General features: G+C 41.7%; 1 protein-coding gene across 4 annotated transcripts; it reads right to left on the reverse strand.

Moving 5' to 3' along the window:
* Nucleotides 1-4444: 4444 nt before the first annotated feature.
* Nucleotides 4445-37033, reverse strand: mark4a (MAP/microtubule affinity-regulating kinase 4a). Of its 4 annotated transcripts, XM_085363336.1 has the most exons (18): nt 36936-37033; nt 34395-34592; nt 32965-33018; nt 29137-29185; nt 28822-28887; nt 19211-19281; nt 19061-19117; nt 18394-18630; nt 13020-13139; nt 12838-12937; nt 12625-12734; nt 12167-12169; nt 11748-11934; nt 11276-11487; nt 10482-10585; nt 7574-7858; nt 4881-4925; nt 4445-4781 (listed from the first exon to the last, which is right to left on the reverse strand). In XM_085363336.1, the coding sequence occupies exons 1-18, from the start codon at nt 36987-36989 to the stop codon at nt 4445-4447; spliced, it is 2289 nt and encodes a 762-aa protein (XP_085219462.1). In that variant the 5' UTR covers nt 36990-37033. The 4 variants fall into 4 exon arrangements, with proteins under 4 accessions (XP_085219462.1, XP_085219460.1, XP_085219461.1 ...); XM_085363334.1 differs by lacking the exon at nt 12167-12169; XM_085363335.1 differs by lacking the exon at nt 12167-12169 and having other exon boundaries at nt 11276-11502.
* Between the last annotated feature and the right edge of the window lie 32562 nt (nt 37034-69595).

Genomic DNA, 69595 nt, shown 5'->3' on the forward strand with positions numbered 1-69595 from the left:
TTTAAGAGACGTGATTCCACATTTTGTCACTCTATCAACATGAAAACCTGTGATAGACAAAGTTCTGTAGATAGGATTTTGCACTTTGTACCATGGAGCTGAGGCAGCATGTGGGCATCTTTGACCCAACATTCAGACCCAGGATCTGGCATGAATTTGTCCCTCGGTGTCATATTATTGTTGGGTTTTTACCTCACAACATAAAGAGGCGAATTTGTTGTGATCTGGTGCTATATAAATAAAATCAAACTGAACTGAGTATTTCCAATGTAGAGTTCTATAGTAGCAGCCTACTACAGAACAATCAGCTCAAATGCACGTGCAAGTGTTTGGACCATACCAGCTCACCGCCTGCTCTGCTACACAGAGCCTCGTCTCTGCGACCTTGTCTTCTTCGCCGCAACAAGTCTTGTAATTCTTTGACTGCACCTCATACTCTACGCTGTGGTATGTTTTACGGCATATCCAAAGGCTTCTATAAACTCAAGATGCCCTCTTGAATGAGTGCTGAAGCTATCCTGTTGCAACAAGGTGGAGTGAAGTTACTGTGTCTCACATGAGCCCTTCTGTTACTTTTTGTGAAGGGGGGTGGGGGATATTCTGGCATTTCATTTAGCAACTCATATCTGAAAAGTGACTGTGTGTGTCTGCATTTCACAAAGCTTCCAGTCCAAGGTGTGCATCACATTTCATTTTTTCCAGTATAACCCAAACTCTGAACTCATGCAAGATTGCAGCTTGGTTTTGTTCCCCATTATCACTGACAGAAACTGCTTTAATCTAGAATTACTTCCCTTGCTCTAGCTATAAATAAACCTTGAGCTCTAAGATATATACTATATTCATATATTTTATATACAGCCATCAACTGACTGATATAAATCCTGTTTTTTTTTAATGATATTATTCTAAAAAATAAATAAAGTACCTGTGCAAATATCCACAAATCGAAGTGTTTCACATTTAAGACATTGGCGCCTTCCAGTGGCTAGTTCTGGGTATTACCTATACAGGTACACTGGAAGGAGCTGATTCAAGTCAAAGCAAAGTGCATTGAGGTCTATATTACCTAATGCTAATATACACCACAATGAAAAACGTCCAGGGAGAGGACAAGGACAGACTCCTGATGTCCACTCTGGTGTCTGCTTCTCACCCTGAGGGGGAGGGCAGGTCAACATCGACTTCCCCTGCTGGGCTACGTGAAACAGCAAACACCATACTGGACTGAAAATGTAGAACAATGTGAGAGAGTGGATGATGGCTGACCATTTCCCTGCAATAAAGAAAGACGAATGCTCGACCGGATAAAGTTGGCGGTACGTATGGAGGCGGCGAACAGAAGGTCAGCGATCCCTGTAAAATGTAGGGGTGGGAATGGAATGGGGTGGGGCTGGGTGGTGGGGGTAGGTCACCATGAGCAAAGCCACAACTGAGAGACAGTATTAACAGTAAATCAGCAGCCAAACAATATGATCTCTGTAGCCTACGCAAATATCACAGTACATTATTCACTAAAAACAGGGAGGGAGAATAGAAAGCTCTCGCACTTTTCTCTCTCTCTTTTTTTTGTTTTTTACTTTTTTACATTAAATGTGTATTTTATGAAGGCGCTGGGAGTAGTTCACTTTAAAGGCAACTGGACTAACAAGAAGAAAACACTGTCCACACTGCCTTCGTCGTGCCTTTCCGAATACAGAGCGCTCCCCCCTCCCCTGATCCCCACGGTCATCAGTAATGGACAGAGCAGTTAATACACGTACCACAAGAAAAAGAAAAGAAGAAAGAAAAAGGGCGGGCGTTAGAGGAGTGCACGCCGCCTCTGTGTGTGTGACGGCGAGTGTGTAATCCAAGCGCTTGCGCTGCTGCTTGGCCGATCCACTTTTTGGCGTTTCCCACCGACAGAACTGAGGCGACGACTAAAGTGAGATCACGACTGAGGTGAGATCGCACGGCACAGAATAGAAGCGGCAGAAGAGCTGCCCTGCACTGAAAATACACCAGAAATACTGAATCTCTCGAAGTCTGTGGTGGGGTGAGTGACGGCCCACCTCTGCTAATGACAACTGACTTATTACAAGGCTGCTAAAGAAAAGTGAAGGTTGGTGAAATCTAAATGACTCGGTTGGGGGTCGGTCACAAATACTGAAGGACGTTGATTTTAGCCAATTTTAGCTCCTGTATTTATTATAGAGGGTCATTAAGGACAACTTACTGCACCGAATTATCATATGTAATAATTTAAGAGCGTTATCCCAGCAAACATAGTGAAATATAAATGATGGACATAGCCAGAGTGAAATCAGCAAATGGTTTTTAGCTTTGCATTCTGAAGCCTCAATGGTAGCTTTGTGGCAGCTGCCTTAATAGAATCTTTTTGCCCACACATTATTGCAGTGGACTGCATACAGGTCATACAGACTAACACATGGATACAGCCTCTGTGGCTGACCTATTGGTTTTTGGATTATTCGGGCAATTCTATATTATTTGCCAGATTATTTCTTTATAAATTATCCAAAAGGTACCAATACCACAAACATAGTTCAAAGATCCAGTTCAGTAGCTCATATTAACAAAGATTGGCAGACACCAATGAGCTACAGTTGCACATCTGTTAACACATCTGTAAAGGGACTGTAAAGGCCAACACTGTTTCTGTACCACAGTGCAAGCATGCTATTAAGTGCTGTGAAGAAGATGAGAGTCTATGGAGATTGATTCACATTTGGAGCCTGCCTCAAGTGGCCACTAGAAGAACTGCAGTGTTTGGCACTTGAACTTTTTTTCATTACTGGAGGTTATAACTCGGTTACTACCGGTAATGGGAAAAGAGCACCATCTGTCTTCCCTTTTTTCAACCCACGTGATTGACAGCTTAATTTTGACAGTAACTGTTGGCCTTTTGACTTAAGCATAACGTAGTTTGAGTCATAATTTAGGTGTCATAAATTGGTTTAGATTTAGTTTTGACTGGTAACAGTTGCTCCACACCATTTCCAAAGGATTTTTTTCTTTGACATCAAATGCAAAATGTGTCCACATGTCTGATCTTCTCTTCCTCCCAAGTGCTGGATATTTTGATTCTCACATAAGAAACAGGGAGCATGACAGCTAGCTGTGACGTAGTTGTACCATTTCACAGTGGCAGATCATATATGCGCATCTAACCTTTCTACACTTCTACACAACTTCATTAGTTCTGATTGGATCTCATCTCTCCAGGATGTTTTCATATCAGTTTTATCTGTGGATGAAAGTGCATTTCATCACACTTTTTGTCCTCCTGCATTAGCTTTTATTTAGTTATCGCCTTGTTTATGTCTGAAAAAGCATTTTGTTGATGACTCTCTGTGATAAATGATCAGCTGATCAGGATAAGAAATGTTTCCCTCGTGGTGAGAATGTTTTGTCCGCTCTTTGTAATCAGCACATTTTTCCCTTTGGAACTATTTTTCAACCCATGTTGGATGTTTAGAATGAGCACTGATCTAACTCACCACTGAAATGTTTGCTGGGATAATAAAAGGAGGAAATCAGCTGGACTGATTTAGCGTTAAAGAAGGCTGAAAAATGGAGCTTGACCTTACAGTTACTACTGACCGACATTAGCTAAATTTGAAGCGTCTGCTCTCGTCACTCAGAGAAACTAATGTGACTGAGAGGCCATAACTCCGTGCTGCACTCAAGCTTCTGACTGGCTGTTTCAACGGCCCGTCAACCCCATCCCCTGACCTTAATCCGGCGTGTTTGTCACTGCTGTATTTACCCGACTCAAAGCAACGTAACACTGCGGCTGCTCGTCTGATTGCTGAGTTGGACCATTTCCTTGTTTGTGCATGTTACTATTTCAGCAGGATAACTATCGGTGAGGGGGGAATATTAAAAATTTTAAAAACAAAACAGTAACACAATGTAAAGGTGACATATAAAAAAAAAGTGTTAAAAAAAGGATGGATGAGGATGTCAGACAGACAGGAGGTGATTTTCTGCAGTGGTGAAAGTGACAGTGAGTAAAAACAATGACCAGAACAATAAATAACAAAATAAAGAGTCATTATGGCTAGGAGTAGCAATAAAAAATATTCAACTTATTCCATCTGATCCAGGTCCAGTGGGAGCAGTAGCTCAGGGAAGGGAAAGCTGAGCTGTGTTGGGTAGGGTGGAGAGAGAAGGGGGCAGGGGGTAGGAGGGTGGATGTTTTAGTCTGTATGACTTTACGGATCAGGTGTGTGTCTATCAGTGTGTGTGTGTGTGTGTGTGCGTGTGTGCGTGCAGGGGGGAGGTTAGTCTTGAAAGAGACAGAAGGAGACATCTTTTCTTTCGGGTCCAGCCCCTCACCTCTTCTCTGTTTTTTTGTTTTCCTTTTTTGATTTCCTTTGCGCACATACATCAACAACACTCACACGGAACCACGCACTCGTATGCAAACGCACCCTCTCGATCAAAGTTCAAGGTCCTTAGAGATTTGGGTGGCAATGTCCCGAAAAGCTAGCGGCGCCCCCCAGAGTCGCGTGTAGCGCACCCCGTTAGAAGTCTCAGAGGTGCCTGTGGAAAGATGGCACACCTCGGCCTCGAAAGCCACGCGGCCCCCTGCCACGCCGTGGGTGCAGGAGAGCAGAAAGGGGCCGGCGTGGTGGACCTGGCAGCCACATCCGAGAGCTGCCTCCCGCAGAGCCAATACCACCTCCGCAGGGTCCCGCCGCCCGCCGCCTCTCAGATCCCAGCCACGTCCGACGGCCCGGGGCTCGGACGCTTTTTGATACCCAGGTAGATGGCAACTGAGGAGAGGGAGGGAAGAACAGGAAGAAAAAGGTCAGACATCTGACATCCTCTCTGTTTCTAAACGCTATCGACACAGGCAGAACTTATGTACTTACCTTGTGACCGCAAATCTCCTGATTCCCTCAGATTCATTTGTGACCCTGTTGGACAAACAGGCATCGTAAGAGGTAATCCACCAGAGCACAACGAGCCTCATGATGAGACGGCATTAACAAGTGGATATTAAATGTGGAACTGAGCAAGCATCAGCAACAACAAGCATGTGATGTTGCAAAACAACTTGTCCTGACAAAGGCACTCCTCACTCACTCACGACTTCTAAAGCATGCAGATATAAACAGTTTCCTTCAGCTTCTGTGTTACGACGTTTTCATTTTACTTACTTTCATTTACTCAACTTCACATGGAGAAAACATTAAATGATTTTTACCCCACCAACCACAAACTGGAAACACTATTCCTACAGGTATACACGGGATGCTAGTGGATAGTCTTTATAGACGATGACACTGATTCTTCCTTGATTGCAACCATGCTTGAAAACAAGTGTGTGGGACCTGGACAGAATGAAGACCATTCACGAGGCATGCAGACAAGCAGTATGAAAAAACATCAGGCATTTCTGAACTTGAGCAAATTCCAGTGTGAGCAGGCAGACAGGAAATGGGCGGCACAGGCAGACAAGAAAGAAGAGCGAGACATGGAAACTTACTAACTGTTTTTGATCCTTGTGGAAGAGTACAACCCGAGACTGATTTGTTTGAGCCCTGGCGCTTGGACGGGTCAAGATTGACCCTGATGCCATGACACGGAGAAAAGAGAACGAGATAAAGATGGAGAAAAAAGAGGGAGTAAAGGGTAAGAGCAGGGGATTTGGGGGAGGAGTAAGAGAGAGTATAAGTGAATCACAGGAAAGCAAGTGGTGGAAAAAGAGTGCAGCGCTGCAGCTGATTGGCAAGGATGAAGCTGAGGTTTGATAAGATTAGACGTGTGATTATGATGACTGGGAGGGAGAGGGGATAATCCGGGGCCGCAGCAGGGCTTGCTGAAAGGCCTGGGTGGATAAAATGTTTTGATAAGCATGGATCCATCCCAGGCTGTGCTCAAGATGAAACACAGAACTTTACATCAACTCTACATGACTTTGTTTCATGCATTTGACGTCCTTGGTTTGAGTTCATAAGAATCTTACACCAACTGGAACAGCAAAGAAAGCCATAAACAAAAATCAAAAAACAAAAACATGTGAGAGACACTTGTGTCCTTTTTTCAATAACCATATAAGAATATGGAAATTGAATAAAAGCTATGTACATGTAGCAAGGGCTACACTATGAGGTAGTGTAACAGATTCATTATTAAGACTGTTTCCTACTGTGCTCAAAATTAATAAGATCAAGTAAAATGGATGTCTCATGTCAAGCTCTGTAGTGAGCCAGCACAGAGGTTTTATCCTTTTTTGTTCTTCTGCATGTTTATGGATTAACACAACTTCAGTCACGAGTGAGAAGCAGCAGTCCAAGACAAACGGCAGCAGCTGTCTTGAGAAGTGAAATTTCCCAAGAAGTACTCTCACCCAACGTCACATTAACACAACATAATACCAACATAGCGTTAGCTTAGCATACAAACACGTGTATATTGGGGGTGTCCAAATTCATAGGCTGCATCCTCCCGAGGGCCCGGCCTTCACAGTCTAAGTGGGCCGGGTCCTCCGAAGGCCAGGTAGGCGGAAGTGAGCAGCTGTGAAACTGGACGGTCTAGCCTTCAGTTTTGCGTCATCGCTGCCTCGGTGGAGTTTAATAAACTTGGCCGTCTGCTCCTTGCTATCTAAAATATAACAGGACCCTGGTGTAAATTCTCGATCATCTCACACTTCTGTTTAATCAGTTTTCCCTTTGACATTTATTCAGCTGTAATCTCAGCCAAACCGATTTACTCATGAACAAATAAAACACTGAAAGCCAAACAATAACATCCTTCAACTCTGGGGAAAAGGAGCACGCATTTGGAGGAGTCTATGAATTTGGACAGCCTTCGTCGCGTTGCTGTGACGTAATCGGCCTACAAATGTGGCCTCAGGAGGATGCAGCCTATGAATATGGACACCCCTATTATCTTCTTAATAAGTAGTAACTGCTAATGTTATAGCAAGTGGTTTCCACAAATGTATGATGCAGGGAGAAGCTGTGAGTCTGCTTCTGTTAAAAGTAAAAAAAACAAAAACAAAACAGCTCCAGCTTTCTTAAAAAGACTACAGCTTTTGTAGAGTATAGCTTATGTCAGTGCTTAAGGATACAGGTAACAGAACTACACTCACATACTACAAGCTACTGTGTTCAAAGCCTAACCAATGAAAATTTCAAGTCATTCAGGAAACGACCAGCTGGTTGATTTTACTTGAATTTGTAATATTTAAAAAACTTGAAGGCGTTTGGAGGTGAACTGGAGCACAGCTTTTATAACGTGCTTCTAGTCTTTATGCTAAGGTAAGCTAATGTCTCATAGCTCATTTATATTGAAGGAATACATAAGCCATACTATTAAATGTTCTCATCTCGAGCCATTACTTTAAACAATATCATTCTATTGATTATTTATTATCCTATCACTTGCAGAAGAGGCGGCTTGTACAAAGAGCAGTTTTCCCAGGCTGTAAATACTTTCCTGGTTAAATCAAAGAAGTTTTGATTTCATCGCCTAATGAAGACCTACAAAGCTACAGAAACTGTCATGTTTCTTGTATTCAGCAGTACTACTATACAGATCACACGTAGTGCAAGTCTACCTGCGAGTGAGTTTCGAGGTCAGCTTGGTGAAGAGGTTGGAGGTGGCCCTGGTGCGGGCATGGGTCAATGGGCTGGTGTCGTGGTGCGACAGAGTGGGTGAAGTGGGCGGGGCCGAGTAGACCGGGGGACCACGATCCCTCAGCTGTCCCCCGTGAAAGGTGCTGCGGATTGTGGAGCCTCGAGTCAGGCGGCATCGGTCTGAGGAGGAAGATGAGCCTGTAGCTCCAGCTGCAGAAATGCTGAGTGTGGAGGGAGACGCTGCCGGCATGCGGTGGCCCAGGGAACTGGAGCGAGGAAGAAAAATAAACAGGATTTAGTCTTTAGTCTTATTGACTTATAATTTTTGATAATCTGGCCTTTGAGTCTGACGTCATTAGCCGTTTCCGGGTCCAAACTCCGCCTCTAGTCCCAAAATCAAACAAACACTGACAAACTGTCTAAATTCATCTTTAATAAAATGATCAGTGTAGCTTCTTCACAAGGTGTAACAATTAAGTTTAACATCCAGGCATCCATGAAAGCAGGATTTATGGAGTTTAACGGCGTTGGGAGTTAGCTCGCTAGTTTCCATCTAAAGACGACATAACATGTTCTGACTCAGGGATTTCTGAAAAAATTACACAATTAGAAAGTACAGCAGTGATGTTTGTAGGGTTACTGAGGGGGGACTAGCTGGTATATAATGATGTGCTACGTAGTGGCTAGCTACACGGCTATGGTTAGCATAACATAAACACATTAGCACAGTGAAGCTGGAGGATGAATGCTAACTTTTTTCCACTTGATAAAAGTTAACGTGAGGGTTCCTGATGGTTAAGGACAAACGCAATCGCATTTCAGGATGCTGTAAACGGACCAAACTCCAGTCAGGAGAACAACTGAGATAATCCATCCACAACACAAGGTTAGTCATTAATACAGTGGTTTGCAAAAGTATTCGGCCCCCTTGAACTTTTCCACATTTTGTCAAATTACAGTCACAAACATGAATCAATTTTATTGCAATTCCATGTGAAAGACCAACACAAAGGGGTGTACACCTGAGAAGTGAAACGAAAATCATACATGATTCCAAACATTTTTTTTACAAATAAATAACTGCAAAGTGGGGTGTGCGTAATTATTCAGCCCCCTTTGGTCTGAGTGCAGTCAGTTGCCCATAGACATTGCCTGATGAGTGCTAATGACTAAATAGAGTGCACCTATCGCTTACGGATATTTGCCATGTTAATGCAGTTATGGCGTTAAGGTCATTTTAAAGAGATTAACGCTGACAGCACTAATTGTAAGGTTTTAAAAACTGAGCTTTAAAACATGCTGTTGATGAATAGTGGTAAAAAAAAAATCACAGTTAATTTTGCAAATTGGCCACATTATCAACAAGACAACCACGTCATGGTTAAAAGGATGTCGTATTCTTTTCAGAACGTACCAATATGTTGGCATCTTCAACTCCGTCTCCACCATCTCCAAACCATACATCACAGCAGGTCATTACCATCTTCTAAACCTTTTTACTCTTGCTGCTGTCCCACCACACACCTCACTGTCCTCATACATGTCCTGCACCACCCACATACTTTTCTGCCACTCCTGAGTTCCTCATGCTGTACCACAGTTCCTCTCTTGGCACCCTATCACATGCTTTCTCTAGATCCACAAAGAGACAGTGAAGCTCATTCTGACCTTCTCTATACTATATCCCAAACCAAACATCCCATCTGTAGTGCTCACTGTTCGTCACCTGTCTTCTTAACCTAGCTTCAACAACCATAGTTTCATGGTCGACCTTTTCCCTCTACAGTTATTACAGCTCTGTACATGACCCTTGTTCTAAAAAAAGCATACCAGCACACACTTCATTCCTCGAGGATCCTTTCACTCAGACTGTGTTAAACAATCTGGTCTCTGCTAGACGTTTTCATATCTCCGCAGGTATGTTGCTTAGACTGATCCCCTTTTCATTTTTCATCCCCTTCAAGCTGCCCTCCTTGCTAACCCCCTTCATTTCTTATTTCACTAATTTTCCTCCATCCTCTCTCTCCCATTTTCTACATACATCAGCTCCTCAATATACTCTTTCCATCTTCTCAACACACTCTTGTCACTTGTTAGCCCATTTCCATCTCTATCCTTAATTCCAGCTCTGTCTCACTGCATAGCCGATTGATACAAGTCTTTTTCTCCGTCCTTAGTGTCCAGCCTCGCATGCAGCTAACTATAAGCCTCATCCTTTGCCACCTCTCTCTTTGCCTCTCAGTGCACCTGTCTACTTTCTTCTTCTTCTTCCTGACTACCTACTTTTTCTTTGCTAACCTCTTCTTTTAAATATTGTCCTGTACTTCATCCTGAACCATCTCAATCCTTCTTGAACTCTGCGAAACGCTCTTCCTTCATCAACTTCCACCACTTAATCCTTGCCTCTGCCTTTACGCACTTCCTCTTCTTGGCCAAAGCGATCCTATAGACCTCCATCCTGACACAGATACAGTATCAGCCAGCTCTCTCCCTTTACATTTACAGCCCTCTCACCTCCACATTCCTGCCTTCTTTTTTCCTATTGCTGCCTACCAACATGCCTTCCACCTCTCCTCTTCCTTTGTCTTTGGTCAACAGCACCACATTGACTGATAGCCTACTGATTTGGTATGGTAATCTCTTGCTTTAGGATCTGCATATTTGATTCAGCCGAGATTTTATGCTGGATGCCCTCCCTGGCATAACCCTCACCCTCACCAGGACACTGACTTGTGGTGCCCTGTGACTCAGTTCGTAAATATTATCAGAACAAAGGACTAAAAACCCCAATCCAATCCACCTTCCTTTGAAGGTTAATGATACCAAATATCTGCTACCCGCTTAAAGTCTCTGTGAATCTGTACGACTACTGACGACACAAAGTGGTACCTGTTGTCTTTGCCGTTCTGCAGAAGAGAGTGTCTATCAGTTCCTGAACGGTCGGTGCACACATATGTATTCCGGCGTGTCATGGCGCTTCCGGGGATGTTATTCTATCCGAGGAGAAGAGTAATTTCAGAACACATATTAGCTTAGAGAGTTGTTGAGGAAATTAAACTGTGATTCATACAGTGAAGCTGTACTGTAATGCAAATCCATGACCTGTACTGAACTTTGACATTTTACAAAGATATCTGTTGGAGCTACATTGGAAGCAGACAGGACCACGGCTGAGTGAATATAAAACACCTAGAATGCATTTTTTAAATGTTACAATATTTATTACAATGTTACAATATTTATTACAATTTACAGACCTCCAACAAACCATTTTAACCTTTTAACAACATGAAAACAAGATTTGTATCTAAAAATCTACCTTAAAAAAAGGTAGACAAAAAATATATATATAGTTTTAAGGATAAAAAAGCCATAGCTTCGCGATTATGTAAATAATTATTTTAGGCCTTTCCTTATTTTCCATTATATATACACATCTATACATATATATACATATAGACATATATATGTCCTTCTGACTATACACAGCACAAGGTTTGTGTTTTTTTAACTTGTCTAAGAAGCTATACAACCTTAATGACTACTTATGTGAGTGCTAACAGTAGTAAAACTATACTTGCTGAGGAGTAGTGAAGACCAACTTTCCGATTCTTGCAGTAAAACCTATGCTCTTGGTTCGATGCCCAGCTTTCTGCTTCTTGAAGAGTAAATGTGTCACTTACCGTGGTGGCAGTCATGTCTTTGCGACGGTCTGGGATTTCAGACTTGTTGGGGTTGTTGGCACTGCTAACCATTGGACTAGAGGGAGGCAGGCTGCGGCTCCCCATCACACTGCAGCTAGCCTTGCGCGGAGGCATCCTTCCCTCCCGCAGTTCTCGGTCGCCCGTGCTGGTTGGGCTCCGCTTGGGGTGCATGACGGGCATGGAGGGCCCGCCTTTGTTGTGGAGGACAGCAGAGCACAGACACATAGGAATTCATATAAGGAATATTCTGTGGATGACTGGGTGAAAGCAGAGCTGTCACAACAGTGCTCACAGACCTAAATAAGACCCTCATTTGAATAACTGCCAATTAGAAAACCTTCCTTGTCATATCAGCCGAGACCCAATGACAGTTTGTGGTCACTGGACAAGGAGGAAGTTCGTGGTTCCAGATTTCATCACAGCTCAGAAAGAGTTTAGAAAAGAGACTCACAGAAGTCACTGTGTCGTCGCTGCCTGTGGTAGGTGGAGGCACTACGCTGAGTCTTGCTATGTGACGAAGAGGTGGAGGAGGAGGAGGAGCCAGTGGCTGAGGAGTGCTTGTTGGTCCCGTTGGTGATAGGGCTGGGTCGTACCCTCGCCAGGGACAGGCTACTAGCAGTGCGGGCGTCACTGCCGTCCTATAATGTCCCAGTGATATTGGACAGAATGATATTAGAAAGTGTGACAGTGCAGAGGGTTTGAAGAGATAAGGAGATGGTATGTAGTGATTTCAGACACAAAGATTGGAGTCAGAATTTGGAATAAGGGCTCTGAGAAGAGATATGAAAAAAGAGATTTTTGAAAACACACAACAAACAATTAAATAATATTAATTTTGTCCCATTGGACCCATTGATCCTTGCCAGATACGGTCTGCATCGATATGCACTGCAACATTGACTGAGCTAAGGAGAATGTGTGGCTATCTGGCTTTATGTTGTTTATCTACAAGCCTGGTAAAGGCATCATACTATTCTAAACTAGGCAAACTTAAACACTGATGCAAACGATTCCAATTTCTGGTGATCCAGCACTAACATCTGCACCACCGTACTGGCTGGAAAGGCGGTGCAGTGGTTAGCACTGTTTCCTCACAGTCCAAAGGTTCTTGGTCCAGTGTCTTGCATCCAGTGTGCATGTTCTCTGTGTGCGTTTAAACCAGAAACTTCATCCTCAAGTTCAAAGGTAAACTGTTGATTCTAAACTGGTTATGTGTGAAGATGGAAGGTAGATAAAGCACTGAAGCACTGTGTGGAAAAGGTTAATGTACCTTATAGTCAAATATGCATAAATAAATAATACAGGTAAGATACATCTACAGAACTCACATCGCCTTTGCGGCCAAGCAGTAGGTAGGTAGCGGTGACCTCGTTATATTTTTGATTAAGCAGAGAGTCCTTGATTTCCTCTGGAGTGAAGCCCATCCCGACCATAACCTCTGAACCAAAAAAATAAACAAAGATGAAGGTAAGAAAACACAGATGACCTTGTATCCTAATTACATAGAGCTCAGTGGACAGGCTGACAGCCCACTGACTCACCGATGCGAGCTGGATCACTGTAGTCCTCAACAGGTTCTATATGAGGCTTCAGTTCATCCCCCTCGTATCCTGCATTTATCCACTTGTCCTTCATGACTTGCTGTAGAAGCGGAAAGACAGAAGAGCTTCACATTAGCGGGAATTTCACAACACGTCTGCTCTGTTAATTGTGCGACGCTCACCTCAAGTGTGCAGCGTTTGGCGGGATTGAGCACCAGGAATCGGCGAAGGATGCCTTCACAGTCTGTGGACATATAGAAGGGCACGCGGTACTTTCCCCTCAGCACGCGCTCCCTCAGTTCCTGTTGGCCACATCAAATACATGTTTTTCCATATTTCCTTCAGCATAATACGAGAAGAACAAGACCAGGTCATTCATGTTCATTACCAATAGTGACATATGTGACAAATGAAATATACATCGGTCTCTACCATTCCTTTAGTGGAGCTCTGGGAGGAGGGAGGCATTCATTGCCAACTATTAAATTTGAGATAAAAGTTCTATTCTTCATTTTTTATTCAGCATGGCCGACTGCACGGAGTAATGATATTACAAACAGAAGACTGATGATGATGCCTTAGTGTACAAACCATCTGAATGGAGTCCTTCCATGCTGCCGAAAGTCTAGCTACATTTGCCACATCCTTTCCTCTGACAGCTGTTTACTTTGATTCTCCAGGCATTATGGTATGTCAAAAAAGATGTTGCTGAAACGGTAATGGCTGTGAATGGCTAAAATCTGCAAACATACACTAAATGAAACAGTAGATAAAATCACATAAATGAGAAGAATTTTGAACAGCAGTCTTGAACTCAGCAACTTTGTACTATTGTTCAAACTCTTTTTAATTTTAGCAGTATGTACATATTTTTGGACATATTAAATAACTAGCCTGCTTCCTGAGAAATGCATCACCAACAAGAAGCACTCTGAGAGCCCAAACCTCCGCCAAGGCAGCTCTCTGTCTGGGCAGTATTTTAATGAAATGGAAATAGAAATGGAATTGGTGAGGTCAGAGGTCAAATGTGACATCATATTTGGATGCAAACTACAAGGTGAAGGCCTGTTGAAATCATGTGTGACATCTCCAGAACATAATGTCAGCATAAGCAAATATGCACATTTGTTTTAACATTTATGATTCTTTTATTTTTATCACTTAGAGAAATTAGAAAACGTCTGAAATGCAAAACGCAAGAAAGATAATCGTGTGCTTGTTGTTGCTGCAATGTGGAAACTGCACAGAGAGTACAGCGCTCCACTTGCTGCATGATGGACAGACCAGATATCTACAACAGTTGTCAGCATTTTACAGCATGCAACAGTTTTTAGAGGCCTCAGTAGCTGAATGGCAACATTTATATTTGTCTATTAGCTGATTAAATATGGCCTGAATACACCACCATTTTAAATCCTATCAGTTCAGTAGTGTGATGGCTTCCTAATCAATCCTAACTCTTGTAATTAAATGCATTTTGACTGTTTTGGCATTTATGTCTGATATGTATGTGCCACCCACACTGTCTACATTTTAATAAACATGCACCAATCAGCCACAACACGGCTGACTGGTGTGCCTTGTGCTGCCAAAACCTCTGACATGTCAGGGGATGGATACAGGACCTCTGCGGGAGTCCTTTGGTTTCTGGCACTGGAATGCTACTTGGGCATCCTTTGTGGATCCTCCAAACAAGCATCTGTGGTTCAGGATTATTTGGTGCATTCAGAGGATGCTTGGCCAAATTTGAATCAGAGGATATTGCATGTTCAGTCAGCAGCTAATTGTCCTGTTTTTGAGTTATGTTTGAGGTATGGGAGGTGGTGTGGGATTTGGAAGTGCCAGGAGGGCTGTTTGGTCTGCAAATAACCCACTTCCTACCCATTTAGGTGGGTGGTACTAGTCAAAGTTACTTTCACATAAATGCTGTGATGCAAGGTTTCCCAGCCCAACATTGCATTGTAACTAGCAGTGTTGGGTAAGTTACTTTAAATTAGTAACTTAGTTACATTACTAGTTACTTCTATCAAAAGTAACTCAGTTACTTCAAGTTACTTGTTACTTTCAAAGTAACTAGTTACTAGGGAAAGTAACTTTGTTTTTACTCAGAATTCTCTTGTTAATGTTGCTTCCATAACTGGATACCCAGCAAGATTGCCAGTCTTCTAGCTTGTTTACTTGCCACAGTGCACTGTGCCACCTACCAACAGAAAGGAAAAGATAATGTGCATATTTCCACGAGAGAAATCCCACGCCTGGACCGTCGTTGACCGCCGCCATGACTCTAGCCTACATCACAGCGTCACGTGCGCTTTTTACATCCAACACGAAAACTGCAGTCGTGGTGCTTTCGATTGTACTCAGAACTCGGAAATTCTGCCTTCTGAATAGGAAGATGTAGGTAACACCAGACTGCAGATGAGCTGCATACACCATTATAGGAAAATCATAAAGCCTTTGAATGAAAACAAACGCTATTGTGACAGTGATGTTCACTGTGTTGATGGTATACAGTGGGGCAAAAAAGTATTTAGTCAGCCACTGATTGTGCAAGTTCCCCCACCTAAAATGATGACAGAGGTCAGTAATTTGCACCAGAGGTACACTTCAACTGTGAGAGACAGAATGTGAAAAAAAAATCCATGAATCCACATGGTAGGATTTGTAAAGAATTTATTGGTAAATCAGGGTGGAAAATAAGTATTTGGTCAATAACAAAAATACAACTCAATACTTTGTAACATAACCTTTGTTGGCAATAACAGAGGTCAAACGTTTACTATAGGTCTTTACCAGGTTTGCACACACAGTAGCTGGTATTTTGGCCCATTCCTCCATGCAGATCTTCTCGAGAGCAGTGATGTTTTGGGGCTGTCGCCGAGCAACACGGACTTTCAACTCCCGCCACAGATTTTCTATGGGGTTGAGGTCTGGAGACTGGCTAGGCCACTCCAGGACTTTCAAATGCTTCTTACGGAGCCACTCCTTTGTTGCCCGGGCGGTGTGTTTTGAATCATTGTCATGTTGGAAGACCCAGCCTCGTTTCATCTTCAAAGTTCTCACTGATGGAAGGAGGTTTTGGCTCAAAATCTCACGATACATGGCCCCATTCATTCTGTCCTTAACACGGATCAGTCGTCCTGTCCCCTTGGCAGAAAAACAGCCCCATAGCATGATGTTTCCACCCCCATGCTTCACAGTAGGTATGGTGTTCTTGGGATGCAACTCAGTATTCTTCTTCCTCCAAACACGACGAGTTGAGTTTATACCAAAAAGTTCTACTTTGGTTTCATCTGACCACATGACATTCTCCCAATCCTCTGCTGTATCATCCATGTGCTCTCTGGCAAACTTCAGACGGGCCTGGACATGCACTGGCTTCAGCAGCGGAACACGTCTGGCACTGCGGGATTTGATTCCCTGCCGTTGTAGTGTGTTACTGATGGTGACCTTTGTTACTTTGGTCCCAGCTCTCTGCAGGTCATTCACCAGGTCCCCCCGTGTGGTTCTGGGATCTTTGCTCACCGTTCTCATGATCATTTTGACCCCACGGGATGAGATCTTGCGTGGAGCCCCAGATCAAGGGAGATTATCAGTGGTCTTGTATGTCTTCCATTTTCTGATGATTGCTCCCACAGTTGATTTTTTCACACCAAGCTGCTTGCCTATTGTAGATTCACTCTTCCCAGTCTGGTGCAGGTCTACAATACTTTTCCTGGTGTCCTTCGAAAGCTCCTTGGTCTTGGCCATGGCGGAGTTTGGAGTCTGACTGTTTGAGGCTGTGGACAGGTGTCTTTTATACAGATGATGAGCTCAAACAGGTGCCATTCATACAGGTAACGAGTGGGGGACAGAAAAGCTTCTTACAGAAGACGTTACAGGTCTGTGAGAGCCAGAGATTTTCCTTGTTTGAGGTGACCAAATACTTATTTTCCACCCTGATTTACGAATAAATTCTTTACAAATCCTACCATGTGAATTCATGGATTTTTTTTTCACATTCTGTCTCTCACAGTTGAAGTGTACCTCTGGTCCAAATTACTGACCTCTGTCATTATTTTAAGTGGGGGAACTTGCACAATCGGTGGCTGACTAAATACTTTTTTGCCCCACTGTATATGCATCAATCTATCAATCGTTTGTAGGAAGATTCAGATAATTATTTTTTTAAAAGCTAGATATTTTAAATGAGAATAGGAAAGAAAAGTATATCTTTGTGCCCTACTTTCCCTGTTAATGCCCTACCGGCCCCCCTGGCAACACTTTGCTAGACCCGCCCCTGCACAGTTACCAGCTGTCAGCTGCTTAGAAAAGGATCCTGGTGTTATTTGTCTCTCAGAAACAGTTCATAACTTCCCTTCAACTCATTCATGTCACCTAAAAGGTAAACCTGTTTCTCCATCACCTGTTCAGCTCTGATGATTCAGTAAGGACATCTCCTGGTTTTATCTTCATGTTTCCCTCTCACCAGATAACCAAACCGACATCATGACCAGCAGCTTTACAGCTGTGGCTCCAGCAAACATCAGCTGATACTAGAAATTAATATTAAATAAATTCTAACAACAGCTGATCAAGCTTAAACATGCTGCTGTTGTTTAACGCGACCTCCGCTGGTTTCCTCTTTCTGGCGCAAAGTGAGCGATAAACAAACAAGAGAGCCGATCAGCTGATCATTGATCAGTTTCATGACTGAAGTAGAAACAGGAGAGGGAGGGGGGAGAATGAGAGAAGAAGAGGCAGCTGTGCAGCACAGACACAGAATAACTCCAGCTTTGTGTCTTTTTCCATTCTAGCTGAAGTCTGGGACAAACTGTTCCTTTTCACCTCAATACGAAACGCATGATATTTTCCCTGGATACGAGACGATTCTGTTTTTTTACGGGATGGTTGGCAACTCTACTAACTAACCTTATGAATAAAATAAAGTTCAACATCAGTAACATCATAGCACGCACCCAGCTGTATATAAACTCTGTCAAGCTAGCTAGTACGCAGTACGAGTTATTGTAACTGACTGTAAAAAGTCAGCACAACGAAAATAAACTCCACCTAAACTTGGTTTATATCTGACCCAGATAGACTGCAGGTCATAACTTCTTACCTGAAGTTCAGTTCACCTGACACTCGGACCGGCGGCCGCCTCGGGTCTCTCCTCCTCCTGCGTCCCCTTTCCCTCATCCACCTGCTGGCCTCCACCACTTGCTAATGTTACTGAATCTGTGGAAGCTCCGCGATAGCCACCACACGAAGTAACGAATAACGAGCCTATCTAAATCCCAGTAACGATTAACGCGTTCCTGATTTTGGCATAATAACTAGTTACCGTGCGCGTTACCACAATAATAACGTAGTTACTGTAACGCGTTACTTAATAACGCGTTAGTCCCAACACTGGTAACTAGAAGATCAAAGCTATTGAATAAATCAGTGATTTTAATGTTGTTGCGTACTAATGCATGAAAACCTATTGCTGCTACAATAAACCACCAAGGAAAACTCAAGTATCCCCAGACAGACAAACAGACGGATAGTTTCCTCCAGCCTTCCACTTGCCTTCAGATTCTGCCCATCAAAGGGCAGCGAGCCGCTGACCAGCGTGTAGAGGATGACTCCCAGACTCCAGACGTCTACCTCAGGCCCGTCATACTTCTTTCCTTGGAAAAGCTCAGGCGCAGCATAGGGCGGTGAGCCACAGAACGTGTCCAGCTTGTTGCCCAGGGTGAACTCATTGCTGAAGCCGAAGTCGGCAATCTTGATGTTGGCATCGGCATCCAGCAGGAGGTTCTCTGCCTGACTCACACATCCATTCACGCAGAGGAGGAAGCAGAGACGGACAGCAGGATGGAAAGGACAAGGAAGAACAGGAAAGATGGATGGGAGAGAAAAGAGAGTACAATGAGAATAAAGTTGTACTGAATACAAAGAGTGCAAACAAGGAGAGGGAAGTTGCACTTGTGTGTTATCCACTAATGCACAAGTTCAACTGGGCATGACTTATAGTGTATATATGTCACTGTGCCCACTGTGCATTTGCACATTCTACCCTCCCATACACTCATCAGTGGGATTAAAAACCCTTTACAGAGACATAGATTAAGACTTGTCAGAGATTACAACTTTGAGTTCAGGGTAATCTGTCAGTGAAATAAATTTTCTAGTCCTAGACTAGCCTTAATCCCCCTCTGAAAGTTGCCCCAGACATTCCTCTGAGGTTCCTCACCTTCAAATCTCTATGGACAATGTTCTTCGTGTGGCAGTAGTGGACAGCAGAAACAATCTGTGGACATAGAAAGACAGACACCCTTAAAGTACCGACAAGAAAATGCAACAACTGGTGTAACGTTGACACCGAGAGGTAACGTATTCATACTTGTCGAAATTTGGCTCTTGCTTCAACTTCCTTCATTCTCCCATGAGACACGAGGTAGTCAAAAACTTCACCTGTGAGGAGCATATCAGCACATCAGTCAGGTAACAAAGCCAGAAGCTTTATGCTGTTAGCTAAGTAAACACTGCTGACGTACACAGTCAATTTTAATCACATCAGCAGCTTTTAATATTTAATAAGATGCAAGCACTGTAAGTTAATTTTAATATCCACAAATCATGTAATTGCATGAAAACATATAATAAACAAATAATACATGCAGACCAAAGGAACAGTTTGATATTTTAGGAAATGAACGACTGAGGCATAACAGAAGAGGGTAGCAGCGACCTTGGCTCCATCCGAAGGTGATGAAAATCCATGTGAGAATAGTTTTAAGGTTTATCTTGTTTGATAAGACCAGACTACAACTTTGGAAAGACTAAATAATACTTCCTTCTGTATGCTGAGGCGTTGCGATGCTACAGTACTAATAGGCCTGGTATGCACATTAGCTTAAAGTGGCTAAAATTAGCACATCCTCCTAAAAAGATGGCTGTCTGTAACAATGACTGGATATTTCTCAAAGATATTTTAAAATATAAAATGCATATACGTGTCTTGTTTCATGGTCAAACTGACACAAATTCACTGAAATGTATTTAATATTTCTGTTAGGCGTTCCCATTTGCTTGTGTGACCTGTATTCACATGGCTGCCATCTATGGCAGCCTCCAACTACTAACAACACGAAGGAACATCCATAACTACTGAAGCCATACAGGTCTGGTTATGTGGGCCATAAAAACTTGATAAAAGTCTTTTCTGCACCCTACTTCAATATCACAATTATCTCACTTCCCTTTTTTAGAGACAGAATACCTCCTGACGCCTTCTAACATATAATGAAATAACATAACAAACTGCTTAATCCTCAAAACAATCAAAACATTCAGTTTTAATACTTTCTAAGCTCTTTTGTGTGTGACCACATCTATGAAAGCAGAAGGTTTGGCCACTTTTTACGTGATATAAAAATGCCACATCGTGATATCATTGCTATAGTTAACACCATGTGTATATCTTCAGTAGTGTGCATGGTAACAAGGTAAATCTGGGAATATCTTTTTAATACCTAAAAAAAGGAGCTACTTCAACAAATCTGAAAGAAAGCACAGTACTTGGCAAAATATCCAAGAAAACTGTCCCTGCAGTGGAAAAAAACAAACATATTTTACCACTTGAGGCAAAAACACACCATAAAGTACAACCAGGCTATGAAGGAGGAAATACTAGCAGCTGGTGATGTGTCACCCAAAGTAAACATATGACTCCACTGAGCGTCCCTGGAGCACTCTCTAGGTGCGCCCCATACGACAGGAAGAGCAAACAGTGGATGGAAATTACTGATGCGGTGAGATGGAGGAAAAACAGGGCTTTATGCAAATTGTTAAAAAGCTTGACCGAGGATACAACATCAGCTGGCAGACAATACTTGTCAGTTCTATTAGGTGACAAAATTAAGCAACTCCTGAGGAGTTACAGGGTTTACTTGTTAAGTGTTAAGCAGTTATTTTATCATTTTTTACACATTTTACTAAGGAAAAATCATTTGACGGAACTGAACGTGCTTTATTGATGCACAGAATTCAATGAAGCTATTTGCCGATTAGACTGATGAAATCCCAGCGGTGACAGGGATTAGGGCCCCGTTCCCTGGAGTCTACACGCTGGTGGTGGAAATGAAGATGGATGCTTTGATAGAGTCTGAGTAACATGGGAGATGCAGAGATGGCAAGAAAGGTGAATTGCATGAAGGCCTCTGCGAGGGAGAACGATCGGTGAGATTTAAAGTAAGCAGAGCGGAGGCTGATTCGGCTGAAGAAGGCAGGCAGAAAGATGATTGGACTGGACCACAGCTGCTGCAATGAGCTTGAAAGCGTGGGAAAGTGGAAGTGATGCAATGCTTAGATTAGCCACCAAACACCTGGGAAGCAGACAGATGTGTGACTACAGAGCTTCCTTACTGAACGCATAAGCTTCATTTCTATTGGAAACACCACTTTTACACTTCCATTTGACTTATGCTGTGTCACAGGCAATAATACTATGTTACTACTATTACATTGCTCCTGCTGCAGTATTTCAGTAGATTTACACTTAAAATGAGTAATTATGTAATAAATGTCAGCAGGGAAAGGATGGAAAATGGATTGCTAGATGCAAGCAACAAAAATGTTCACCGTTTTCTTTCAATATTGTAAAAAAAAAAAAAAAAATCTGATCATATATTTTATTGACATACTGTGATATCATTTTGAATTTATATCATCTACCCCTTTTCCCAGGAGTGCATGCCCCAGCAAATTCCCCACCAGTGTTAGACAGTACAAGGCTGAGAGAAATGTGAAAAACAAGACCAACAGATTCTACAGGACTCAGTTAGCATTTTAAATGTTAAAGTTCAGTCCCAAAAAGAATGAACGCATGGCTTGTTTGGAAGGGTTGGCAAGAGAAAGCCTCTTTATTATAAAAAGACCATAGGACTTCTGGAACAATGTCCTTTGTACAGATGAGACCAAAGTGAAGATGTTTGGCCTGTCGCTACATTTGGAGAAAACCAAACAGCATATCAGCAAAAACACACTGCATCAGCTGTTAAGCCTGATGGTGGAGGGTTGATGATCTGTGCTTGTTCTGCAGCCACAGGACCTGAACAACTTGCAGTCACCAAGTCAACCACGAAATCCTCTGAATGCCAGAATTTTAGAGTCAAAGGTCAGTTTGTCTGACAGTTAACGTTAAAAGTGAGTCATGCAACAGAATAATGATCTCAAGCAGAAAATCTACAAAAGATTCAAAATGTTGCAATGGCTCAAAGTTCAGATCACAACCTGACTGAAATGCCCGAAAAAATCCAAACATTTTTAAGAAGCGTGCACCAAAAATCCTCCACAAACATGTAAGAGATTTATAAAAAAGTCCTGCAGACAATGATTCATGAGAATTATTGCAGCAAAAATTGATTCTACAAGCTACTGAATCATGGGGTTTATCATGGGTTTTTCACAGGACTCCACATCTGCTTTCCTATATCTGCTCGAAAAACTAGCTGTAAATCTGTAAATATGCATCATAAAAATACTGAAAAACATAACCCAAGTCTGACCACTAATATTTCTCTACAGTAGCTTAGCTGTTGTTTTAATACTATCGTGTTTGTGCACTATTATGTACTCTTAAACATGCTGCAGGAAAAAGCATATTATGGCCTTCACAGGCATTTTACACCACTACGACTCCGTAATACTTGTTTTTTACCCCCTGACTTAAAGGCTTGTAAAAAAAAAAAAAAAAACCCCACAATGCCTCTGACATTCGCCAAGGTCACAGTAAAAAAATGATATGGTCTCAGACACAACACAGAAAAATGGGATTGGTGACGAGAAATTGACACAAATAGAAACCAGAACGGGAAACAAAATAAACAACAGAAAACACGGGAGCACATGACCATAGTCAAAATAAAGTTCAGGGGGCCGACCCAGAGCCCACAGGCACCAGAGTTCACGGGTCACACGGTCGGGGGGCCGACCAGGCGGGTGGCACAGGTGGCAGAGCTGGTCCGGAGGCCGGCCGCGCGGAAGGCAGCGGCGGCGGCGAAGGAGACGACGGAGCAGTTCAGGAGGCCGGCCGCGCGGAAGGCAGCGGCGGCGGCGAAGGAGACGACGGAGCAGTCCAGGAGGCCGGCTGCGCGGAAGGCAGCGGCGGCGGCGAAGGAGACGACGGAGCAGTCCAGGGGGCCGGCCGCGCGGAAGGCAGCGGCGGCGGCGAAGGAGACGACGGAGCAGTTCAGGGGGCCGGCCGCGCGGAAGGCAGCGGCGGCGGCTTTCCAGTGTCAGGCGTACTGGCCGAGGCCCGGTGGGCACAGGACCAGTCGAGGCGGGACCAGGCGAAGCACAGGCTGAGGCTGCAGCGAACGAAGGCTCTGAGGCTGCAGCGGACGAAGGCTCTGAGGCTGCAGCGGACGAAGGCTCTGAGGCTGCAGCGGACGAAGGCTCTGAGGCTGCAGCGGACGAAGGCTCTGAGGCTGCAGCGGACGAAGACTCTGAGGCTGGGCCAGACGAGGACGAAGACTCTGAGGCTGGGCCAGACGAGGACGAAGACTCTGAGGCTGGGCCAGACGAGGACGAAGACTCTGAGGCTGGGCCAGACGAGGACGAAGACTCTGAGGCTGGGCCAGACGAGGACGAAGACTCTGAGGCTGGGCCAGGCGTAGCAGAAGCACAGGCAGAGGCTGGCCCAGGCGTAGCAGAGGCACAGGCAGATGCAGCCGGACCAGGCGACGACGAGGCGGTCGCAGGTGGCGGCTGGACAGGCTCCTCGGGCCCTCCAGCTGATGCGGCGTGAGGCTGAACGGGCCCCTCGGACCCTCCAGCGGAGACAGGAGGCTGAACGGGCCCCTCGGACCCTCCAGCGGAGACAGGAGGCTGAACGGGCCCCTCGGACCCTCCAGCGGAGACAGGAGGCTGGACGGGCCCCTCGGACCCTCCAGTTGACGAGGCATGAGGCTGGACGGGCCCCTCGGACCCTCCAGCTGACGAGGCATGAGGCTGAACGGGCCCCTCGGACCCTCCAGCTGACGAGGCATGAGGCTGAACGGGCCCCTCGGACCCTCCAGCTGACGAGGTAGATGGCGGCGTGGGAGCCGCGGAGTCCTGGATGAGCTCATCCGAGCCCCCAGCAGGAGCTGATGCAGAGCCAGAGAGATTCGAGACCCCTGGCTGGATGTTAAGCTGACCAGCGGACCGTACTGCTATCGGGGACTGGGCTACAGGAGCTACTGGGGCCTGCGCTACAGGCGGCACTGGAGCTACTGGGACCTGCGCTACAGGCGGCACTGGAGCTACTGGGGCCTGCGCTACAGGCGGCACTGGAGCTACTGGGGCCTGCGCTACAGGCGGCACTGGAGCTACTGGGGCCTGCGCTACAGGCGGCACTGGAGCTACTGGGGCCTGCGCTACAGGCGGCACTGGAGCTACTGGGGCCTGCGCTACAGGCGGCACTGGAGCTACTGGGGACTGAACCGGGGGTGACACTGGAGCTACTGGGGACTGAACCGGGGGTGACACTGGAGCTACTGGGGACTGAACCGGGGGTGACACTGGAGCTACTGGAGACTGAACTGGGGGTGACACTGGAGACCCAGGTGACACTGGTGTACTGGGGTGAAGGCAGCGAGGATGCAGTCTCTCTCCTAAGGGAGGATCGAATGGTTTAGCGATAAGTCTTGACGGGAAAAGATGCCGATGCTGAAAATACCAGGCAGCGGGGGCTTCCAGGAGGGTAGCCGACTGAGCTGTGAAGGGCTGCGAGGGAGCTAACTGAACTGAGGGTGGCTGCGAGGGAGCTAACTGAACTGAGGGTGGCTGCGAGGGAGCTAACTGAACTGAGGGTGGCTGCGAGGGAGCTAACTGAACTGAGGGTGGCTGCGAGGGAGCTAACTGAACTGAGGGTGGCTGCGAGGGAGCTAACTGAACTGAGGGTGGCTGCGAGGGAGCTAACTGAACTGAGGGTGGCTGCGAGGGAGCTAACTGAACTGAGGGTGGCTGCGAGGGTGCTAACTGAACTGAGGGTGGCTGCGCAGGCGATAAGCAGCTCGCTTTGACCTCCGCCACACAAGACACAGCTCCTGAATGAACAGTCATAATGTCTGGAAAAGACACAGAGTCCTCACTCACCACAGCAGGTGAATTAGGAGTCCGAATGTCCGGCTGTGGGGTGGTGCGACGGCGGCGTGAACGCCGTTCCTTCTTGACTGCAGCTCCCGATGAACCAGACAACGGCGCTTCATGCGCGCCGGGCGGCGTCGCAGAGGCTGGTGAACTGGGTGCTGATGGAGCGGTAGATGAGAGTTCCTGGAAGCTCAGGGGACCCCCGAGAGCCAGGCGGGTTCCCCGGAAGATCTCCTCATAGTCAGGAGCTAGCCACGGCTTCCACCGGAGCTCTTCATCCAGTTGATCGCATGCTGCACGCTGCCGCTCCTCCAGGTCGAAATCCATGACCTCCCCCGCATCCTCGTGTGGCTCGTTGGAGGGCGAAACATGCCGTAGCGCTGGGCGACGGCGACGCGAACGCCGCTTCCTCTTTGAGGTGGTCGTGGATGAAACTTCGATTTCTGTGGCGACCGGCTCCTCGTCTTCTGACCACATCCGTGCCAGATAGGAAGCGGAAGACGGGTAGGTCGGTCGAGGCGGTGAGGGTGAACGACTGAGCTGCGACAGCGAAGTGGAAGCCGGCGAGTAGAGGGACGGCGCCAGCGTAGAGGAGTGTGGTGCCGTGGCGAACCTCAGCGTGCCGACTTGTATGCTCACAGCAGGCGGAGGGGAGGCTGCGCGGCCACGGGGCTGTGGTGACGCAGTCCGCACACCGGACCGCTGATGCTGCCGAGGGCAGGCTGGGAGGATGGTGCGGAGGAAGTCCGAGATCAGAGGGGGTAGCGCCTCCCATAACCAGGGAAAAACCGTGACGCTTGTCCCCAACGAGGAAAGTAACTCCTCCCTCTCCTCCTCGCTAGAGCTTCGGCTCCACTGGTAGCATAACGACTCCACCGCTTGTATTACGTCTCTGCCAGGAGTCGCTGGGTCCATATCGTGGTCGCGTTCTTCTGTCACGGTTCGTTGTGTGGCAGGCAGGAGAAGGACCCAAGATGCGGACTCACAGACACGGGGATAAACTTAAAGAACACAGCTTTAATGCTGGCACGGTAGAATACAGGACATACAGAACTAACTGGGAAAAGTAAACTAACACTCGCAGGAAGACACAGGAAGATCCACACAACATGAGGGATGATCAGGGGAAGTGGATGCACACGGGGAACACAGGTGACACTGATAATCATAACAAGACACGGCAGGAGTGAACGTAACACTGATGGGAGATGGGCAAAGTAAAGCAGGACGTACACAGAGGTTCAAACAGGAGGAGAGAGAGCACGGGGAGAACGCAGACATAACGGGCTGGGGAAAACATAGAATAAAGCACAAAGGGAGACGAGGGCTCATAAATACATAGAGGGCACACAGGGGGGAGAGAGCCATGAAGGGAAAACACTTAGGGAACAACACAACAGGGCAACTCAGAAAACATGGCCTAAATAAGGAACAAAATACAAAAATACATGAAAACTAAGAATACTGGGCCCACATGGCCCAGGACCATGACATTAAGAGCGATTCGATTAATAGCAAATTCTAGCTGAAAACTCGGAAGTGCAGGGTGTCTTTAATCATAACTAAACATAAGCAAACATGCACTTTCATTGAATTTCTGCATGTAGCGACATTTTTCTAGTCAGGAATTTATTTTCTTTTAATATGACACCAATGCAGAGAGTGTCTACCAGGCACTGGAAATACCCCAGGAGCTATTGATTATTTTGTACATATTTTTACATATGTAGTGTACATAAATTCTCTGAATGATGAGAGACAACGTCAAAGCGATTTTTCAAATAGTGAAGAACAAATCCAGCCGAAGTGAATGAGTGTTTGGAAGGACTTAAACCCCTTGACACTGTGTTTCTATAATGGATCAATTAACTGAGTCTGACAGATCTCAGTCTTGCTATTGATATTTCTCAATGACCAACTTCAACTACATCCCAACAACATTTTTATCAAAAATACAACATAACATTGCCAAAACACAAGGTTATGATTTACTCTTTCTATTGTGAAAATGTATTATCGGCTTTCATGTTTGTAAAATTGGTTGTGCGCAAGCAAGAAAACAACAACTGTGTGGATGTAGCGCGCCACATAATATTAAAGCAAACCAGGAAGCTATTGTTTTCAGACTCATAAGGCATGAAAGCAGTTCTCACAGATGGAAAAAGTATAAATATTCCTCAATTAAGTAGAAGTACAAATACTTGTAAAGTTAAAGTAGCAATTGAACTTAAAAAGTGAAAAAGTAAAAGCTCTGAAATGTACTTGAAGTATAAAAGAAGGCGCACTGACATTTCATACTATGAAGCATCATAATAGCTACAGATCCATGGATTGCACTAGTGTGTTGCTAAAAAAACCCCAAAAACCTAAAAAGTTCAGCAGTGCCCGCACCAAGACTGAAGCTATTGTCAATGGTGTGATACTGCTACATTCAGTGGAAGTCACTCTTGAAGCTCTTAATGAAATCCAGTACGGTGGCATTTCTCCGACTTAAGTAACCATGGAACAGGGAAAATATTCCCAATCATACTTTGACTGGAAGAATGGTGGCGTGCAAACAAAATTAACTGAGGTTAGAAACGCCAAATGAGACAGCAGAAACCATTGCACAATACCTCCCTGGTACCTCACTATAATTTTTCTTATACAGATGAGACATTATTTCTGTAACATTATTTAATTCCAGAGGTTTTTAAGTTTTTTTTTTTGCATTTGTTGACTTGTAAAAGCCTATATGACATTTTCTATTTCACCATTCATTAATCGCACAAAGAAGGCATCTTTTAAATATGTTAAAATTTTCTTTAAACAAACAGTATTATTAAAATTCTTCATGACTGGGCCAAATGTCCTCTTTTTTGGAAATCAAAATATGGTCACCCTACACTACTGACACACCTGAATCAACAAGACATAAGTTATTGATATTACATGAGCTATCAAGGATGATTACGGTCAATGAATCTAATCAACATTCTCATCTTAAATTGAATTTGATGTCTGATACCTGCGATATAACCTAACATTGACCATGAACACTAGCTGCTCCAGTCCAATATGGTACATTACTATAAACCTCACCACAGTTAGCAGCTAGCTTCAAGTTTCCAGTCTATAAAATGTCACTGAGCACTCCTTATCTTTAAAAATATTCTCTCTTCTTCCTCTCCTGCCCTGTCATTGTTACACATTTTTCTGTCTCTGCGTAAAGTTGTTTCACATTCTGTCTTTCCTGGGAAATACAGCCTCTGTACCGTTAGCTAACACACACCCTGTGTGACTAGCCAAACAGACACACAGAAAGCTAGCTTAGCTTTGTGTAAATACTAGAAAGGGGAAAGAGCCACTCTGGCTCTGTAGAACATACCAGCCATTGATTATATCTTTGAGAAAAATCCCTTTTTTGTGCATATATTAGATACATGAAGTCAAATAAGAAGGAAAACCAGGGTATTCTTTCAATTCCATCTGCTAAATAAGGCTAACTGGCTGCTTCCACTATATATATATATATATATATATATATATATATATATATATATATATATATATATATATATATATATATATATATATATATATATATTCCTCTATTTACATGAGAGTGAAAATCAATCTTATTAAGCTAATATTAAACTGAACCCTTTTTTAACCTGTTCTGTGGATATGGATGAAAAAAGGAATCAGTGTTTTTAAAAAATTGTACCACTTTTATTTTGTTTTATTGCACATCCTAAAGAAAGACCGCATCTGTAAAATCAGCCACATAGTGCTCTCACAAACAGTTTTCATTTTGGAGCTTAGATGCCAAATCTGCAACCCTATACATCATTTGGGCTCCATCATAGCTTTCCTGGACATGATGGTTGATGTACCTACCTCCACTGGCATATTCCATGACTAGGTAAAGGGTCTTATCCGTCTCAATCACCTCGAAAAGCTGCACTGTAGCCCAAAACAGAACCAGATCAACATCAAAACACAAAACAAAAGCTGTTAATGTTATAAAAAATGCACAGGTATCTGTCTGGCTCTCTTAATATGGAGGAAAGTCATTAGTGCAATGGGAGGTATTGATACATGTGAGATGTCACTCTGCACTTCAGTCAGTGACTGCTTAAGAGCTCAAACCTTTTTACTACTGGCTGCGCCCACACCTTGTGACAAAGTATGGTAATGTGTACATTAACTTACCTATGTTTGGGTGATTTAAGCCTTTCATTATCCGTACCTCCCGAAAAAGCTGGAAGAAGAAACAAAATTTACATTTCATGATAAATAAAACCTCAGTGGAATTAGGTGCTCAGGAGAACTGGTTTCAACTATGGAACCAGTCTCTATACAGTGGTGGAGAGGGCATTTCTGCATTCACTTTGTAGAGATCCATGTCAGTTAAACTAGAGTTTCCCAGAAGTTTTATGATCCCAGAGAACCATGAAAATGTCAAGCAATTATAAGTAGGCTGAGCTTCTCATTTGAAGCATGTTGCTGTTAATTCCCACATGTGACACTGAATACTAAAATAGTTGAAATGTCAGTAGAAACTGAGCACAGTTAAACACTTCATGTAAACTATTTTCTCCATTTCATTTAATTCACTTTTAAATTAAAATAACAAATCTGTCATTTTCTAATTGCACAATTTAGAACTTTTTAAAGATAAATTCCAGTTAGGGGCTCACATTTGTCCATTGCATGTTGCTCTTTGTATATACATATACATATCATGCTCATTTCCAGCCATACACTTTATTCTTGGACATCTCTAAAGTAGCTCATCATGATTCACATTAACAAATTTTTTTTTTAAATCTAATACTGTATGTTATGAAGGTGAGGCTCTCCCTAAAGTGTGCAATATTAGCTGCATACATCTTAATGACCCCTACCTAAAACCACGATTTCGTTTCACATGCAGATTTAGTAAGTCTGTCGAAGGGCAGCATCCAGTGCTTGCGAGCACTTGCCTTGACAATTCGCCAGTTTAAAGGTTCCAGAAAATTTAAAGTAACATCATTGTCAGGAGAGCCCGAGACAAACCTTTCTCAACAAACGGGGAGCAAGTGAAGCAACTACAAATGAGATAGCAAGATACTGTAGAACTGTTGACTGACATATTACCTGGTAGTGAATACATTGATGGGTTATCTAGGTAATCACAAACAGGCAGGAGTTAGCTTTAAAGCAACAGGCAATGAGTGTGAGCGTTAGAAATGTGTTTACTGAGAACTCAGCATCTATGCAACCAGAAACCCTTTATAAAACAGAGGTGCTGCCCAGCTGGTCAGTGGCATGAAAAAAATTGCCTCACTTTTCAAAATTGGAAATTATAGCCCTTTTGTACAGTACATGTACAGTCTGTGATGTAAATAACGGTGTGCCCTATAATGCCCACAACGCTTTTATAACAAAGAATTTATAACTTATCTTGTAATGCATCTCTTCTGACGTGAACAGAGTACACATATAGTCATTCGTCTTTATAGTACAGTAATGTGCAATTCATTTTACCACAAAAAACCAAAGAGGAGCAGACAAATGTATAACAATCCTGATAATAAAATGATTTTCATTTTAAGAGCAAGCAAAGCCCACACAGCAGTGTGATGAATGGAGCCAAATTCAGACCAACATCTACTCTGACCCCCCCTCCTGTCTGTGATACTGTGAGGCACATATTTGTACACTTCAGTCAGGGGCTTTAAAATTGATGCCAGCTCTCCCAGTTCCATGAACATACAGTAACAGTACCACTGTCATAACAAAAGGCAGTTGGTGGCAACTCTCTTCCATGATGTCAACTACAAAAAAAAGGAAGAAGAAAAAAACGATGGTGCGATAAGCAATTCTATTCTTTTTTTTCTCACTCCCCTTTCCCACATCTCCCTCCATCCCCTCCTCCTCCTCCTCCTTCTCCATTCAATTCCTTCAGCAGTGCCCCAATATCACTGTTGCCATAGCAACCTAGGTATTAAGACCAAGCTCCTTCCCAGCTTCTCCAGCTGTGCTAGAGGGAATCTTGGGATGCGTAGCGCTTAAGTGTCTTATCATCCAGGCCATCCCATTAATTCCTTGCTCATCACAACGAGGCTGAGAAGAGTCAGATCCATCAAAACAATAAACAAACCCCCAACACTGCAAAGAAACAGCAGGTCTATGTCAGGATGCATGTGAACAGTGGTTATAAGCTTCCTGGCCGTAGCTAGGACAGAGCAGAAACGCGCTGAAATAGAAATTTCTGCTTGGATGTGATGTGTCTTTAACACACACTTCATTTCAGACAGGACTGTCGTATAAAGAGAAGACAATTACTTCCATCTGCAGCAATTTATATTTGGCGGCAAGGCTCTGTTCTGTGGCCTCTCCACCAATTCTATGCACATGTATGGAAGGCAGGGAGAGCAATAAGACCCCATAGCATTGTAAAGTAGACGATGGATGGCACTGATGAAGTCAGAAATAGCCAGAACAAGAGGAACTGGAATGGTGGTGAGCTGCAAAGTGGCACGCACCTGTAGCAAGTGCGGACAGGTTGAAGCAGCTCGAATATCTAAACGAGATTGACCAGTTACATACATACAAAGGTGTCAATGATGTGGGATGTCACTGTTAGCTTTTGTATTCTGCCTGAATTAACATGCTTAAGTTCGGACTTTGTTATCTTTCAACTAATCTCTACAAAACCATCCACATTGTGTTAATATGGCCTCTTTTGTGTGTTTAAATCTAAGGACTTTCACTAGCCCACAGGTATGTGAAAAACTATAACCAGTGGCCAGGTGTTGAGTTTTCTCCCTAATTGGTGAAAATTCCTTCACCTCTCTCGTCTCCCACAATCCAATCCAAAAAAAGGTGCACCCAGGAAGATGGCATGACATGGAAGTTAGGATTACAGCTCCTGAACCGGATGCCATGAAATAAGCACCAGAAATATGATTTTAAGAATGAGGATTGCAGGAAGTCAGTGATCAAAATCTTCCAGGACATTTTTGCAATGGTGTTACCCTCCACATTAATGTAAACAAGGGGTCCTATCCTATAGAAGTAGTGTCTTGTTGACTGCATCAAGCCAGACATGCAGATGTCTTCAGTCAAATGAAATCACACACATACTACACACAAATAAAACTGGATTATTTCGCCCCTGATTTGATTTTCCCTGGTCTGTTCACGTCTTGTGCACAGGCAGAGGAGCTTGTGCATGTTGTGATGTTGAGACTTTGGCATTATGTGGATATTATAGGATGCAGCACATGTCACATGCATTTTCTGAGCTTCTATAGACATTTTATTTTTCTACATCACACAGCTACATGAGGCGCACATTTTGAGACACAACAGCTTTTAATTAATAAAATAATGAAATCTTCAATCCATGTCTCCAGCTCCAAGTGTCTATAAACCCAGCTCCTGCTCCATCTATACCAGACATCCATGTATAACAAGCCATACAAGTATCTACAGTTCAGACTCACATCTCAACATTCTGCCCAGCAGGAACAAGAAACCAGACTGTGCCATGCACCCGACAGACACCAAGGACAGCTGATTTTGTTCCAGTCCACCTCTGAACTGCTACAAAATCTTCTGTTTTCTTTGTTATGCATAGAAACAAGCTTTTCATGGCAATCTAAGAAGGTATAGGTTGCATGACTGTGGTTTATGAAATAACTCAGTCCCTCTCAGGCCGGTGATTAGCCCGGAGAGAGACAAGAGTTGATCTCTGGAACAGAGGTCTCCTCTCACTCCCATCCAGTCCCTAGCACCTGTCAAACAGCATCACATCCCATGAGCCCTCTCTCTATCAGATGCTGTCTCATTCCTGTCCCTTGTGAGAGGGTGGAAGCAGCTGAGGACAAACCTGACCAGCCTCTAAACCCCCAACAGAATCCACCTCACTTGAATGCTTTGTTTCTGCTTATGAAGACAAATAACATCAAACCAGTGTGCGTTTCTATTTTGTACCTGAGCACATAACACATATATTCCCTCGTCTCATTAGTATCAAAAGGAAAAACTCACCTTTTGTAGGCTGGTTGGGTTCAACTGAGTTTTGTCAATGATTTTTATTGCAACCTGGAAGAGACATCAAGGAATTTTTGATGAGTGAAAAAAAGATAGCACCACTCTTATATGATGCTGTGAAGCCTTTCCTACTGATATAACTGACTCATATCTAAGAATTCTTTTCTCAGCACTCAAGAAATGCAGAAAAATCTCATTTTGAGAGGCATATTTAAATCGTCTTCTACAGCAAGTAAACATGGACTGAGGCCACTCGGAACATTTACTTCCACAAGCTGTTGTCACGCGAATTTGAGCGGATTTAATCCCTACTGACTAGAACTGGTGCTGCTAAACCAGGCGCTGCTAAGTAGATGATGAAAGTTCTTTCCGAGTTTTGTTAAATACATAATTAATCATAAAGTGTCATAAAGAAAACATGTACTACAAATTATAAAAACATGTATTAAAAGTTATTATTCTCTGTCTCTCTTCCACAGCATGTCTTTATCCTGTCTTCCTTCTCTCACCCCAACCGGTCGCAGCAGATGGCCCCGCCCCTCCCTGAGCATGGTTCTGCCGGAGGTTTCTTCCTGTTAAAAGGGAGTTTTTCCTTCCCACTGTCGCCAAAGTGCTTGCTCATAGGAGGTCATATGATTGTTGGGTTTTTCTCTGTATGTATTATTTTAGGGTCTACCTTACAATATAAAGCGCCTTGAGGTGACTGTTGTTGCTGTATAAATAAAATGGAACTGAATTGAAAAACTTGTTAACTCTTATCTTATTAGACGTAATGCAATTATTTAGTCGTGTGTTTAGATTAGGTTGTTTTTACCCACAGTTTGAAATAATTTCACTTCATAGTTTCCCAGTTTCCCTTAAAAGGACCTCGTATGTGTTTCCTTATTTCCTGTCATACATGTAGTATTGCAGTGGTGCATGCTCATGTTAAACATGGCTATAGTTTAATATAATGAGTCCACTGTATCCACAACTAACGCCTTGTGAGCACATTAGCCCCTCCTCTCTGTTTGTGAGTGGCAGAAAGGTGGCTTAAACTGAAGGACTTCGCTGAGGCACATGCAGTATATATGGACTATTTTGAACTTTGAGTCATCCAAAGAAATTCTACTTGAGTCCAAGAATAAAATATGGAGCTTGAAGCTCAGCATTAAAGATACAGAAGATAAGTCAATCTATTTGTGTTAAAATAGCTGGCTCAAAGAAAAGTACACAAATACATTTTAGAGAAGGACTAATTAGGAGGCAAGGAAAATTTACTTTTTAGAAAATATAATTAAAAGGAGGGCTCTCATGAAGACATACTACTGGATTCTTAAGATAATATTAAGGACACCAGCACATCGGCCAAGTGTTAGCTTTCATTTTTTTACAGTTATATCCATCACTCACTCCCACCTTTGATGTCTGTTTCTCTTGTAACTCACCTCCCTGCCCGTCAAAATGTGGCGGGCCAGCTTGACCTTGGCAAAGTTTCCTTTGCCGATGGTCTTGAGCAGGCGGTAGTTGCCTATGTGCGGCTGTTCGTCAGAGCAAGAGGCAATCGAGTTCCTGCACCGGGCACCCAGAGAGCGGCTGGACTGGCTGGTGGCCTTATCTGAGCGGCTGGCCCCCAGTGACACATGCTGGAGGAAAATGAAGGGGAAGAGGTTAGGTCACTGTGCCAACAGCAATATCACACAGAGCAGCAGCAGCAGGCTGGAAAAGGACTTAAAGGATGATCTACAACCTCAAACGACTGATGGGCCTCCAGAAGTAAAATAGCATGCATTAGTTAGTGCCTGCAGCCTCTTCAAGCTACTCATAAACCCTGTCTCCAAACAATAAGACACCTCTCTCTTTTAGTAGCTAAAGTGTTTGTCACATTGATCGCTGCACAGTGTAACACATACTGTGTAAGTGACAAAAAACACATTGGTGACAACACTTACAATAACCAACCCAGCTTTGTATATCAAATACTGCTAAGCTCATAATGACAAGTTGGTGCCATATCCCATAATCATTCCAACAGATGTTTGACCCGTAATGACAAAGAGCAACAACCTGGAGCTGATCTGCATGTGACTACATGTCCCTCGTTCCTGGGCTAACAGCTGTATTCCAACACAACATACTGTTTCCATTTTGGGCTCAGCATCATCTTCTTCAGAGGTCTGCTACTTCACTGCTGAGAGATGTCTTCATCCATTTTGACAGGGGATACAGGTAACGCTGTTGCTAGAATATGTGGTGGCCCTGAAGCTTTCACAACCCTGTAAACAGTTGATCCTGGACCCCAACACTTTAGAGCATTGCTGTGCAGTTCTGATAGTCTCAAGCTTGAGTCACAGATAATTTTCAAGCGGAAAACGACAACATGCAATCATACAAGCAAAGCCTGATGCAGCACAGTATGAAACAGCTACTTGTCATGTGACAAACAAAGGGAAGATATTAAAGAGGGAAACATAAGAACAGGTGGTAGTGAGTGGGGCAATAAAGAGGTATCACCTTTCACTGTTTGTAAGAGGAAGAAGTAAAAAAACAACAACACAAAAACAAAAAAATAGGGAGCAGATGCCGACACAGTGGTCCCTGGCCAGCCCTGGGCCCTGAGGCATCACACTTCCATTCCCCCCCAGCATGTCATCTTGCTCTTAGTTTCACACGCAAACACAACCACTCATAGCCTTAACCCCCACCTTCCGTTATTCCTTCTCTTGCTTCCAGTCATGTTCCTATGCCCCACCTTGGTGCCAGTCGGGATCCAAACTCCACAATCAAACATCTCCAACCAATACCACGGGCAGCACAAACATGCATGCGTGGCGAGCAAGCGAGTGCATTAATCCCCCTGCGCTGTTCGTTGCACATCAAGCCAAGCCTCACCTGTGACTGCCAATATGGCAAGACACCGCTTCATCCGCTCCATCCACTCATCTGTCATCATCGTATAATCGAGATGCAACAGTAACAGCTCCAGATCACTTCTAATAGATGAATCTCCATTCACAATCAATCATACACCTCGTAAAGTCACACACTCCTGCACATTCACTTCCACACACACACATCCACACATCTATTGGCTTACCCATCCTTCTGTGCTGAAAGCTCTGCTAACAAACAGATGGGGTTGGGGTGGGGGGAGGGGGTGCAAAAGTGTTGAGGGCAATGAAATGACATAATGCAACATAAATCAGTCATGCGCCCATTTAGATATTAGATGGATGGATTCCACATATGCAGAACCTGTTCGGTGTCAGCTTGCTTCTTTTCTGCAGGCCGTTTCTGTTTTCCACAGCATACAATGTATGGCGCTGTCTGACACCCACTGGCTCTGGGGTTGATCGCTTTGTAGGCTGCGCAGCAATGGACTGCACATCATTTTACGCAGTAATCCCCTGGCTTCAGCCGAACAGTCCAGATATTCTCTCTACGTTTATTTTGGCCTCTTGTGCTGCTCTCGTCCCACCCATCCAATTTCTAGGGAACACACACACACACACACACACACACACACACACACACACACACACACACAACAGCAGCAGCAGCAGCAGCAGCAGCAGCAAGGAGTATAATGTGACATCACTATCTCTCCAAGCCTTATAATAAGAGGTGACGGCTGGTCTTCAGGCTTTCTGCGCATATCCGCTGAGCGTTATCGTATGCGGATGGACTCATTCCGGGCTGTTTGCCTGCCATCAGCTCTTTCCCTGCACAGACACCCAAGGTTAGCCTTTTTTTTTCAAAGAGCCTGCTCTGTTTAAATATCCGTCCATATCAGGACAGCAGAGCCTCAAACGGGAAAAACATCACCATCTACGACCCCCCTCCCCTCAACCACCCGCACAATGAATAAAACCACAAACTGCCCAAAGCCACACATATGCAGATATCTTTTTTTCTTCTTTTTTTAAGGGATGCACGATCTATCGTCTGCAGGCACACAAACACAGGCTGCAGACTGGAATTGCACTTACATGGTCTCCACTACTCCTGTCGTTTCCAGACGGTAATGCAGATCGAGAAGACATGTTGTTTTCTTTCTCCTTTTTTTCCCTGAGTAAGAATCACGGTGTGCGCGCGCGGATGAGATTTACAGGCTCCACAGACGGAATAACATCCGCAGATATGACCCACCGTCCCAAATCAATCTGCCTCTTCTCCAACCGGCCGAGCCACGGTCGAGAGGAGACCTCTGCCTATCATGGCAGCAATGGGTATGTGGAAGGGGGGTGTCCTCAAACAAGCTGCATGTTCCACCATGCACTGTCAAGAAAGGGAAAAAATGAGCGGTGCAGCAGATGCCGTGTAACGCAAATCCCGAGCACTGAAGAAGTGCTAAAATGCGGTGATGTTTGGACGGAACCCAGCGTCTCTGTGGCGACTCTCCACCCCCTGCCTCATCCTCATTTCGCCATACAAAACAAACACAGCTCCCTCTGGATGTGTGTCATCTCCCTCTGTCATAATACCGACCGACAGAGCCCGTCCTTAACCCCACAACGCCAATGCAAGCCGCAGCACGAAAACGCGGCTTTACGGTGCAGCGGAGGGAAAAGGCCGAAATGTTCGGAAATCGGTATTCCAGGTCGGTGAGATGCGCACCACCGTAAAGTCAGGAAGAAGACACAGGGACGAGACTTCCGGTCGGTTTGGGGGACTGACAATATGAAAGTTATGTTTGATGTTCGAGACAAAACGACTCAAATATCTATTATCTGATCTATCAGGTGATCACTTTCAGCCTTTGTGTATGAGGGTAAGAACCAGGGCCCCTCCCTCCGGGGGCTTTAATCTGAATGCACACTAAACCTATATTGTGGTCAGTTGTTACGCTCCATTAAATACCTTTGTGTTGTGTCTTTATGTAAAGGAACACACAAAACAGCATCAACATAAGGAACATATGCTATAATGCAGTAATGCTCTCATATTGTGTATCGTTTCCAAACAATTATCTCCTCCTAATGTTAATGATGGTGAGATTAAAATAACAATGATGACGATAAAAGAGGTTGCTTGGGTCAGGCGGAGGCCGATGATTCCCTAAAACATGTTGTTACATATTTACATTTTTCTTTTTGCTTTCTTCTGGCATCTGGATGTTGTTTTTACTCAGAGTTTCAATGAGTGGTTAATTCATTTTAAACCTTTTTTATTTTCACGTGTGTATCTTAATCGGTCTCCATAAAGAGCATTAATGTAGCTACAAATTAACCAATAATAAAGCAGGCCGTAGAAGTATCACCCTCTCGTTGTGCTAACTGGGGGTCAGACCGAAGCGCTCCACACATCGACCAACTTCACCATTTTATTTTGGAAACTCAATTTCCTAACTTCCTGCCTGAGCTGTCTAACCGTATTGCGTTTGATGCGACTTAGATGCGCCACATCAAAGATGCTGACAGGTCCAGCACAACACAACCCACTACCGGTTATACCAGCGTAGTTTTGTGCGTAAATGAGCATAAACTATCCAAAGATGGCCGAAGTGCAAGGCTTCTCCATCCAAAACAGTGATTCATAAAGCGGTTCTCTGCCTTTATAAGACCTGGTGTCTGGCTGGGGCCTGCACAGGGAGAGAGATAGTGTTTGCTGTGGGAGCTGAGGCTCTTCTCTCTGTTAGAGCGAATGCCTTAAAAGGCAGAGGCATCACAGAGTTAAAACGTGAATCCCTTTGTGTATAATGTAATGAAATCCCCTGAAACTTAACATAATGGGTGGAAAACTGTTTTGAAATTGTAACCAGGCAAATGTTGTCCCCCCCAATAAACCTCTACACAACACTCCTAAAATTACACATTCTAAACATTTTAGGGATCCAGAAATAAAAGTGCCAAGCTACTTCATATCCACTCATCAACTCTGGAATAATGATACTTTATTCTTCACATTGTCAGTGAGGTGCTTCCTGGTTCCCTCTAGGCTACTGGCTTCATATGAGCACGTGTGTATATGTGAGTGTCTGCACACACACACATATACATGCTTTGCATTCTGTCTGATGGCCAGCAGGAGGTGACATTTATGGTTGCAGAACATGTCTGACTATATAGAAGTCTGTGATTAAATGGCCCTCAGCTCCCTTCATCTATCACCTCAGTCAAAGCTTTTCTGACTAGTTTTTTGGTCTCAGTTGCTGGTTTCAGTTCTTACTGAATACAGTATGATGTTTATTTTGTAAATTATTGCCTCCATTAATTTCCAGAAGGATGATAAAGAAGAATACATTTTGCCTGCTGTGTGAACAGAGTGCCTCAGTTTAACACTTGCTCACGACACACTGTTTCAAAACATATGGAATATAACGACGATGCTCCACTCAAGGCTTTAAAAAAAGAAGTTCACAAAGCAGCAATGTTTAATGTCTATTCTATGGTCCACACTGGGTTTGTGGTGGAACACACCAACACACAGTCATGACACTACGACCTGTGCAGAGGTACTGTGACTGATGCCTTATCTATCTGTCTGTCTTGTCTTGCACTTAGTAAAAGATGCACATGTGCATGTCTACAGCTCCCTAAAACTAGGAATTAAGAAGCTATGGCTAGTTAGCCTGATTGTCTCTTTTGCTGTGCTTTAATGGCATTCTGTTATTTGCTTAGGTAGAGATGCCTTTTCTGTACTCACCAAAGAACTCTATAATAAGTAACTTTTGCATCCGTTGTCATTCAAACGATCTCCTTGTCGTTACTCAAATTCCAGCTTTATTTAAGTGTGAGGCAAAATCAGGTTTTCTGAAACACAAGGCTTTTCCCTCTATTTCCTCCACCTCAGATGCTTTATTACACATCTGTCAAGTTGTTTTTTGTGTGGCTCATGCCTGATGGCTTATCTTATGTTTCTAAGAATGAAGGCCCCTGTTAAAGGTGCCATCCAGACTTTAATTAAATTGTGCTTGCCCTATTTTTGTTAAGCATATAGCCATTCCTGAGAAACCAATTTATGTCGTTTCCACTGACCCTCCTACAACTACACTGCGATCTTCCTAATAGTAGGCTACTTTCACAAGATGACTTCTTACACACTCTCCCCAGACTTCCAACAGAGACAGTAATCTGTCATCCATCATGTTTTCATAGCCCTCCTGTCTGCTGTCTTCTAGGAGAACTGTCCTCCAGTTCATACTTCCATCACAGCGCTCAGGTTTGTAAAATGTAAATGAGTACAAAGTATATATTTTCTCAGTGATAATATGTGAAGTTGCTACAACAAAACCAGATTCCAGCATCACCAGCAGTCCTTGCTGGTTCATAAGTAAATAGCTCAATAGTCTGACAATTGCTAAGAATTTAGGGATTTCATCCTCTGCTGTACACGATATCATTAACATTCTGAAAAGTAGACTGAAAGCCAGTAATGAATCAATCTTTGGGTCTTCATGCAGCATTGCATTAGGTTTAAACTTTAGGGAAAAATGTCAGTGTTGAACAAGTGCTGCTGGTTTCTCCAGGTGTAAATTCATTTAAGATGGAGCGATGCAAAGGAGAAAAATGTACTAGATAATCAGTTTTTTCTATCTGTGCAGTCATATCGTTATAAAATATCAGACTGAAGCACTTAAATGAGCTTTGAAAATTTTGTCTGTGAATCTGCCACTTCTGGCATCAGTTTCCCTCTACTTTCTTTGAACTTGATTCACAGCGATAGGAGCTCATTGTTAAATTAAAAGGTAAATGTTACTGTGGACTACACTGATTTAAGAATGTGAACACCTAACCGCTGTGCTAGGACCTGTATGAGACTGTAATTGGACACAAGACTGCTTGGAACTCAGTGCTAATGTCAGCATGCTAACAGTGAAAATGCTGAAATGCTGATCAGTCTAATGTCTAATGTTTGTGTGTTGTGCCATCTAAGATTAGTATGTTAGCATACTAACACTGGCCCATGTACACATGTAGATGCTACACTGGTCACTGGAATTATGTCAATGCAGCCACCATGTTGTTACAGAGCCTTGTAATGCATGCTAATCTAGAGAGGCAGAAATGTGTAATTAAAATTATTATAACTGACTCACTGAATTTTCAAACAAATTTCAAGCATTGTTTTTCTTTTTAAATATTAAAAAATGCTTATATTATGTTGATAGTAATCATAATGGTTCTTTAGTGTAATGTTTAAAATTAACATTACAGTTCTTCCCAATTTATAACTGAGCAACAGGCAGTATTAATCCATCATTTAAATGGCTTTATGGTCCAGTCCTGTCAAAGTTTAGCTTAAACGAGAGCTCCAGACAAATCATTCAGTCTCCTTTCCTCAGTGGCTCTTTCAATCTGTGTCTTTTTGGGAACCTGCACACAAAATAAATCCAGTCTGTGCTGCGCTGCATGTTTTGCTTGAAACAATCTACAGGGTGGGCCATTTATATGGATACACCGTAATAACATGGGAATGGTTGGTGATATTAAAGTCCTGTCTGTGGCACATTAGTATATGTGAGGGGCAAACTCCTCAAGATGGGTGGTGACCATGGTGACCATTTAGAAGTCGGCCATCTTGGATACAACTTTTGTTTTTTCAATAGGAAGAGGGCCATGTGACGCATCAAACTTATTGGTAATGTCACAAGAAAAACAATGGTGTGCTTGGTTTCAGCGTAACTTTATTCTTTCATGAGTTATTTACAAGTTTCTGAACACTTATAAAATGTGTTCAATGTGCTGCCCATTGTGTTGGATTGTCAATGCAACCCTCTTCTCCCACTCTTCACACACTCATAGCAACACCGCAGGAGAAATGCCAGCACAGGCATCCAGTATCCGTAGTTTCAGGTGCTGCACATCTCGCATCTTCACACCATAGACAACTGCCTTCAGATGACCCCAAAGATAAAAGTCTATGGGGGTCAGATCGGGAGACCTTGGGGGCCATTCAACTGGCCCACGACGACCAATCCACTTTCCAGGAAACTGTTCATCTAGGAATGCTCAGACCTGGCACCCATAATGTGGTGGTGCACCATCTTGCTGGAAAAACTCAGGGAACGTGCCAGCTTCAGTGCACAAAGAGGGAAACACATCATCATGTAGCAGTTTCAAATATCCAGTGGCCTTGAGGTTTCCATTGATGAAGAATGGACCCACTATCGTTCTACCCCATATGCCACACCAAACCATCACTTTTGCTGTTCCAACTGTCTTGGAGGGATCCATCCAATGTGGGTTAGTGTCAGACCAAGAGCGGTGGTTTTGTTTGTTAACTTCACCATTCACATAAAAGTTTGCCTCATCACTGAACAAAATCTTCTGCGTGAACTGAGGGTCCTGTTCCAATTTTTTCGTTTTGCCCATTCTGCAAATTCCATGGTCACCACCCATCTTAAGGAGTTTGCCCCCTCACATATACTAATGTGCCACAAACAGGACTTTAATATCACCAACCATTCCCATGTTATTACGCTGTATCCATATAAATGGCCCACCCTGTAGGTATATATATATATATATATATATATATATATATATATATATATATATATATATATATATTTTTTTTTTTTTAAATTTTTTTTTTTTTTAAATGTTAACTGTCACTGCACGCTGTGTTAGTGCCATAAAAAGATAATAAAACATAAAAACAGATAGCAGGATAGTGTCCTAACAAACACCATTTTCACAACTTATTATTAATGTAGCACTTTAGGCAAGGCAAGGCAAGGCAAGTTTATTTGTATAGCACAATTCAACAACAAGGTGATTCAAAGTGCTTTACAGAGACATTAGAAACAAGAACAAATAAAAAGCATGATTTAAAATTGATTAAAACAAGCAAATAAACTAACTAACTAATTAACAAACAAACAAACAAACAAACAAACAACAGTATATAATTAAAATATTCATTTTTTTTAAATACTTTACCCATGATAACTAACTTTAGCTTGATTTAATGTCAGGACAGTCACTTAATATTAGGTCAGAGTAAAAGAAGTTATTATATATTCTATTATATTAAGTTGAACAAACTAAATTACACATGTTCATAATCATAAAATGTTATAAACAACTTCCCCTCTAAGAAACCTGCTTAATTTAGTCAGTTTTGTCACCTGAACAATAGAACAAACTTTTATATAATCCAAAGACATGCATGTTAGGTTAAACTGGTGATTCTAAACTCCATGGTGATGTAGACAGAGTTGATAAAGTGCATAGAATAAAGCCCTGCAAGAATTTGTGGTTAAATGGGACTTATTTCACTCTAAAATTCAGTTTTTAAATTATAATTTCTTTGTTTCTGGGGAAAACAAACTACAAGTTGTTGTGTTTAGATCGCTGTCTTGCCTCTCACTCTATGGTAGCTGGGATAGGCTGAAGCTATCCTGGTATAGGTACCACATGAAGTAAGGACTAACAGACAGTATCACAAGTCATCATGTCTTCATCAAGTTTCATGGTACTCACCATGAGTTGTAATTTTGCATCTGTACACTGCAACAGTGAATCAAACAATCAGAAAAAATGAAAAGTGCAGGCTTTCAGCTTTAATACAAGGAGTTTAACAAAACTTTACATTAACTAATATATCCATTTATACATAGCAGCCTATTTCGTTATTTTGTTCTACTGAGTTGAGATCAGGTGACTGACTTGACCATTTAAAAATATCCCATTTGTTTCCTTAAAAAACTCTTAGATTACTTTTGCAGTGTGCTTTAAGTAATTATCTGTTTGTGCTGTTAATTAGTGCCTGACCTGTTTTTACAGTAGCTGATTGAATCTGCACAGAAAGCACGTCTCACTTCAGCGTTCATACTCCTTCTATTCACAGTAACATCATCAATAAACACCAGTGACCCAACTCCACTGGCAGCCATACATGCTATAACACTGCCTCTACCGTATCTGACAGATGAGCGGTTGAACATGGTCAAACATGAGCTGTTTCTCTGCTTCAATCATGACTTTTTATCATTACCAGTTCATCTGGATTTCATCGGTACAAAGAATTTGTTTTCAGAACTGTGCAGATGCTTTCTGCAAAGTTTTCTGTTGAACTCTAATCTGCTCTTCCTGTTCTTGAGTGTAACCAGTGGTTTTCAGCTTGGCTTGGTTAAATATTGTGGAGTTCACCATGGAAATAATTCTGTTTTCATGTCCTTTATTTGCCTTTTGTAGGCTTCCATTCGTTTGGTATTGCTGGTCTGGCCAAAGCATTCTTTCTTTTTAAGAATGTTCACAATTTTTGATTTGACCACTCTGAAAGTTTTTGCTGTCTCTCAGATTGTATTTTTCTTAATGGTGGTCTCCTGGGCTTGCACTGGCATCTCCTTGGGCTTCATAATTAAAATTACAGTTCAAAGCTATAAAATTCAAATTCGATGCGTCAGATATTATGTTATTAGGAGGCTTAGATAAATGTCACTAGAATGAATGCTTTAGGGACTAGTTATTTTAATTGTCAAGAAATAACAAGGGAACTGGTCTTACCTGTCCATCAAAGTGCTTGTAAATCAGTTCTCCCATCACTTTTGAATCTCTCAAAATAGGGGATTATGTATGAAAATGTCAGTAATTAACAGTTAACACTTGTTTTTGTACCATCCTTTGAATTAAGGCTGAAAGTCTGCACTTCAATCACATATTGACTGATTGATTAAAAATACGTTTGGTGGTGCAGAGAAGCAAAAGTACTACAATTATCCAGGAAATTCTGAGCCTAAATGTGTTTGACTCAAAATCACAAAATCTCATGACACTGCAGGAAAAGTGAGGGGATTATAGACGTCTCTAGAATGAATAATCTGGGGGAACTTTGACTGTTTATACAAAATTACAAGAGAGTCAAGCCAAGTGTGGACAGATGACTGGTGGAACAAGCTTGGCATCCTCAGAGCTTTGCCACTAGCTTGGCTAAAATTCAAGATGAATTGTGTAAATCCATTAGGTATACCCAATATACTCACTCACATTGAAGGAAAGAATACATTTAGATAAACACTATAGAGTGCTTGACTCATCATGGAATGATATCCAGATCGCCCAGTCCTGGGAATGCAGATGGCACCGAATAGCACAGCTATGACCTCTGTAAAGACCATTAAGTTCACAGGCTCATTTGGACTGATGACAGATATTACTGTTTGATATTAGTCCATCACAGCTATATCAATAGTGATGCATACGATCCCCAATATAATCCAACATGAAAACTGTTTTTCTTACAGAGCATCATGAATAAAAAGATGTGTGAGGTACTTTAGAAATGTTTCCAGAGTTTGTCCAGCTGTCTTAAACTTGAAATGTCTCCATGTTCAAAATGTGCCATAGATTAAAAAAAAAAAAGTCACATCAGCTTTGTGAAGTCTTCTAGTTTGGTCAGGCGATGCTTTGCAATAGCCACCAGAGGGAGACAATGTGTAGCTAATGTTGTTGCCAATAGCATGATATGATACACTGTAAAAAAAATCCTGATATAAAAGTATTTTACTGTGTATTTTACAGTTTTGTACTGTTCTTCTAGAATATCATTAAATTCACATCAATAGACTGTGATTTCACATTTCAAATGTAAATTAACGTAAAATCACTGTAATGTAATAAAACATAATTTTCTTGTTTTTTAAATGTATCTGTCTTAGATTGTTAAAATACTTTCACAAATGCATCATGATTTCACAAATATTTGTTCGTTATTTGAAAGATTGAACTGTTAAATTCAAATGTAATGCTATGGAAAAATATATAAAATAATTCTCATAAACTTTTTTTACATCAAATAATTATTATCATTTTCATTATTTAGGGTGATCGTGGCTCAAGAGTTGGCAGTTCGCCTTGTAATCCGAAGGTTGCCGGTTCGAGCCCCAGCTCGGACACTCTCGGTCGTTGTGTCCTTGGGCAAGACACTTCACCTACTGGTGATGGCCAGACGGGAATTATAAAGAGGAATTGTAAAGCGCTTTGAGGGTCTCAAAGAGCGCTATATGAATGCAATCTGTTATTATTTAAGTTAACTGTATATTTCTGTGCATTTAAGCATTATTATACATATTGCCGCATTCATTGACCTTGTTTATAGGTAATTTCATTGTTTAATCACATTAAATTGTTCCTAATTTAATGTTTAAAAGCACTTGAAAAAGGCAAAATCCCATGTAAAATTAGGGCAACAAATTGTATTTTCATTACTGGAAATAACCATATTTTTATGAGTAAGTTATTTTCTGTTATTTTACGGTATTATTTTGGTGCCCCAGCTGCCGGAATATTACTGTTTTTTTAAGATGTTTTTTCTAACAGTGTATGGCTGTTAAAAGATATATAACAATATGAGGACAAATCAGTTTAAACTTAATGACAATGATGTTTCATGATTCACTGATATTTAATATATGCTTTAGAATAATCATTAGTTAGAATTGCTGAGGTTATGACATAAGATTTATAGGTATGGAGTCAAGAACTGTTGAACATATTTAACTTAACATCATTCTGCTGACTGGACACAAGAAACATACAAAGTTATAATCAAACTGTGTCCACAGGGTTCACACATGGTATCTATGCTAACCTGGCATCTGTCTCGCTCCCCCTCAACTGTTTTTTTCTTTTCTTTTCCAAGATCCACAGACAGCGACCTGTTGTGCAACAATGACGTTGTTACACAACAGATTTACTGATGAGCATGAAAAAGATATGGTTCTTATGTCAGAGGTCACAAGTGCGAGTGGGAAGGGAGAAGCAGCGTCAGCAGGAGACAGGAGAGGATGTGGAATCATTAGACTCAAGTTTTACGTCTCTGTTGATGAATGATGGTGCTGAGTGAGGTCAGGAAGAGGTGACGCTGGCTGATATAGCCTCATGTGCACTCACAAGACACCCGGATTTTTTATTTTATTTTATTTTTTTAATTTAAGGTGCTTAATTTTTAAACATGTGTTTGGGATGTGTATTACTGGAGCTGACAAGTATAAAGGATACTTACTCATATTCAGAGTAACCACATTACTGTTGACCCGTATGCTCAGAGAAGAACTTCTACAGGCCAAAAACTGCCACTGATCGAGAGTAGGACGCAGCCTTATTATGAGTCAGGCAAACAATGATGATACTTGGATAAAAAACAAACAAACAAACAAACAAACAAACAAACAAACAAACAAACAAACAAACAAACAAACAAACAAACAAACAAACAAACAAACAAAACAAAACTGCAGCCCCACCAAAAAGCCCTTAAGATAGTTTAGGTAACATCATGCACACGGACTTGCCTCGCTCTTCTCATGTCATATACCACAAGCCTTCTCAGCTTGGTTGTATTGTTAAGCATCTCTGCCTGCTCTTTCAAGCCCATCATCCTACTAGAATCAGATCATCATGAAGTCAGGATATAAGGTCCTATGTATAGGGACATAAAAGTGATCTAGTCCTTACCGGGTCTTAAAATTAGGCAAAAAAGCTAAATAAGCTGAGATGAGCACAATTAGATGCAATACCTTGAAGTATTTGTTTACTGTATAACTTTATCAGCGTCTCACATTATTGTTGAAGAATTTAGACTCACTCTTTTTTTAATATTATTTCAATTTGTTGAGGTTTTACAGGCATTTGTTTATGTACAACTCTCTTAAGGACTTTGGCTGGACCATTGCAGCATGTTGACTCTTTTTCAGCTATTCTGTTATTGCTGTGCTTGGAATCTTTAGTCTTTGGAAAGACGTTCCCACATTCGACTCTAGAATACTTTGGTATTCAGAGAAATTGATGGTTGAATCAGTGAGTGAAAGCTCCTATAGCTGCAAAACAAGCCCAAATCATCATCCCTTCACCACCATGCTTTATAGCCATCAAGGTGTTTGTGCTGATATGCTGTGTTTGGTTTTTAGTAAGCGTGGCTCTGTGCACTATGGCCACACATCTCTACTTTGGTGTAGTCTGCCCAAAGGACACTGTTCCTGAAATCTTCTGGGTTGTTCAGATTTAAGTTACAATTGTAAGATCAGTGCTGATGTCTTTCATCCTTGACACTGTGTTAACACACACCTTAATATTCCAGACCAACAAACTGCCAAAACATCTGTTTTTATAGAGGTGCTCACACATGCTCATAATCTGTTAATCAATAAGCAGTAGATCCTATTCTCTTAAGTTTCTCACACATTGCTTTTGCATTTTCACTCAGTTTTTGCTTTGTTGCAGTCTCCTAATTTTAAGCCCTGAGAATGGGCAGAGCTTCTGGGGTGGAGCCAGGAGACAGGGTACGCCCTGGACACGTCGCCAGTGGAGACAGTCAACCATTTGCATTTACATCCACAATTTAGACTTACTAACTGACCTAACCGCATGTCTTTGGAATGTGGGAGAAGGCCGGAGTATCCGGAGAGAACCCACGCAGACTCAGGGAGGACATGCAAACTCCACCCAGAAAGGGTGGAACTCAGGACCTTCTTGCTGTGAGTCAACAGTGCTAATCACCGCACCACCGTGCTGCTTCTTTTGACCATGACTGCATTTATGAAATGAGCTGTTCAAATGTAACCTGCTTTATTTTCAGCATACTTCATTGTCTTTTCAATGCTCTGCAAGGGACATTGGAGGGAAAAAAATGAAGATGTTTTGTGAGATCCTGCAGAGAAAGACTTTTCCCTGCATTTACCAAACTTTCATTGGTACCTGTGAAGCTGTCCAGAGTACTGCAGTTGGTTGTTAGTGGATTCAACTAACATTGCACTAAGAACTCTCTTCAGATGTCTCTCACTTGCATAAAAACTGTGTCTGCAGCCAAGCACAGGTTTAATTTCATAGTTCAGGCCAAATCTATGAATCTCTCCCACGGGTGTGTGTCCTCCATTACTGTGATTGTATCCAAGGTTTCAATACTGACATGGAAGTGCATGGACTTCAATCAAAGGCTTTTGCAGGATCTTCAGGGGTATTCTTTTCTTTTTTTTCTCCAATTTAATTTTGTTTGTTTTTAGTTAAAGTCCACGTCTATTTTATAGCATTTTTATTGTTTTGTCACTGGAGCTGAAAAGCTTTTCATATTTCAATCATTTTAATGATTTAATTAAATCTGACATGTGTAGCCTCACCAATCAAATTAACATTTAAAATGTGCTTGAAAAAAAGTTCAGACTTTTTAAACTGTCTTTTGGAAACATTGTTTTTTTTTTAAAAAGGCCGTCATTTAATTTAGTGAAAATAAACATTGTGCATGCAGAAATCTTGGTAACATTAATTTCTTCTTTAAATGTTTCTGAAATGTTCTTGTTTCATTCTTCTTTGGGTTATCACATTTTTAGCTTCTGCTTTTCAAAGTTTATTGTGCACCAAAAAAACATCTTAATGATAATCAGTATTGCTGGAATCAAATACAATGAACAGGTTGGACTATAAGTCAACATAAATAACTCCCCATGAATGTGAAAACATTACACCCAGTGAGTTCTGGTGCACAGGTCACGCTCATGTTTACCCTTTTTTTCCACCTCCATCTGGGATCAGATAAGCTGTCTTTTGGGGTCTAATGTTGTGAGTTTGCGCTAATTCCTACCTCAGTTTTGGGTTTCCTGCAACACCTCTTCCTGATGGGGTACAGGACACAACGTGCTTACGTAAATAAGCCGGGGGAGAAGGCACAAGGAGCCAAAGGTGAGACCCTGTTGCCATATTTCACAAGAGTAACCATTGTTTAGTTCCAGAGTTACTCCTCGCCATGTAAAGCAGTTTCCGTTGTTGCAAATGGCCCGAGCCAATAAATTTGTTGTTAACAGCAGGAACAGGCAACTTACTGGCAGGTACAGGACAAAACAAACTGGGAGTCTATCACCTCTGTTTGTGGGCAGAAACACCAGCAGACACAAACAAGCCTTCATCGGGAAACTGCTCCAGAATGTGTTAAAGTTTAAGTGACCGTTTCAGTTTTTTGATGTTTCCCAAATGGTGAATTTGGAGCAGAACATAACAGAAACACAAACAGTCCAAACATTTGAATTTCTTACAGTTGTGTGTTATGTTTCCAGAGACTAAAGGTGAGGCTTTCCTCATAAATACAGCCTTTAAGGATGTCCGTTTGTCCACCCTGTTTTCCATGAAAAGAGCCTCACAGTCACTCACTGTCATATCCACTCTCTCTTCTATCTTTTGCCTTCCACCTATTTTTACCCTCTTGTGAGTGTCAAGTTCCAAAAACGCTGCAAATGTCAACTAGCAGATAACAAGGGAGAAGGCTAATGAGTAATTCTGCCAAGGAATAATTAACACATGAAAACAATCGTTATTTTTATGAGAGTTTTGTGTCTGAGAAAAATTAAATGTGCATGGTACCTCGGGGGAATGTTTCGGATCATCAGTCTAAATGTTTCTCTAAATTAAACAGTGCATTTGAATTATTTTAAACTTGCCCTTTAATTTTACTTCCTTACACTGACTTTTCTGCACTTTTTAATATATCCTTGCGTGTAGAGACTCCGGGTACTGTTATTGTCTAAGCTGAAATCATTAGTTCATATTGCAGGACTACAGACGTTGATTTTGCCATGGCTGTGTGATGTGGGTTTCCACCACACTGACTGAGACTCTTGTAATGTTTAATAACTTCCGGCCAGTGTTCACGACTGAGGCTGTTCTATAAATGTGAAATAAGCTGGTGCAGCTGTGAAGTGTACAGCTCTCAGCCTCGTGACAGGTAATGTTGTGTACAAGCAGAGCAGAATTTATGGAAAAATATCTGATTAATAAAAGAAATACAGCTGGAGATTGGCTGCTAACATGGAGGGTGCATGTACTTGTGCGTTTATTGGTATTTCAGTCTCCTGTGAACTTCCAGATACAGATTGGGTCTATAAGCAGTGGTTGAGCCTAACTTTTATCACAGGTGTGGTGAGCCTGAGACCATTAATTACATTTGCATGGCACAGAAGCAAAATCATTATTATATTCGTTTTATTTTCTGCATGGCAAATCACTGCATGCTGAACAGTCAGCTAATCTTGTACAGGGTTGATTGCAATGTAAAGGTACACTATGAGGACTCACAGTGAAACAGCTGTGACTGTCAGTGGACTATAAAACATGGAATGAGTGTAAATGTGTTTCATCAGCCTGTCAATATGTTATGTTATATATATTCAATTTAATTCAATTTTATTTATACAGCGCCAAATCACAACAGCAGTCGCCTCAAGGTGCTTTATATTGTAAGGCAGACCCTAAAATAATACATACAGAGAAAAACCCGACAATCATATGACCCCCTATGAGCAAGCACTTTGGCGACAGTGGGAAGGAAAAACTCCCTTTTAACAGGAAGAAACCTCCAGCAGAACCAGGCTCAGGGAGGGGCGGGGCCATCTGCTGCGATATGTATATATATACATATACAAATTTAACAGTTTATTTTCATATGCCCTCTTTGCATCTCAGTGCAACATTTTCTTATTGATGCTAGTCACAGAACAGACTAGCAGAGGTAGCTGGAGGCTGTTTTCCAGATCTCTTCAGTGCTAACCACCGTGCCACCGTGCTGCCCACTTTGAATAATCATTTTTAAATACACTATCATTTCTATGGTCTCCCTCTGAGGCATAAGATCTGTATTTTTTTAGATGCACTTGTGAAATATGAAAAAAGAAAAAGTTTGGGAAGATAATGTTTAAGTTGAAAAAAAAAAAGCTTTTGAAAATGCTCTTTTTTGCTGTTTGCACAATTCTCCCATAGATCACAATTTGGGATTTTTGGACTTATTACACAGCAAGCAGCTGTGCGCTCTTTGTTTTTTACACCTTACCTTTTTATGCCAATTGTTTTTGGAAGACATACCGACACATATTAGAGCGGAGGAATATCCCAACTTTGGGATAAATAAAAGTTGACACTTCCAACCACCATTTGTCGACACGTTTTGCCTGTGCATCTGTAACTAGTCAGACAAAACAATACACATCTAGAGCCGCACTTATAGCACTGCCAAAACACAGTCTCGTAGTTTTTGAGGCTTATAATTCACTTTCATTACTTCTGTTATTATGATCATTACCTGGAGGGCAGAGGTCTTCCTTCTGCTTATTTACTCAAGTATCACTGCTCGACTGGCGGTGATGCTGAGCATCCTGCCAGGTCTGTGAGGTTAGGGGATGTGCTTGCATAAATACAGACAATCGGGGCGAAAAAAGCATCCCCTTGTTTTTTTTTCTCACTATTATATGGACGTCAAAATGGTTTAAACAAAGGAAAACAAATAACTCTACAGGTTGGGATGTTTACAGTGTAAGTGGCTTCAGGCCAAAGCTAAATATTTATATCCATGGATCCACCCAGTGTCACTTTTAACACTGATCACATGGCTCAAGAGTAAACGGAATGAATTCTCATGCTTGTGTAAGGACTGTTGACTAATTTTAAGAAAAATACTTTAAGATATAGTCAGAGTTTATTTTAGATAACGTCCCCGCTTTGAACAAAGGTGAACTTCCTCTGAGTCCTGAGAACGATGATTTAATATGACCGCTGCGAAACAAACAGGCTGGTGTGCCGCTTCAGCGCAGCGTGGATTGAACGGGCACACACAGGCAGGGTCCTGCATTCCCCCCATCGCTAAATAAAGATCCACTTGATGGATAAACTCTGATAACATAAATCAGGATATCCCAAGAGGAGTGACGAAGTGCACCATTGTTTTGGTTCAAGTGGGCAGCCATCCTGACAGACGGTGTACACTGGACACAGGAGAGGACAGGAGGTTCTCTCTATTGAGTTTTCCTTGATGGGTCAGGTCAGAGGCAGTTTTTCACACGTAGTTATGAAATCTTCTGACGACAGAACTGTCTTTTGTGTTCCGTTTGAAGGAACAGATGTTTTATAATCTTCATAAACAGGTATATGAATATGCAGAATGTGTAGGCGCTGGGTAAGGTAAATGTTTGCGTTTGCAGGCCGCATCTCACTGACACTCGAGCAGACTTTGTTTGCGCAAACGGTCTGAATGCAGAGCAGTCTTTACATTTTTGGATGTGATCATGATATTTAGATTGAAATATAGAAAGCTTGTTTAGAAGTAAAAGTGACTGAATTCACATTTTTACACCCAAATTTGAGAAATTAGTCGAGCATAACATTTGCACAATAAAACAGATTTTTCTGTTCAGGGATGCAAGTAAATATATGTATTTTTGGCAGCTTAACGAAAAATGAGCAAACCAGTAAACATATAATTATTTCTAAATAATTAAATATGATTAATAAATATGATTATTGATAATAAATATGATTATTTGTCCACACTGATGGATTAAATACTACAGAAACATTAAAAAAGGATTTCTTTATTTTTGTTTTTGTAAAATGACACCCGGGAGTTTTTGAAAGTTTGTCTTCTCACCACAAACGAGAATTTCCTAAATGTTGAACTATTCCTGTTAATTGTTGACTAAATGTTGAAGAAAAGTATGATTTTTGTGTGCTGCTATACAATATCACCTACATGCATCTGCTGTTGGTTCATTCCATGTCTGGCTCATTTGGCCAGTGTTAAACATGATAACTTGACAATTTCTTAAATAGCGCTTTTCTACCCCTGCATGATTTCTCATTTTGCAAATCGAGCTCAACACTGCCCCTAGCGTCCTGGAGCACCTCTGTTGTGTTTGTATGTGCTTTGTCTCCAGGGGCCACTGCAGACAGTAAATAACTACTTGTTACAACAAAGTCATGCAGAAGAGCAACTGTGATTGACCCTTGAAGCAGACAACCACATCAGGTGCTGCTACAAACAGGAAACTGAGGCTACGATTTGCACAGGCTCGCCTAACTGCACCATCTCAATCATCATGTCAACATGGACCAAATCTCTGAGCAGTGTTTCCAGCGTGTTGAATCTATGCCCCGAAGAACTCAGAGAGTTCTGAGAAATGGGTCGAAGCGACCGGGAGAAACTACAGTGGTGCCTTGGAGTTGGTGCAAGTAGAACTTTACTGCCATCGCCTGCTTTTTTACAGCGTTCAGAAAGAATGACACCAATAAAGGAAAACAAAGTGGAGCTTTCTTCTCTTTAATCCTTTTTAGACTCTAGTTCCTGAGGGCCGAGAGCAGGAAATGTAATAAAAAGTCACCTGATGACGGATTCAAGGATGATCTGACACTCGAGAGTTGACCATTTTCTGCGGAAATTCATGAGATTCTTGAGATGTTCTGTTGAACAGTCAAATCCAGAGTACACACTATAAATTGACATGGCTATTGTAAAACGGTCTGTGTTAATTCAGTTGTTTCCTGCGTTTAAAGGATGCTGTTTGCACAAGTGCATTAGCACGTGTCAAGGAGAAAGTCTGCATCTACAACAGCAGGAAAAAAAAAACCAGTACTTCACGGTTAAGGCTGCCCCAAATTCTGTTCCTGAAAGTTCATTTAAAGCTTTCTGAAAGCTAAATAATATCTATGGAAGCTATTTGGTTTCGTGTTAAACATGCTGTTAAAACTTTTGCCCTCTGAGCAGAAACAAATCAAGATTTATTTCCGCGGATCAGACCAGCACTTCAGTAAGCAGTCATATCAGTCCAGACTGAGTTATGAGCACTCATTTAGAGAGGAAAAAACAAACACTGGAATGAATTGTCTAGACTAAACCAAACCCAGTGCCCGGAGCTGAGCCAAAACAAATGCCATTCTTGACATCAACACAATCTTAAGGGGTGTTTTTTCTTCTTTTGCTTCTTTTTTAATAGAAACCAAACAGAGTGCTGCTTGAGAAACAAAAAGAAAAACTTCTAACTGTCAAAAGTGCATGACAGTGTGAACAAAGACAGGGTACAGCTTGCTTCCAAAAACAAACAGCAAATACAGCCAGATGGATTTTCCATTGCAGAGCTGTGTTAATGAGAGGAAGCAGAGGAGTGCTTCCCAGGGATTGCATTGTGAACCCGTGCACCACTCCACCTTAACTGCTTGATCGAGGGAAACCTCCTAGAGTTTGGCCCTCATTTTTACCTGCCCTTCTCAGTCAGAGATGGTAATCCCCACATGGGATCACTTGAAAACAGCCGTCCAGCATCCGCTTTCAGCCTGCTATATAATAGGATGTCTGATAATGCTCTTAGGTATATGTATGACTCAAAAGCTGAACTGCCAAACTTAACAGTTAGTTGATGCCAACTCCACTTAATGTTCTTCCTGTTCTGGCCTACAAATTCGTGGAACATATTTAAAAAAAAAATGCACAGTGCAGTCCAAGGTCAGAAATATCCGAGAGCTATTGTGGGTAAACATCTTGAAGAAATATTTAGATATGTCTGAAATCTTTTTTTAACACATGTATGAGTCTTTGTTGCATTCGCAGTCTTGGAACTGATCATACAAAGTCTTAAATCAAACACATGTCGTTAGCTTGAAGGTGGTACACCTCTCTCCGGCTGGTCATGATGGAAACCAATAAAAGTGGGGCAAAGGAGATAAACAGCCCACTGTTTATCTTCCATCTGCAATAGAGTCTGTTGTCTATCCCAACTCTTATGAACGCAGAGGCGGGGTACACCCTGGAGAAGTTTGCTAGTGTGTCAGAGGGATAATGCATACAGACACACAACCGTTTGTGCTCACAGTTACACTGACAGCAAATTTAGAATCATCATTTAAACTCACATTCATGTCTTTGAAATGCGGGAGGAAGCTAGAATGTCCGCAGGGCTCTCTCCTAAAGACCAATAACAGGAAGAAAAAAGGACCGCATCCAAAACTTGTTCGCACTTTGACTCTGTTTTGATAGAAAGGTGAAAACCCAGTGAAATCCTAACTCTAACAGGTTGTCTAAAGAAATAAAAAGGACAAAGACGTGTGTTCAGAGTTTCATTTTTGCATTTGTTAACTGATGGGGAACATTTCTCTAGACTCACCTTTAATCGGGATTTCTTTGTTTTTTTGACATAGCTGCTTTGAAATCCAGTGATGATGTTTCTTTCGTAAATTCTATGTGTAAAAGACATTCTGCATATGAAAAAAAGTATCTCTGGCTCTCTTCCACAGTTTGTCTTTCTTCCCATTTCCCTCCTCTCATCCTCAGCAGGTCGTAACCAGGGTCTGGTTATGCTGGAGGTTTCTTCCTGTTAAAAAGGAGTTTTTCCTTCCCATTGTCGCTAAGTGAGTGCTCGGAGGAGGTCATGGGATTGTTGGGCTTTTCTCTGTATTATAGTAGAGTCTTTACCATATAAAGCGTCCTGGGGAGACAGTTTTTGTGTTTGGAAAAGCACAAAAACTGTGCTATAGAAATTGAATTGAATTTGATTGACCTGAAAAATTTCTAGTAAAACTTAAACAATACTTTAGTTAAACCACTTGTATTAAAGCTGAAAGTCTAATCACAGTACCACAGTGGCTGCGGTACTGTAGGAAAGCTACAAAAAAAACCCCAATTTCATCAGACTACCACCCAGTAGCGTTTTTTGATACGGGCGACACGGGCGGTTGCCCGGGGCGGCATCACGCCCATTTACTCGTACTCATGCTGCCCGACGTCATGCCAGCGCATATTGGGAAAGTCATAGGCACCAATCGGTTTTCTATCGCCCATTTGCTGGGAGTAAAGGCGCCCTTGCGACGTGCGCCTGCTGCTTGCGGCGCAGGTAGGAGAGGGCAGGGCGGCGGGGGATTCTCTGGCTGGCTGGAGCAGCATCTAATAACCAACTCGCAAAATAAAACAAAATAAAAACAAACCAAACACGAAAACAACAGACATTATAAGACAGACTTATAATTTGCACCGCTGTTTTTTCAAAATGCCGCGAAAAGTGAGCGTGAGAGCCCTCGGTGCGCCCGCTTCAGGGGCGATTTTGTTGACAATATTTGCTGTTTGTGTGACACACTACTAAAAATATAAAAGCATACAGTACTTGGTTGAGACGTAACACTTTAACAACAAAAGTATAGATAACCTCCCCCCCTCCCAAAGTGGTTTGTTCCAGCTCGCCTCTCCCCTGCTCTGGCTCTAGCGCCCTTTCTGCCAGAGCGATGGTGGCTGAGACACAGCAGAGCGGAGTTGTAAGTGCCTGGCTTAAAACAGGACATGTTGGCTGCATTTAACCTTCAGTTACTCTTTATATAGTTAGGTAGGAGTCAGACCATGTTTCTTTTTAGCTGAAAAACATTACACCAGGTAACCTGCAGTGTTGAAAACGTGTTTTCCCAACTACGGTTGCCACCCTACAATCCGTCCTGCTCTGTAGTAAAATCAGCGACCGTCCTGTTGCTCCCATTGAAATGTATACAGCCTATTTAAAATCTAAAACTTATAATTGTCCGTAGCCTACTGTTGTTACCACTGTCCTGTTTGAAATCTAATGAGAGAAACTGGTTATTTTCTCATATGTGCATGTGCTGATATTGAACCCAAGGTACTAACTAGCTAACTGACTGGATGCCCATTAACCTTATAACTCCTGTTTTGTGTGTGTGTGTGTGTGTGTGTGTGTGTGTGTGTGTGTGTGTGTGTGTGTGTGTGTGTACAGAGAGACAGCCAGGTTAATAATGGATATGAGGAGTTTTTTTCAAAAAAAGGAGCCACATTCAGGTAAAAGTGTAAAATCAAATGATCCATCGATAAAGGATAATGTTGGATCAGTGTTTCAATATTTATATCTTTTATTAGATGTTCATGTGGTTTGGTTATTTGCCTTTTGGTTTAAAGTACACTGAGAGAGGACTTTTTTATTAGTGATCTTAATAGTTTTTGTTTTTTTTATCTAATTGAATACAATCTATTTGTGTATGATTGTCAGTCCAAAGAGGGAGAGAGGAGAACATGAGGAGAAAGTACAAGGTCAGGAAGAACCAGGTAAGAAAACAGGCAGGAAATACTAACAGGCACAACACAAACTGTTAAACTGGCAAAGAAAAAAAAACTAATTTTACTCGTACAATCTGGAAGTTGTGTTCTCCCTATATTAAAGCTGCTATACAGAATCTGCTAAACAAACTGGGTTGTCAGCCCTGGCACTGCATTACCATATTGAGCTTCAGTCAGAGGAAGTCACGGTTGCCAAAAACTTTTTGAAGCTCAAGAGTGAGGCTGGTGCCATCCCAGATATGTTTAACATTGTGCAATCTTCTGGATAATCAGATCTTCCCCACACTGAAAACTGCTATTCAGGTTGCCCTAACAAACCCAGTTAGCAGCTGTAGCTGTGAGAGGTCTTTTAGTGTCTTGAGTCAGCTCCATACAGTACCTGGCTGAGAAGGACCATGGGTCAAAGCTGACTCCAGCAACTGGCTGTGATGTCAGTTGAGAAAGATGCTTGAGAGACTTGACCACCAAAATGTGATAGACAGATTTGCCAACCTCAAGCTGAGGCGACATAGGTTAAAAGAAAAGATCTGCAGAGCAATAGTAGCATCTGCAGTAAAGATCTTTTCATACATTGTATACATTGTACCGTAGGCCAAGGTGTCTCAATTTTTCTAATTTTTTAATAATATTTTGTACATTTCAAGGACTCTATTTTTGGAGTGTATTTTTATGTATCTGTATTGTATTATACATACACTTTAAAAGTGAGTCTCTGTCCAAAATATGCACTCAGTTTACTTCTTACTCACTGTGAGCATCATTCATTATTCTCCTGCAGTAATTAAGGTTAGGATATATTTTTTTAAAATTCCAGTCCATTCTTCATTAGCAGCATTTAAATAACCTTTATCAAATTTGATGGTTTTGTTACAAACTTTTCAAAAAAGTGTTTTGCTTTTCTTTCACAAATGTGGGGATTAAATTGTGTTAAAATGTACAAAACAGTGATGTCATGTTTTGTGACGAGGACCTAGGCACAGAGAGACTTGATGAATTTAAGAATGTTATGATTTAATAAAGAAATTTGCAGACTTGCACAGAGATGGTAAAATTATGATGACTGATGACGGAGACGAAGAGGGAGGAACAGAGGTTTAAATGCACCAAGGAGACAGTCAGAGGGAACTCAGGACAACTGGAGACATTTAAGGATGCAGGGACTGACAGAGACAGGGAAGAAGTCTCATTGTGACGAATAAAGTTTATCTTGCCTGGATGGGCAGCTCTCTGGGTGCTCAGCACCCCCAAACCTGTGATTCTAGAATCGCCCCTGGCCTGCTTGCGGCTGAAGTCAAAGTAAACTTTATTGTCATCTCCGCTACATACAGTCCAGTATATAGAGAGACGAGACGACGAGGCTCCAGTTACAACAGTGCAAGTAAACAAACAATAAATATAATTAGAGTAAGAAAATAAATATACACTTTAGGACGAGGGGTGAAGGGATCAATAACAATTTAAAATTTATATTTGATGATTTAAAGTCTCACACACAACCCATCGAAAGGGGAAGGGGGCTGGCTGCTTCCAAACAGAGCACATTTCATTTATAATATTGTAAATCCAAGCCCATTATGTATTCATGATTTGAATCCTGGGTTGTGCGAAATCTCAGAAATAAACACTAGACAAAGTGATTCTGTGAACTAAGGTGTAGGTCTATGAGGTTATGTTGTGGTGATCCTCAGGTTGGGGGGTGATTGTTCATACTGGAGTGCAAAATTAAAACCAATGGAGGTTTGGACAAGAAAAGTTCAAAGCCATCAGGTGCTCAGTTTAGAAAAAAGAGAAAGGAAGAGGAGAAGAAAAGAGCAAAAGATGCAGGTAAGCAGACGTGTCATTGGATAATGGCAGCTCATCCTGAAACAATCAGAATCAGAATACTTAACAGTAACAGACTAAACTCCAAACATTATGTAACATTATGTTACAGATTTTACACATTTAAGAAATAGCATTAAGATATATATGCTATATATATATATATATATATATATATATATATTAGGGGTGCAACGATACACAAAATTCACGGTTCAGTTCGATACTTTGGTGTCACGGTTTGATATTTTTTCGATACAAAAAAAATGTTCATGCATTTTTAATTTGTCATTTATTAAAATTATAAATATATATTTTAACTCAAAAGTACAGTTTTTAAATTTAACCCTAACCCTTGTGCGTGTTTTTTATTTTGACAGCGAATGCGCACCTGCGGACCACTTATGTGCAGCCCTGGTTATTTAGCTCATCATATTGCAGCCACAGAAATTATTTTGTCCATGAAACCATAAAGCTGCACTTTCTTTTTGCCTTATAGTCTGATTTGTCATAACTTCTCCGTTTTGTGGTAAGCTTTTCTTTGGCTGTCACTTCTTCACCCTGACCTGTCTTATTTGGCTCAGCAGAACTGAAATGCTTTTACACACACACTCACATAAGCTCAGCGATTCTCTGCGCGATCAACCTCTCACATGCTTAAGCTTGCTGCGGGAGATTTCACTTGTCATGTTTGCATAGTAAGCTAACGATTAATAAGACGATGTCAGAGGAATTGGTGCACAAATTATCATCACTCACAGATCAGTGCTGTCGCTCTCTATACACAGTTCGCACGATTGCAAAGTGAAAGCAAAAAAACAAGCGCAAATTCAAACGCGACTTCAATATGTCACATATTGACAGTGGCTCACCGATGCCAATGACATAATTACCCAGCTACATTTCTGAAAGAATGCAAAAGCATTGACATATATTTTTCCTACAATAGCCCGACGGGCAGGGCAGAGATAGATTTTGGTAGCCCGACTGAAAAAATCGCTAGCTCCGGGACGTCGGGCTAGCGATATTGCAAGCCCTGTATCTGATTGAGGAATCACTCATCTTTGGAAAAGAGAGTTTATTACAGAGAAATGGCTCTTTCCAAAATAAAAGCTATACTATCCGCTTCTTCTGGGCTATATTCTCAGCAGCATATTAAACATATAAGGAGAATCATGTGCTAACAGCTGTCTAAATGACTTGGCTAAAGTTAGTAGCATGCTTGCTTTTTTTTGTCTGCTTCCACTTGTCTTTGCACTAGGATGATGTCGGCGTAAATGTGCAGTCATATTCGTTGTGTTCCCGCTAGTGCTTTCAGGTTAATCTCGTTGAAATGACCTTAACGCCACAACACGGCAAATCTCCGTTAACGAGCTACCGCCGATCGCTCCGTGCATGGGGCTAGACGGCCAACACGTTAACGAGCTAACTGCGCTAACACACTAGTTCCCACCCATGTAATTGAGCATTGCATGGCACATCCAACATACTGTTTTACTTTAGTCCATGACTCGCTTACCTTCAGGGTCATACGTCACATGAAAACCAAAATAATTCCAAACGCCAGATCTGAATGAGGTTCAATTTGCCTGTTGCAGGGAGAGCTTAACTTCTGTCTCGCTAGCTTGCCCTGTGCTCTTCCTTCTGACTATGCTGTCTGTGTGGAGCGCTCAGGGGATCTGCGCTCGACAGTGCAGCCTAGGCAGAGTAGTCGAATACAGATTCATATATATATGTCAATATATATATATATATATATTGACAAGAAAATTGACAAGAATATTCCAGAGTAGAAAAGAGCGTGTATAAAAAGGGTGTAACTATTGCAGTGTTCACAGTGTGTTAGATGGAGGAGTTGTACAGGGAGATGGCCACAGGCAGGAATGATGGTGCTTTTTGGTAATCTCAGTCTCTCACTGAACGTTCTCCTGTGATTGGCCAGCATATCCAACAATGTAGCTGCCCTAAATTAAATATCCATTTTAGTGGAGCAGGTTGAGTTTTATAACAGCTACAGTGTGTCCCAGGATGGTGACTCAGATCTTTGTCAGTGTCATGTAGTGTGGGGTTTCTGCTGAATTTTGAGTTTTGTCCTTAATTTTGGATTCCTGTGTTTATGATGTTTTGAGATTTGTATTCTGTTCATGTACTTGTTATTTCCTCGTTAGTTTCTTAGTTTTAGCTTTGCTATTGTCTGCGGTCTTGTCTCTGTTTGGGGTTAGAGTTAAAGTTTATATTCAGTTCATTGAGTTTCAGTTTATCCTGCCTCCTCTGCGTCCCCATGTCTTGTTGTTTACACTCTAAAAAATGTTTTGTTGGCTCAACTTAAAAAAATTGAGGTAACAATTTCCACTCAACTTTTTAAGTTACAAATTTTGCATATTATTAAGTAAATCCAGCAAGTAATTTTTAGGTTTGGCTAACTCAACTAGTTCAACAAACCAACATGATTTACTTTGACCTGTAAAAGCATAATTAAGTTTAAGCAACCTAATATTAATTTAAAATTTCTGGTAATATTGAGTTGACAAATTACATTAGTTGAGTTAATCTAACTTACTTTTTTACATATATCCTACTCACAATTATCCATGCAAACATAGCCATTTAAATTATTCCAACTGATGAAACAGTTTATTGCATAACATTTTCGAAGTAATACACTTCTGTGTCATACAACATAAATCAAACATTACAGCAGCCCTTTAATTATAAATGAGTGGGCAAAAACAATAATGTATTTCAGTACAATTCCTCCACAAACAACCTCAGTAACAAAAGAAAATGTAGCATGTTTATTACCTGGACAAGGTGGTGTTGAATCAGAAGCTAAAACATACCAATTTACTTCGTTTTTCTTACTCCACAATGGTGTCTACAACTTCTGATTAACTGAACACACCAGCCAATCAACAGTGTTTAGTTATTAATAGAAACAAGCAGAGCAGTGGGGCCTGATGACCGACTTTGAGAACCACTATAAAGATTTGTAAAGGTATATTAAAAATAAAGCGGCGCATATATATATATATATATATATATATATATATATATATATATATATATATATATATATATATATATATTGAACTACCAGAAGGCAACATTGCAGACATAGAGGACAGTTACAAGTACTTGGGGATCCCGCAGGCGAATGGGAACCATGAAGAGGCCGCTAGAAAAGCTGCAACCACCAAGTACCTGCAGAGGGTCAGGCAAGTCCTGAGGAGTCAGCTGAATGGTAAGAACAAGATCCGGGCCATCAACACGTACGCCCTGCCCGTGATCAGGTACCCTGCTGGGGTAATAGGCTGGCCAAAGGAGGAGATAGAAGCCACTGACATAAAGACAAGAAAGCTCCTTACCATGCATGGAGGGTTTCACCCCAAGTCCAGCACCCTGAGGCTGTACGCTAAGCGGAAGGAAGGGGGCCGGGGACTGGTGAGTGTCAGCACCACAGTCCAGGATGAGACAACGAACATCCAAGAATACATTGGGAAGATGGCCCCAACTGACCGAGTGCTCAGTGAATACCTCAGGCAGCAGAAACCCAAGAAAGAGGAGGGAGACGAGGAACCATCATGGAAGGACAGAGCCCTGCACGGTATGTACCACCGGCAGATAGAGGAGGTGGCTGATATCCAGAAATCCTACCAGTGGCTGGACAAAGCTGGACTGAAAGACAGCACAGAGGCACTAATCATGGCAGCACAAGAACAAGCTCTGAGCACAAGATCCATAGAGGCTGGGGTCTATCACACCAGGCAAGACCCCAGGTGCAGGCTGTGTAAAGATGCCCCAGAGACAATCCAGCACATAACAGCAGGGTGCAAGATGCTAGCAGGCAAGGCATACATGGAACGCCATAACCAAGTGGCCGGCATAGTGTACAGGAACATCTGTGCCGAGTATAACCTGGAAGTCCCGAGGTCAAAATGGGAGATGCCCCCAAGGGTGGTGGAGAATGACCGAGCTAAGATCCTGTGGGACTTCCAGATACAGACGGACAAAATGGTGGTGGCTAACCAACCGGACATAGTGGTGGTAGACAAACAGAAGAAGACGGCCGTAGTGATCGATGTAGCGGTTCCGAATGACAGCAATATCAGGAAGAAGGAACACGAGAAGCTGGAGAAATACCAAGGGCTCAGAGAAGAGCTCGAGAGGATGTGGAGGGTGAAGGTAACGGTGGTCCCCGTGGTAATCGGAGCACTAGGTGCGGTGACTCCCAAGATAGGCGAGTGGCTCCAGCAGATCCCGGGAACAACATCGGAGATCTCTGTCCAGAAGAGCGCAGTCCTGGGAACAGCTAAGATACTGCGCAGGACCCTCAAGCTCCCAGGCCTCTGGTAGAGGACCCGAGCTTGAAGGATAAACCGCCCGCAGGGGCGTGCTGGGTGTTTTTTTTTATATATATATATATATATATATATATATATCTCAAGTCTTCCAAATAACAATAATTTTAAATCACACCCTTCTAAAATACCTCAGAAAACAAACATTGCAAAGTAAGGCAATTTGTTTTTGCAAATCTGCTTACCGGTATTATTAAACATTAACTTTAACCTAGCAACTTGGTAAATATCACAGAATCAAGAAAATTACAAAACATGTTAATATTTAACAACGCAACAATCCAAAGGTAAGGTTATACGTATTATGAACTCTCAAAACTACACTTGTCTAAGACTGCATAAAAAACACAAGCATCAGCACATCTGAATATTGCAGCATAAATTACATTTGTTTTATAACAGAAGTTTGTACTTAAGAGACATTACCTGTGGGCTGGCTTTAAGCCCATCAAGTTCCAGAAACACCTTCTGGAATACCTCTAGAGTGTTCTTTACTTGTTTGGGGTAGCTCAGATTGAGAGCGTATATAAGTCCCATCATTAAGGCACACGCTCTGGGCACATCAAGGTCTTCCAGGACAGCTGTTCCTTCAATCACAATTTTAGCGAGGGCTGGAAGTGGCACTGCTGCACGTCTGGTGACTACGATCTTTACCACTTCTTCTGAGAACTGTTCTTCACCATCCTGGCAAGTAGGTTAAAAAGAAACATGTCGGTATTTTATGTGCTATTTAAAAATATAACACAAAACAATGTGAGATTTACCTACCAGCTGTTCTCTGAAGAGATCCTCTTCTTTCTCTTTCAGATACACCATCAGGCAACGGATTGCGACCTCTCTTCTTGTTTCCACTGAACTCTGGAGAATAAAAAAAGTTTACTAGGCCAAAAGTCAAACATATTACATTCATAGGACTAGCGTTTTGCTAATTATTGATTTAATTTTTGTTTTTAACAAATAAACAATTTAATTTTTATAACTTGAATTTAATCTGTTACATACTGCCCTGCTTTCAATGCACCCTTTGCTAGCAGTAGGATAAGGTGAGTGAAAGTAAATGTAACCTAGATTTGGAGACTATTTCAAACAGTTTTTGTTGAGTTCTAAGGACTATAAAAGACTACAAAGGCTTATCGAGGCTTTTGAGTTAACAAGTTATTTTAAGTATAAAACCTTCTCTAAAATACTACAATGAAACACTGAAAAGATGAATCCAAAATTCAAAAAATAAATAAATAAATCTACAGCCTGTAGTTTAAAATTGGAAAAAGTGTGTCATATCCAAATGTGTGAGAGAATTTTCTTTTTAATTATTTGAAGACCACTGTAGACATGCCACAATCCCACACTTCACATTATGCTTACAATTACAGAAGGTAACGAAAGCAAGTCTTATGTGCACACACACAATTTAGTTTTTTCTTGCTAGGTCAACTAACTTTAACCTCAGGCATATTTCACATTTGCGCTTAAAATATCAATACATTTGATAGAAATACTTTTACTCACATAAATACTCTGGCATAAATTCACCACATTTCACTCTGTCAGTAATTAGTTACCTCACCCAAGACCGTCGAAACAAATTTACTCTGACACCATGATAAAAATGCAGGCAGCTGCTGACTGGTTAATTTGAACATATACAGGTTCAAATTGAACATGCTCTGCTGTCTGCAAGGTCTGTCAGCTAACCAAATGCACCCTGACAAGTGACAAATTTTAAGTATAAGTGGAAAAATTGACAATGTACTCTGTATTTGCGAGGAACGTTTGCTAGCTAAAAGAAAGCTAGCTAACAACTTTAACTTTAGCAACTTTACTATGCTAAACTATGATTAAAACCATCAAATTTAAAGTGTACAAATATAACTTGTAATTAATCTATTTTGAAATTCAATACTTAGTTAACTCACCGAACACAGTCTAGGGGAAACACACCTCTACTCCCACAAAGTGATAAGAATGCAGACAACTGCTATGCCTGTGATGATACGAACATATGCTACGGGGTTACCCTCTACTGTATGCATGGTCTCATACACACCTATGGCTAACCAAAGTAACGACCGGAGTGACAGATTTAATTGACAGATTTCATTAACAACAGGAAAAAATACAAACGCTCTTTTATACTTTTATACTTTTATAGAGTAACAACTAGCATAACACAGAGTGTCAATTCACATCATGTAGCTGCCATTGTCAGACTAAACTTAAGCAGTAAATTCCTGTAACTAGTACATATTTATTAAAGACTATAAAACAAGGAACTTACCAGGTAGTGGTGCCAACCTCTGTTTTTTTCCATTTCTTCTTTTTTTATGGTAGTTGTAATTATTTTTTCGTTATGGTCCAGTTATGGGCAGTTCAAACACGAAAGATGTTCAAACTCACTTTTACATGTTACACAAACTTAATATTTTCTGTTGTTGATTGATGATAAAAGTATTTTGTTCAATATACTCAAACATTTAAGTTAAGGAGGTGTTTATTAATTTCTGTGTTGCACTGACTTTTAACATTGATTAGTCAACTCACTGAAACGTGTACATGTAGACAACTTACTTTTTTAAGTAGAAAAATGCTTTTTTGTTAAGTTCTACCTACAAACACCATGAATATTTTTTAGAGTGTAGTCTCTGGCTCTGTGTTATAGTACTTCCTGTTTTATTTTGGCAGTCTTCTGTCCCTTATATCTTGCCTTTAGAGTTTTTTTTTTCCTTTATCCCCTTATCCCTTGCTGTGTGTTTACCCACCTGTTCCTCAGTCCCCTAATTAGCCTTTTGTGTGTATATATAGCTTTTGCCCTCCCTTTGTCCTTCTTATGTCATACTGTTGTCTTTACTCTGTCTATTTGTAATTCCTCATTCCTAGTATTTTTCATGGAGCTCTAGTGTTTAGTTGAACATTGTTTTGCCACCATCTACTTATACTAGCCTTAATAAATGGCCCAGTATTTATTTACTAATGCTCCTTCTCTCTCCACCTCTACATTTGTGTCCTTGCTTCATCACACTCCAACATGACTGTCAGATGGGCAGTAGTAATAGTGCTGTTACTATTTTCTATATTATCATTTTAGAGTTATTTGGTTTTATAATAAAACCACTGTTTTAAGACTTTTTATTTTTTTACTATACTTACAGATCAGAAAACAGAAAAGGCAAATGTATGCAATCGGAGAGCATACCACTAACTACTGTACAGTCCAATAAAGTCACACTGCACACATTCAGCAGCCACTTTATTACTTACACCTGTCAAAACAAGCTGCTGATGTTCAAACTGAACATCAGGAAGAAAGGTGAGTGAAAGTGGCATGGTTGTTGGTCTGAGTGCTGATCTACTTGACTCTAATGGATTTTCCCACACAATGAGGCAATGGTACAAAAATGACCAAATATCTTATGAGCCACAGTTGTCTGGTTGAAAATACCTTTTTGAAAATGCGCAACAAATCAACACAGTAAGAAATATCTTTACCACTGATCAATACATGGAAACCATAGCAGGGAGTATAAAAAGCTGATTTGAGAGCTGCATTGATAGTAGTGACAAAGACTGTTCTACTGTGAGGTTAGTGGCAGAGTGGAGAGGATTCTTACTTTTTATCTGAAAACATGTCTGCAGGACTAAATGTGTTGTTTTCTGTCAATATTTCCAAATGGAATACATGGTTATTATTGAATAATTACTAATAATTTCTAATGATCAGAAATTGAAATGAATCAATGTGAAGCAGCAAGCTTATATGTGAATGTAAATTTACCAAAAGCACTTAAAATAAACTTGCTGGATCGTGTCGTGTGACCACCCTTTACTACACTGACCTTACTGCGGTAAGGGGACATGGAGATGGCCAAACATCTGCAGTTCCATGCTTTTCAAATAAATATATCCCACCACCTGCTGTGAAATCCCACACGCTCACGGCAAACCTCCCGAGTTATTTCAAAGCACACGGCCACTCATTCAGAATTCAAATACAGATCCTCTGAGAGGTCGGCATGTAGAATGACCCCTGCTGGGGCTGGCCAACTTTGTTATGGTAAGCCCACGAGCAGCTCAGACATGAAAAAGCTCAGCGGCAGCAGCAGAAGGGAAGTTCCCTCCTAGTGCATAACGTAAACTTGGCTCCAATAAAAGCATCCGTTGGCACCTCAGCGGACAACAGGAAATCTTTGTTTAGTAAAAAACATCCCGTTGTTGGCCCCGGGTTGGATGACCCTTCTTGTTGCAAGACAGTGCAGTCGTTGTTCTTGAGCTCCATATTTAAAGCTCTGTTTACTGAACAAAGCAGCCTTACTCTTAAGATAAACAACAAAGACTTTATGTGTAGGTGGGCGTATATGCGTTGGCTACATAGATTGTGTGTCGGTCCAGTGCCTGTTTGTCAGAGTACCACTTGGTATGTATTGTTTAACATAGTGCTAGACAGCATGTCTGACCCTCCGGTGATCAGGGGTCACAGCACCTAAAGTTAGAAGCTGGCAGAGTAACTGACTAAAAGCATATCCATTCTAACAGTTACTCAATTTCTATTGGATTTCTCAGACTTTTTAAAGTCTAACTTAGTGCTCTGTTATGATAAATGATGATATTTTATTAGACCAATCCAAGAACAAGCTAACTTCAATCATTTCTTCCTAAAAACCATCATTGTGTCTTTTACACCCCATCCCTGCTGCTTAATAAAGTTCCACCATTAATTAATCCTTCAATTGTAAACATGATTAACTCATCTTTATTATCAGGCCATGTACCACGGGTTTTTGAGGTGCCAGTAAATAACCTTCTAGGCACGACTCCTCTGCTTCCTTAATACCAGATCACTCTAACAGGTCCCTGAAAAGTCTTCAGTTAATCCAGAATTGGAGCTATAAAAAGAAACCATGTGTTTCCCATATTAGCTTCTTTTCATTGGCTCTCTGTTAAATTCACAGGTGAATTTGAAACCTTTCCCTGCACACTCAGGCTCTGAAAGGTCACACAACACCTTATTTTCCTAACAGAGCACCTTGTTCTCAGACTGGTGGCTTACGTGCGGTTCCTAGATTTGATAAAAGTTTAGTCAGAAGCTGAGCATTATTAAGCCGTCTGTGGGACCGGCTCCCGGTTTGGATTCAGAAAATTCACCGTCACTGCTTTTGAAACTTTTGTTTTTGATCAAACCGATAGTTAGTGATGGATCAGGTGATTCTGAACCATTCCTTAGTGACGCTGCAATAGGCTTAGGCTGCCGTGGGGTTTCCCATGATGCAGCGAGGGTTCCTTCTACACTATTTTTTGCACTCTCTGTATGTTTATACAGTACTGCTGATTTTTTACCTGAAATGCAAAACAGAATTTGAACCCACAATGACAGAGCTGCTGAATCACTTTACTCGACCCAGTCAATGGGCTTTTATTATGTTTCCAGCAATAGATCCATTTCATTCACAGTGACACAACAGATTTCCATAAAATTAATATGCAGTACTAAGAAAACATTGTAAAAGTAAAATGCAAATGGAGGATGTTTTGAAGAAAATAAAGCAATTTTGCATTTTTCTGTATTAGTTTAATTCAAAGTGCAGTCATGAAAAAACACCAATAAAACTGCACCACTTTTGTTTGATCAAAGGATCTTGGAGACCTTGCCACAGTTATTTTATGACTTCTTTCATGTT

This window comes from Diplotaxodon limnothrissa, linkage group LG10 (genome assembly GCF_057381915.1).
Source record: "Diplotaxodon limnothrissa isolate DT_005_m linkage group LG10, D_limnothrissa_male_GT1.1, whole genome shotgun sequence".
NCBI lineage: Eukaryota > Metazoa > Chordata > Actinopteri > Cichliformes > Cichlidae > Diplotaxodon > Diplotaxodon limnothrissa.

Bases quoted from the DNA above. Each gene is read 5' to 3' on its own strand.
- mark4a (XM_085363333.1), bottom strand. From the start codon at position 36,145: ATGTTGCATTATGTCATTTCATTGCCCTCAACACTTTTGCACCCCCTC. The intron at 4,926-7,573 runs GTAGACTTGCAC...TTTGTCCAACAG, and splicing joins ACCTCGAAACTCACTCGCAG to GGTCACAAATGAATCTGAGG. The intron at 4,782-4,880 runs GTAAGTACATAA...CCCTCTCCTCAG, and splicing joins AGGAGATTTGCGGTCACAAG to TTGCCATCTACCTGGGTATC.